At 37.4% G+C, this 72,089-nt stretch overlaps 2 protein-coding genes and 5 pseudogenes across 2 annotated transcripts; all 7 read left to right on the top strand.

Annotated features, from left to right (window-relative positions):
• Window positions 1-7,356: 7,356 nt before the first annotated feature.
• LOC113904665 lies at window positions 7,357-8,298 on the top strand (annotated as a pseudogene).
• Window positions 8,299-12,117: 3,819 nt separating this feature from the next.
• Window positions 12,118-13,022, top strand: LOC113904666 (annotated as a pseudogene).
• Window positions 13,023-26,010: 12,988 nt separating this feature from the next.
• On the top strand, window positions 26,011-26,951 carry LOC113904667 (annotated as a pseudogene).
• Window positions 26,952-34,960: 8,009 nt separating this feature from the next.
• LOC113904668 lies at window positions 34,961-35,901 on the top strand (annotated as a pseudogene).
• A 4,300-nt stretch (window positions 35,902-40,201) lies between these two features.
• LOC113906032 lies at window positions 40,202-41,164 on the top strand (annotated as a pseudogene).
• Window positions 41,165-57,462: 16,298 nt separating this feature from the next.
• LOC113904669 (olfactory receptor 8K3-like) lies at window positions 57,463-58,404 on the top strand. Its single transcript, XM_027561784.1, has one exon. It carries the CDS (start codon window positions 57,463-57,465, stop codon window positions 58,402-58,404), a length of 942 nt encoding a protein of 313 aa, XP_027417585.1.
• Window positions 58,405-65,591: 7,187 nt separating this feature from the next.
• Window positions 65,592-66,579, top strand: LOC113905122 (olfactory receptor 5AL1-like). The gene is given in 2 exon segments (XM_027562117.1): window positions 65,592-65,816; window positions 65,818-66,579. Coding segments are annotated over 2 exon segments (942 nt in total). The 5' UTR covers window positions 65,592-65,636.
• The last annotated feature ends 5,510 nt before the right edge of the window (window positions 66,580-72,089 follow it).

The raw sequence follows: 72,089 nt of genomic DNA on the forward strand, positions 1-72,089 counted from the left end.
GCTTAGAGAAAATACAGAAAATTTGCAGAATGAAAAGTGAGCTGTATAGTATGATTGATGTTGTTGAGCAATATTAAAATGAAAAAGAGGACATAGCCAGGATGGAGCCTAAATTTTGATTAAAGTTGTCAGGTGGCCTTGTGTAAGAATGATGCTTAAATAAACACTTGAGAAGTTGAGTGAATGGAACATGTGTATATTTAGGGGAAGTCTGCTCCCAGTCAAAAAATGAGCTGAAGATCTAAATAGACATTTCTTCAAAAAGACATACAAGTGGCCAATAAGCATATAAAAAGATGCACAACTTTGATAATTATTAGAGAAATGCAAATCAAAACTACAGTAAGATATCACTTCCCACTGTTCAGAATGACTATCATTTTAAAAGTCTACAAATAGTATATGCCAGAGAGGGTATGAAGAAGAGGAAATCCCCCTCTGTTGGTGGAAATATAATTTGCTGCTGCCACTATGGGGTCGGTCGCAAGAGTCGGGTACGACTTAGCGACTGAATTGCCATCACCGCTATGGAAAACAGTATGGAGGTTCCTGTACGAGCTAAAGTTTCCATATGATCCAGCAATCCCACTTCTGAGCACACATATGGAGAACAGCAATTCAAAAAAATACATGAACCTAAAGGTTCATAGAAGTGCTATTAACAACAGAAGCACTATTAACAATAGAAGCACTATTAACAGTAGCCAAGACATGGAAGACACCTGCCCGCTGAGGGATGGACAGATAAAGATGTGGTGTGTGTACATGATGAAATACTGTTGTCATAAAAATAGAGTGAAATAATGCCACTTATATCAATATTGATAAATTTAGAGTGTATCATACTAAGTGATGTCAGCAAGAGGAAGACAAATACTGCATGATATCACTTACATGTGGAATCTAAAACCAATGCTACAAACTAGCTTAGCAACAGAACAGAAATAAACTCCTAGACGCATGGAAAAAAAGCTTATGGTTACCAAAATGGAAAGTGGGGGGAGGGATCAATGTGGAACTTGGAAATAGATAAAGACTAGAAGGCAATGGCACCCCACTCCAGCACTCTTGCCTGGAGAATCCCATGGATGGAGGAGCCTGGTGGGCTGCAGTCCATGGGGTCGCTGGGAGTCAGACACGACTGAGCAACTTCACTTTCACAAATTGGAGAAGGAAATGGCAACCTACTCCAGTGTTCTTGCCTGGAGAATCCCAGGGACGGGGGAGCCTGGTGGGCTGCTGTCTATGGAGTTGCACAGAGTCAGACACAACGGAAGCGATTTAGCAGTATATATATATATATATATATATATATATATATATATCCATTATGGTTTATTACAGGATATTAAATATAGTTCCCTGTCCTATATATGTATCAGAGAAGGCAATACCACCCCACTCCAGTACTCTTTCCTGGAAGATCCCATGGACGGAGGAGCCTGGTAGGCTGCAGTCCATGGGGTCGCTAAGAGTCAGACACGACTGAGGACTTCAGTTTCACTTTTCACTTTCATGCGTTGGAGAAGGAAATGGCAACCCACTCCAGTGTTCTTGCCTGGAGAATCCGAGGGACGGGGGAGCCTGGTGAGCTGCCATCTATGGCGTCGCACAGAATTGGACACGACTGAAGTGACTTAGCAGCAGCAACAGCAGCATATACATACATACATACATATATATATATATATATATATATATATATATAAAATCTACCTGATGTATTGTTACTTTCAGTTTATTTAATTACTTACATAATGTCTAGAGAGACACTTTTTCCTTTAAAAGACTTCAGTATTTGCTTTTGAAGACCTTCAAATGATTAGATGAAGCCCACTTATATTTTGAGGAGCATTTGGCTGTACTGAAATCTATTCATTTAAAAGTTAATAAAAATTTAAAAAATAATAATTTTCACAGTGACACTGGACTGATATTTAACTAAACAAATGGGCACCACAGCTATCCAAATGGGTACAGAAATTAACCATGAAAGCAGGAAAAAAGGGAATATTAATAAAGAGTAAAAAATAGGAAACCAATGTATGTAACTTATTTACAGGTACATACAAACTGCTCTGGATTATTAATAAATACACTTCATTACTTGCATTCTGTGATATTTTAATGCTTCAGGGACAGTCAAGAAATTGCTTGGCAACTCCTCAGGGAGAGTCAGAGAGGGAGAGAAAAATGCATAAATTGTTCTCACTGTTTGTGTTGCAAAGCACATGAGAAAGTCAAACAGAGGTTTCATTACAGGTAAATAGCATATTTCATGTGGTGCCTTATTTTAACAGTAGATGGATAGCTTTGGTGGCATTTGCAAGATAGCAGTTTTACTCTATGACAAATCACAGCAAAACATGAGGATATTTGGCTCTTTTCCATGTACAACTTTCTACTGATAATGTATGAGCAGAATAGAACTGCAACCCTTTTCCTGCCTATAACTGTTCAAATATTTTCACAAATACTAAGAAGCATCTTTGAAATGTCAGTGTCATATTATTTAATATTTGGAGGCCTGGTGTGCTGCAGTCCATTGGATCACAGAGACTGACATGACTTAGGGACTGAACAATAGCAACAAATGTTTTCTATAAATTCATTGTATGAATAAGAAAGGACACAACTGTGTGACAAGAAAACCTGAAGATTCAGTAATTAAAAAAAAAAAAATTAGAATTACAAAGCTGCTGGTGGTCAATTTCTCGTTTGGTGTTCTTCCAAGTCCTTAGTCAGTTAGTGACTCTAGGGTATTATTGCCTTCTCAAAATATTGTGTTTTTAATGAATAATTAAATCAATATATTCATGGGAGTGTTTCTGATGTTTTAATGAGCAAAAGCAGGGTTTTCCATCTTGCATTGTGATGTGAAAAGAAATTTTTGGAGGCTAGGGATTTCGAGTACCCAGTTTTACGGTGAATCTACAATCCAGCAAGTTCAGTTCCAGTGGAATTGGACAAAAAACACATAATTTTTTAGAGTATAGTTCTAAAAATAATAATCAGGAGGTCAGCACAGGTAGTAAACTATTAAGTGACTTAGCAGCAGTAGCAGTAAACTACGGAAAAGTAGTTTCATACATTTCATACAATTCTAAAGCTGGTGAAACAAACAAAAAAATTATCTTCAATGCCCCCTCTCCCCCCGCCTTATCTTACAGGAAAATCAGCATTTACCAGTGTAGTTTTTTTTTTTTTTGGCTGTAGCCTTTCATAAGCAAATAAACAAAGATTTATGTCACTTCATGTTTTCCTATTTGTAGTGCCATATTTCTGATATAAGAAATCATGTATATGGGGATAGGTTAGGACATCAGAGGTTCAAAACCTTATAAGCAATGTATTTGATGAGATAAATGTGGATTTCCAATCAACACATACATAATCTAATTTTATGAATATTATATTTTTATTTACTTTTCTAGAGTTCACAGAGAATCCTGATACTTGTTTTTCTTGTAATAGATTCAATTCTATTTCTTATTCTTTTTTTTTTTTTTTTTTAGTAAAGCATTAGTACATTTTAAAAAATGACTTTTTTTTTCCTTGCTATTGCTTTTCTTTTTCCTTTTTTTTTTGGGGGGGGGGGGCTCCAAAATCACTGCAGATGGTGACTGCAGCCATGAAATTAAAAGACGCTTACTCCTTGGAAGGAAAGTTATGACCAACCTAGACAGCATATTCAAAAGCAAAGACATTACTTTGCCAACAAAGGTCCGTCTAGTCAAGGCTATGGTTTTTCCCGTGGTCATATATGGATGTGAGAGTTGGACTGTGAAGAAGCCTGAGCACTGAAGAATTGATGTTTTTGAACTGTGGTGTTTGAGAAGACTCTCGAGAGTCCCTTAGACTGCAAGGAGATCCAACCAGTCCATTCTGAAGGAGATCAGCCCTGGGATTTCTTTGGAAGGAATGATGCTAAAGCTGAAACTCCAGTACTTTGGCCACCTCATGCGAAGAGTTGACTCATTGGAAAAGACTCTGATGCTGGGAGGGATTGGGTGCAGGAGGAGAAGGGGACGACGGAGGATGAGATGGCTGGATGGCATCACTGACTCGATGGATGTGAATCTGAGTGAACTCCGGGAGTTGGTGATGGACAGGGAGGCCTGGCATGCTGTGATTCATGGGGTCACAAAGAGTCGGACACGACTGAGTGACTAAACTGAACTGATTGCTTTTCTTTTAGTTGTTGACACTCCATCGTGTCTGACTCATTGTAACCCCATGGACTGCAGCATGCCAGGTCTCCCTGTTCTTCACCATCTACTGGATCCTGCTCAAACTTAAGTCCATTGAGTTGATGATGCCATCCAACCATCTCATCCTCTGTCATCCTCTTCTCCTCCAGCCTTCAATCTTTCCGAGCATCAGGGTCTTTTCTAATGAGTCAGCTCTTCACATGCGATGGCCAAAGTATTGGACCTTCAGCTTCAGCATTAGTCCTTCCAATGAATATTCAGGATTTATTTCCTTTAAAACTGACTGGCTGGATCTTCTTGCAGTCCAAGGGACGCTCAAGAGTCTTCTCCAACACCACAGTTCAAAAGCGTCAATTCTTCAGTGCTCAGCCTTTTTTATGGTTCAACTCTCACATATATGCATCACTACTGGAAAACCATAGCTTTGATTATACAGTCCTTTGTTGGCAAAGGACACCTTGTTCCATGTCTGGTTCCATCTGTTGCTTCTTGCATATGGGTTTCTCAGGAGGCAGATTAGGTGGTCTAGTATTACCATCTCTTTAAGAATTTTCCCATTTGTTGTGATCCACAGTCAAAGGCTTTGGCACAGTCAATGAAGCAGAAGTAGATATTCTTCTGTAATTCTCTTGCTTTTTCTATTATCCAACAGATATTGGCAATTTGATCTCTGGTTCCTCTGCCTTTTCTAAATTTAGTTTGAACATCTGGAAGTTCTCGATTCATGTAATGTTGAATCCTAGCTTGGAGAATTTTGAGCATTTCTTTGCTTGCATGTGAGATGAGTGCAATTGTGTGGTAGTTTGAACATTCTTAGGCACTGCCTTTCTTTGGTATTAGAATCAAAACTGACCTTTTCCAGTCCTGCGGCCACTGCTGAGTTTTGCAAATTTGCTGCCATATTGAGTGATCACACCATTTTGGTTATCTGGGTCATTAAGTTGTTTTTTTTTTAATTTTTAATTTTTTTTGGTTCTTCTGTGAATTCTTGCTAGTTCTTCTTAATATTTTCTGCTTCTGTTTGGTCCAAACATTTCTGTCCTTTATTGTGCCCATATATGCATGAAATATTCCCTTGATATCTGTAATTTTCTTGAAGAGATCTCTAGTCTTTCCCATTCTATTGTTTTCCTCTATTTTTTTTTTTCCCTCTATTTCTTTGCATTGATCACTTAGGAAGGCTCTTATCTGTCCTTACTATTCTCTGGAACTCTGCATTCAGATGCTATATCTTTCCTTTTCTCCTCTGTCTTTAGCTTCTCGTCTTTTGTCAGCTATTTGTAAGGCCTCTTCAGACAACCATTTTGCCTTTTTGCATTTCTTTTTCTTGGGGATGGTTTTGATCACCACATACTGTGCAGTGTTGCAAACCTCGGTCAATTCTTTTCCATTAAAAATCTACATTCTAGTCTGGTATCATTCTGTTTTCTGAGTAATATTCATGATAAGAATGATGTCTTCTGAGGACTATTCATATGTATCTTTAATTCACTGTACTTATACCTCTGCATTTAATGTTGTATGGATGCTATTTGCAGCCTTAATGTGAAAGCAGACAAAAAACATTCTGGAAATATATGATACCTATAAATATAGATAGATAGATACAGATGTATGCTTGTATATCCTTTTTTAACTTTTTTCAGTATGCGACATGGACATGAGTCTGAGTGAACTCTGGGAGTTGGTGATGGACAGGGAGGCCTGGCATGCTGTGGTTCATGGGGTCGCAAAGAGTCGGATATGACTGAACAACTGAACTGACTGACTGACTGATTGTGTAATATATAACAATTTAAAAACTTTTCTTTTTCTATAGATAACCCTTTTATCCAAAGGAAGTATTTATGAAACTTCATTATCTAAAACCAATTTTAGTTACATCACAGTCTCTCGAGTTACTCAGTTTCCTCACTGTGACCTCGGTTTCTCCTTGGCTAAATATACTGTCCGTGTTACAAATAATTCAGTATATGTCAGTTTTAATGAAAATGCAGTTGGGGAGGAAGAAAAACGTTACATTTTAAGTAAATATATATTACATATTTTAAGTTATATAGAAGATTAAAATACCTAGAGCAAGAGCTCACTGATGGTCCCAGTTGCAGTCATGCGGAGGGGTCATAGGGGGAGTGGGGACACTGAGGGCTGTTTCCTGGGTAACACAGTCCCCAGTCTATTCACAGTCATACACCCAAGAAGGAAGTCACACAAAAATAATTTATATATGCATATGTAAGGAGAATCCAATTCAGGTAGTGTGCTTTCTCCACTAAGAAATTAAAAGCAAATGCACACAAAAATTCTATGTATTAGACATTGAAGGGTATTTTCAGATAACATAAATGGAATTAAATGTTTAAATCTCATATATCTTCCCAACAACCTGGCAGGAAAGAGATTGAAATAACCTACCATATTTGCCAGGGTACTCGTTTGCATATACAAAAAGTATAGCTGTAACAGAGATTATATCAACCCATGTATGTTATATGGAATGTTTCCCTGTTAAGTAAAAATAAAAATAAAAACACAGTGTGGTATGATGTTAGAACTCCCTTATTTTTAAACCTCTGTTCAAGTCTGTATAATTCCTTGTTGCTACATCAAACACTTTGTGATCCCACAGATTGTATCCACTGAATTTTCTTGACAAGGATACTGGAGTGGGTTGCCATTTCCTCCTCCAGGGTATCTTCCAACCCAGGTATTGAACGCATGTCTTCTGAGTCTCCTGCATTGCAAGCAGATTCTTTACTCACTAAGCCATTGGAGAAGCTCCTTTGTTGTTTTTGGGGCAGCCCTAATATACGAGGATAAATACCAGTCTCACTGGTTTCTAACTACCTCCAGTGCTGACAACCAAAATGCCGCAAAATACTGTTACATGTTCTTTGGGGGGTTAATCTTCATCAGTGAAAAACTATAGGTCTCTCTCTTTCTCCAGATGTATATTTACCTCTCTTTTTTATTTCTATTTATATTTGTATGTTTTATTTATAGGATGCAGAATTTTTTCTTTGTGTTTAAAATATAATTTAAATTTATTTTATTTATATGTATGTAAACTAAAAGAAATCACTAAAGTTCATTAATGACATCATTGACTATATGATGTCTCTATTAAAATAGGTTCTCTGGTTAAATGGAAACACACAATGGAACAGTGCTGAGCGAATTCATCCTCATGGGAATCACAGACCGCCCTGAGCTGCAGGCTCCATTGTTTGGGCTCTTCCTCATCATCTACATGATCTCAGCGGTGGGCAACTTGGGCATGGTCATCCTCACTAAGGTGGATGCCAGGCTACAGACACCCATGTACTTCTTCCTCAGGCACCTGGCTCTTACTGATCTGGGTTATTCAACATCTGTAGGACCCCAAATGTTGGTAAATTTTGTTGTGGATCAGAATAAAATTTCCTATCATTTGTGTGCCACACAGCTGGCTTTCTTCATCATGTTCATTATTAGTGAGATTTTTATTCTGGCCACAATGTCCTATGACCGCTACGTGGCCATCTGTCACCCCCTGCTTTACACAGTCATCATGTCCCAAAGGGTGTGTTGGGCACTGGTGGCAATCCCCTACCTCTATAGCACATTAGTTTCTCTTCTAGTCACTGTAAACATTTTTAATTCATCCTTCTGCGGCTATAACATCATCAGTCATTTCTACTGTGACAGTCTCCCCATATTATCACTGCTCTGTTCAAACACACATGAAATTGAATTCATTATCCTGGCCTTAACATGATTTAATTTGATTTTCTCTCTTCTAATAGTCCTTGTGTCTTACCCGCTCATCCTCACAGTTATTGTCAGGATGAACTCTACTGAAGGTAGGTGGAAGGCTTTTTCTACCTGTGGATCCCACCTGACAGTGGTCACTGTATTCTATGGGACTTTGATATTTATGTATGTGCAACCAGAGTCCAGTCATTCCTTTGACACTGATAAAATGGCATCTATATTTTACACCCTTGTTATTCCCATGTTGAACCCCTTGATCTATAGCTTAAGAAACAAAGATGTAAAATACGCACTACAAAGGACATGGAAAAAACTTTGCAATATCTTTCCTTAAAAGCCACTGTCAATGTCATTCCTACAAACTAGGTTGGCTACTTTCCACCTTGTGGTGGGTGCTTTCAGAGGGAAAAGCAAATACATATAAGATCATCATGAATTTGGAGTATTCTACTTGATAGTCACACTCCTAAGTGATATAAACACATTGGCAAAAAGAAAAAGGCAAAACCTTTGCCATCTCTGAGAAGTGATGAAATATAGGCATAACAATTAAGTATATTTTAGAGGACAGTAGAATAGACCATCAGAGCAATCAAGGACTGTGTGTATGCTATGTGAGGGTAAGGAAGAATAGTAGGTACAGAAGGGAAATTTAAATGACTTGATTGCCACAACTTGATCATAATATGTTTCTGTGTGAGTTATGGAAGTTTCCCCCCCACTTATATGTGTTAGTTTCTTGCATTTGTACTTTGTTATCTGTCTTTCTTCAAATGTGGGGAATTCTTGCCCATTATTTCCTTAAATAAACTATTTTAGTGGTGTTGTCTAAGTCCCTTAGTATCTCTTCACTTATTATTATTACTATTATTATTATTATTATTCACTCCTCATACTCAATACTTTAAAATGACTTGAGTTTAATTCCCCGATTATTAACCGGATTGTTCTAATCTGTTGGTGAAACCAAGTAGTAAAATTTTAATTCAATTGTTATGTTTTCGGCTTTTGAGTTTTTGATTTGGTTCTCTTTAAATTACTTTCTACCTCTGTTTGTGTCCTCAGTTTGTTTATATATGGGAGAGTTATGTTTATTTGAATTGATCTATTTTCCTTGTTTCCTTGTGATATTTCTGCGTGTTTCTTTTGTGATGCCCTGTGATATTTTGTTAAAAATTTGGCATTTGAAAAAAGCAAGCACTTCTCCCATGATCTGTGGTATGGACTCTCAAATCAGACTGGCATAAAAACTCAAAAGTCCTGTCTCTATCTCTGTCTACACAGGAACACTCACAGAGGCAGATATGTGATGTGTGTATCATGTAGAATTTGTTCACAACATATTAACATGTCAAACTTAAGGCTTTTTATTGGCCTATATGTTGTAGTAGTGTTCATGATAGCTGAGGATGAAAAAAACAACATATACATTTATAAAGAAAAGATCCACAACTTTCTTTATGTATTTTTTACTGTAATGAATAAAGAAGAAAAAAACCACATCATGGTATATGACAAATAATCAGCAAATTACATTAAACAATGCAATTTGCTGTTCAATAATAATAGGTAGACAGTAAAACATATGTGCACAAAATATGACAATACTGCAAAATATATTGATCATGCAAGGCTTACATGAAGCACAGTAGAATCTGTGAATTGAGACAGAAAAATGAGAATGGGTATTGCATGTGGTAGTGAAAATGTTGAATTCAACATTTCAGTACATTGAAATGTAATGAAAACAAAGCAAGTGAAAGAGAATTCTGTAATAAAATGATACTGATGCTGTATGGAATGAGAATGTAAAATAGAAGTAGCTAATTCCTCTCCTTAGAGTTTTAAAAAGAAAAAAATAAAAGGGAAACATGATCTTATCTAGACACATCATATTATTATATTTAATGCATTTAAACATTTTAAATAAGACAATGACTTAATACATCTCCATTATGCTATCCACTTAAGGAGATCACTGAGGAGCTACAGGAATGCTGAAGGGCTTGTACTATGGATAAAATATACCTTAATCCAAATCTTTATGAGGTTGTATTAGGGTGAACCATAGGAACAGAATTAATATGAACCAAAGTATGGGCTGCTGCCTATGCGGTCGCACAGAGCTGGACTTGACTGAAGCGACTTAGCAGCAGCAGCAGCAAGTATGAGGAAAAGGAAAATGAAATGCACAGAAATAATTCTGACTAGGCTATTGGGAAACACAAATTGCTCAAGACTACTAATAGCCACATCTCCTCCCTTGTTGCTGTTAAGATTTCAAATGCTTCAGGGATAATCAAGAAATTGCTTGGCATCTCCTTAGGGAGAGTCTCAAAGGGCAGAAACGAATCCATAAATTGTTCACAATATGTATTTTATGAAGCACATGAGAAAGCCATGACAGAGTTTTCATTACAGGTAAACAGATAGTATATTTTGTGTGGTGCCATATTTTACCAATATCTAGATTGTCTGATGATTTGCAATATAGCACTGATTCTACGCCCCTTGTAGGCATCAAGTTGGTCATGGTGGGGGCACTGAGGACTCTTACATGGAAACACAATATCTATTCATCATCATACCTCTGAAAAAAAGTTCAGTCACACAAACAGAATTTGTATGTACATGTATAAAAAAAAAAACCTGTTTTAGGTAACTTGCTGTCTCCATTAAGAAATGAAAAATAAATATCAGGAAAATCCTATTTAGCTGACATACGAAGATATTTCCAGGTTCCATGAATATACGGAAAGATTTCATTCTTAGTTATCTTCCCAACAACCTTGCAAGAAATAGTTGATTTTGCTGATGGATATAAAGATATTAGGGGCTTCCACTATGGCTCAGTGGAAAAAAATCCACCCGCACTGCAGGAGACAAGGGTTCAGTCCCCTGGAGGAAGGCATAGAAAGCCACTCCAGGATTCTTACTTGGATAACCCTGTGGATAGAGAAGGCAGGTGGGCTAAGGTGCATGGGGTTGGGAAGAGTCAGACACAACTCAAGTGACTGAGCAGGCATGCATGCATAAAGAGATTAAGATAGCTTGTATTTGCCAAAGTACTACTTTGTATGTACCAAAAATGTACATATAATGGATTATACCGTCTATGCACACTTCTCAAAATGTTTCCTGATACAAAAGCTGATTATGTTTAACATGATCTGATAGAATTTCTTTAACTTCAGATCTCTTTCCAATATTAGGCAAGTGTGTTCATCATTTCATCCTGTGCATTCAGTAGACATAAAGTCTTTCACATAAATATGTTTTAAAGTGAGGGCTTCTAAACATTCCCACCCATAAAGAAGCTAAAGTGTATATCACTTCTTTTCCTTTCTGTTTTTTATTTACCTTTGTATGGATCTATGTGTGTGTGTGCTAAATCACTTCAGTTGTGTCTGACTCTTGGCTACCCTATGGACTGTAGCTATATGCACACACATGATCAGGGTTCGCCAATCTTAGTTCTCTGACATTTTGGGCTGTATAATCCTTATTTGGAGAAGGCAATGGCACCCCACTCCAGTACTCTTGCCTGGAAAATCCCATGGATGGAAAAGCCTGGTAGGCTGCAGTCCATGGGGTCGCTAAGAGTTGGACACGACTGAGCGACTTCACTTTCACTTTTCTCTGTCATGCATCAGAGAAAAAAATGGCAACCCACTCCAGTGTTCTTGCCTGGAGAATCCCAGAGACAGCGGAGCCTGGTGGGCCCATCTATGGGGTTGCACAGAGTTGGACACGACTGAAGCAACTTAGCAGCAGCAGCAGCAATCCTTATTTATTGGGTCTACCCTAATCTAGTAGGATGTTCAGAAGCCTCACTAAATCTTAACTATTAGAAGCCAGTAGTATCTGTCCTGCAGTGATGAAAACCAAGATTGTTCAAAGCATTATCAAATATTCTTTGGAGGACAAATTTTCCCCTTTGGGAAGCTACACATCTCTCCCTATCTCCACATGTATTTCTATCTTCATTTCTGTTAATATTTCTATACATCTAGGCTTTATTTCCAGGCATAGAGCATAGAGTATTAATAAAGCTTAAAATGTAAATATAGATATATAAAATACCAAAAATTTACCTAAATGTACTACATGACTGTGCTATCTCTGTCAAGAATAGATTTTCCAATAGGCCCAGATGGGAAAACACAACAAAACACTGCTGAGTGAATTCATCCTCATGGGAATCACAGACCGCCCTGAGCTGCAGGCTCCACTGTTTGTGCTCTTCCTCATCATCTACGTGATCTCAGTGGTGGGCAACTTGGGCATGGTCATCCTCACCAAGAGGGACTCCAGGCTACAGACACCCATGTACTTCTTTCTCAGATACCCGGCTTTTACTGATCTTGGTTATTCAACAACCAAGGTACCCAAAATGTTAGCAAATTTTGTGGTGGATCAAAATAAAATCTTGTATTATTTTTGTACAATACAACTAGCTTTCTTTCTTCTGTTGATTATTCATGAACTTGTTATTCTGAAAGCAATGCCCTATGACTGTCACCCTCTGCTCCACCCAGTCACCATGTCACAAAGGTTGTGCTGGGTGTTGGTAGCAACTCCTTATTTCTATTGCACATTTGTGTCTCTTCTAGTCACTGTAAAGATTTTTAATTTATCCTCTGTAGCTACCACATCATCAAACATTTCTATTGTTACTGTCTCCCTTTGATATCTTTGCTCTGTTCAACTACACATGAAATTCAATATATTATTCTTAGCAAGTTTTAGTTTGATAGTCTTCCTTTTGATAGTTCTTGTGTCTTACCTTCTTATTCTTGAATCCATTCTCAGGATAAACTCTGCTGAAGGCAGGCACAAGGCTTTTGCTACCTGTGGGTCCCACCTGACAGCAGTCACCGTGTTTTATGGAACATTACTACTTATGTATGTGCAACCAGAGTCCAGACACTCCTTTGACATTGATAAAGTGGCATCTATATTTTACACCCTTGTTATCCCCAAGTTAAATCCCTGATCTACAGTTTGAGGAACAAAGATGTAAAATATGCCCTATAAAGGATTTGGATGAAATTATGAAATATTTTTTTTTCCTTAAAGATCACTATCAATGTGATTCCTGTAAATTAGTTTCAGGACTTTATACTTTTCTATCTGTGCTTTCAGAAGAAAAAGCAAATATAAATAAGTTCTTCACATATTTTAGAGAATGGCTTTTGCATGTCACTCACACTTCCAAGGGATATAAATCCATTCGTGTAAGAAAAACAGAAGAAAAAAACTTTGCCATTTCTGAGAAAAAGAAATGAAACATAAGCAAAGTAGTTAAATTAATTTTTAGAGTGTATTAGAATGAATTAGGAGCTGTAGACCAGGGAATAGTCAAGAAGATTGGGCATGCTATGGGGAAAAGAGAGAGAAAGAATGGTAGGTACAAAAGGGGAATTTAAATGATTCATTTTATTCTCAAATTTTTAGAATAAACACTGAAGTTTTCTTTGTGTGCTTGTGTACAGGTGTGGGTTTTTGTTTATTAACATTTATTTTGATTTATCATTCATACTCTTTCATGGTCTATGTTAAGAGCAAACTTATTTGTGATTTCAATCAAGCTCCTTGGAGTGGGATGACTTAAACTCAACAGTCATATGAGTTTGTTCAAACACCCTCCTTCCACATGGGGAACTTAGGGTCCTGTTTTTTCTCCTCAGTTTTATTATTATGACATATGAGTTCTACAGAACCTATTCACTCAACATTATGGCGTTTCAGCAACTCAGGTCAGCACAGCATCTGTTTTTGTTTTATTCAGTCTTTTTGTCTACACTTGTGAATATATCAACTACGACAAATTTCTTAGAGACAAAAATTATTTTAAATAATTCTTGTCTAAGTGTCATTTTGCAAGTTGACCATATAAGGGTCATATGCAAACTATATTTACATAAGACGTTCACTATATTATAAATTATATTTGTTACTTCTGTTTCATGTTGCTGTTTTCCCTCAAATTTGACTGATTGAGTGTGCATTATATGTTAATAAGGATACATTATCTCACTGCATTGATTTCATAGTTCCTCTTCTAAGAAATATAATGTGTCAGTTCCATGACTTGGTCTATGCTGTATTTTGAGTGAAAGTATAGTGTGACATGAAACAATTGATGTACATGTTATGATGTTCATACTACCTTACACCAAAGTGCCATTCAGGTTCAGTTCAGTTGTTCAGTCGTGTCCAACTCTTTGTGATCCCATGAACTGTACCATGCCAGGCTTCCCTGTCCATCACCAACTCTAGGAGTTTACTCAAACTCATGTCCATGGAGATAGTGATGCCATCCAACCATCTCATCCTCTGTCATCCCCTTCTCCTGCCTTCAATCTTTCGCAGCATCAGGGTCTTTTCAAATGAGTCGGCACTTCGCATCAGGTGGCCAAGGTATTGGAGTTTTAGCCTCAGCATCAGTCCTTCCATTGAATATTCAGGACTGATTTCCTTTAGGATGGACTGGTTGGATATCCTTGCAGTCCAGGAGATTCTGAAGAGTCTTCTCCAACAACACAGTTCAAAAGCATCAATTCTTTGGTGCTCAGCTTTCTTCACAGTCCAAATCTCACATCCATACATGACTACTGGGAAAAACATAGCTTTGACTACATGGACCTTTGTTGGAAAAGTAATGTGTCTGCTTTTTAATATGCTGTCTAGATAGGTCATAGCTTTTCCTCCAAGGAACAAGCATCTTTTAATTTCATGGCTGCAATCACCATCTGCCGTGATTTTGGTGCCCCCTCCAAAATACTGTTTCCCCCTCTATTTGCCATGAAGCGATGGGACCAGATACCATGATCTTAGTTTTCTGAATGTTGAGTTTTAAGCCAACTTTTTTACTGTTCTCTCTCTCTTTCATCAGTTCAGTTCAGTTCAGTCGATCAGTCGTGTCTAACTCTTTGCGACCCCATGAATTGTAGCACGCCAGGCCTCCCTGTCCATCACCAACTCCCGGAGTTCACTCAGACTCACGTCCATCGAGTGAGTGATGCCATCCAGCCATCTCATCCTCTGTCATCCCTTCTCCTCCTGCCCCCAATCCCTCCCAGCATCCGAGTCTTCTCCAAAAGCAAAAGAGTTCCATAAAAAACATCTATTTCTGCTTTATTGACTATGCCAAAGCCTTTGACTGTGTGAATCACAATAAATTGTGGAAAATTTTGAAAGAGATGCGAATACCAGACCACCTGACCTGCCTCTTGAGAAACCTATATGCAGGTCAGGAAGCAACAGTTAGAACTGGACATGGAACAACAGACTGGTTCCAAATAGGAAAAGGAGTACATCAAGGCTGTATATTGTATCCCTGCTTATTTAACTTATATGCAGAGTACATCATGAGAAATGCTGGGCCGGAAGAAGCACAATCTGGAATCAAGATTGCTGGGAGAAATATCAATAACCTCAGATATGCAGATGATACCAACCTTATGGCAGAAAGTGAAGAAGAACTAAAAAGCCTCTTGATGAAAGTGAAAGTGGAAAGTGAAAACGTTGGCTTAAAGCTCAACATTCAGAAAATGAAGATCATGGCATCTGGTCCCATCACTTCATGGAAAATAGATGGGGAAACAGTGAAAACAGTGTCAGACTTTATTTTTGGGGGCTCCAAAATCACTGCAGATGGTGACTGCAGCCATGAAATTAAAAGACGCTTACTCCTTGGAAGGAAAGTTATGACCAACCTAGATAGCATATTGAAAAACAGAGACATTACTTTGCCAACAAAGGTCCACTAGTCAAGGCTCTGGTTTTGCCAGTGGTCATGTATGGATGTGAGAGTTGGACTGTGAAGAAAGCTGAGCATGAAAGAATTGATACTTTTGAACTGTGGTGTTGGAGAAGACTCTTGAGTATCCCTTGGACTGCAAGGAAATCCAACCAGTCCATTCTGAAGGAGATCAGCCCTGGGATTTCTTTGGAAGGAATGATGCTAAAGCTGAAACTCCAGTTTTAGCCATCTCTCTTTCATCAAGAGACTCTTAAATCTCTCCACATTTCTGTTTACTTTTCATATTTTTTAACATTCATGGTTTTTATTTATTTCATAGAGGGCTGGATTCTTTCTTTCAGCCACTGTCAGGGACTAAAATTTTGCATGTGATCAGTATTTCTCTGATGGTCCAGTGCTTAAGAATTTGCCTGCCATTGCCAGGGATACAGGTTTCATCCCTGGTCATGGAAGATCCCTCATACTCTGGATAAGATAAACCCTTGGGCCACAGTCTTTGAAGCCAGAATACCTAGAGCCTGTGCTTCACAAAAACAGAAGCTCCCACCTGCTGCAACTACAGAAAGCCTGCATACAGCAATGAATACCAGGAACAGCTAAAAATAAATAAACATTTTTAATAAAAAATATTAAAAAATATTAACATTTTTCATGCAGTCAAATAAATTTGAATAAGCAAAATTCATTTGTAAAAATAAATATTACTAATAAGTTTTTTATAGTTGATTTTTAAATTATGAAAATTAATATAGCTAAGAAATATTTACTTATAAACGTAAACTATCTTCTTAGAACATTATATTGGACAGTGATACTGTGAAATGTTAGTTTTAGTTATTGATGGCTGCTGAGATTATCGGTATGCTTAATTTAATAAATTTGCTTATATGTTCTTCCCAAAACATCTTTAGTAAATAATTGCAACTTTTATGATAAAGAAAGTGTCTAATATTTGGAATTGAAAAAAATCTTGAGTAAGCATAATGCAATATACTTTTTCTAAAATCAGTCAGTGTACTTCATATGAAAGTCCCCTTAAAATGATGTACAAAAGCGGAAAAATTCAGATTCACATAAGTTTCCAATACATTTCATTCATTCTATGTTACTCTCTATTTCAATATTATCTGAATCCATACTTTATTTGGGCTTCCCAAATAGCGTTAGTGGTAAAGAACCCACCTGTTAAAGCAGGTAGACATAAGAAACACAGGTTCAATGCCTGAATCAGGAAGATCCCCTGGTGGAGGGCACAGCAACCCACTCTAGTATTCTTGCCTGGAAAACCCCATGGACAGAGGAGCCTGGCAGGCTGCAGTCCATAGGTCACACAGAGTCTGAAATGACTAAAGAAACTTAGCACACACACAAACTTTATTTAAGGAAGTTTTCCAATTTTTAATAGAATATGAATACTTGAAAAAATAGGAGTGGGTAAATGAATGATTTACCAGCATAAATGAGTAATTTGATAGAGTATTTTGAATATCGATTATATTTAATACATAATACAGAAACAATGTTAAAAGATCACTAGAATACTAGAAAAAGACAAATACAAAGAAACTTTAACAACCCTATTATTGTGTTTGAAACAGTAATCTGAGTTTTAAGTCAGAAACATGAGGTGTAATTTAAACATATATATAAGTGTGTGTCTGAATTCATGTATGTACACTAAGAAACACTTTACAACAAATTGTAGAATAAGGATTATCTCAATAGAAATGTATATTAAAAATAACTCCCTCAAATCAGGTTCTTGTGCACTGACTACTTGATATTGAGGAATAAGAAGTAACTGATTTTCTTCTTTTCTTTCAATTCAGTTCAGTTTGTGACCCCATGAACAGCAGCACCCCAGGCCTACCTGGCCATCACCAGCTCCCAGAGTCCACACAAACCCATGTCCATTGACTCGGTGATGCCATCCAGCCATCTCATCCTCTGTCATCCCCTTCTCCTCCTGCCCCCAATCCCTCCCAGCATCAGGGTCTTTTCCAATGAGTCAAGTCTTCCCATGAGGTGGCCAAAGTATTGGAATTTCAGCTTCAACATCAGTCCTTTCCATGAACACCCAGGACTGATCTCCTTTAGGATGGACTGGATGGATCTCCTTGCAGTCCAAGACACTCAAGAGTCTTCTCCAACACCACAGTTCAAAAGCATCAATTCTTTGGTGCTCAGATTTCTTCACAGTCCAACTCTCACATCCATACATGACTACTGGAAAAATCATAGCCTTAACTAGATGGACTTTTGTTGACAAAGTAATGTCTCTGCTTTTTAATATGCTGTCTAGGTTGATCATAACTTTCCTTTCAAGGAGTAAGCGTCCTTTAATTTCATGGCTGCAATCACCATTTGCAGAGATTTTGGAGCCAAACAACAAAAAAATCTATTGCATTTTCCAACTTTTAAATCAATGCTTTCCAGTAGTATAAAAAACAAGAAAAGATATTAAGAAAAAAATACAAGTCTTAATAGATATTCAAAAATTCTAAACAAAAATTGAACAGATTTAATCTAGCAATATGTATAAATAATAATGCATAATGATTAGCTAATTTGAAAGGTATCATAAGTTTAATATTAAAAAATAAATTTACATACGTACCATTTAATTCACCTCAAGTAAAATGAAATACTTAGGCGAAAACTAAGCAAACTTGGACATTATCAAGTGTAGTGAAACACTTTTGTGGAACAAAGAAAAAAATTAAGAAGATCTGTACACTGAAAAGTAAAAAATACTAATTAACAAAATCAAAGATGTTCGGAATGAGATGTTAAACATACTCAGTTTACAGTTGAAAGACTAAATGTGGTAAAATCCTAGTTCTCTCTAAAGTGATCTATAGATTTAATTCAAAGTCCATGAAGTTTCAGCAGATATTCTATAGACACAGATGAGTTTATACTACAATATGTATGACAGGCCAAGGACCTAGAATAACTAAATCTGAAGAGTGACCTTGTGACTTCATGGACTGTAGCCCACCAGGCTCCTCTGTCCATGGAATTTTCCAGGCAAGAATATGGGAGTGGGTTGTCATTCCCTTCTCCAGGGGATCTTCCTGACCTAGGGATTGAACCCTGGTGTCCTGCATTGCAGGCAGATTCTTTACCATCTGAGCTGCCAGGGAAGCCCACCCAACATATGTTAAAATGTAGAATAATGAAGAATGGTCACTCCTCATTGTGCTAAGATTTACTATCTTACTATGTAGCGACAGTAATAAAAACTGCTAGTCCTGGTGGAGAGATGGCCATATAAATCAACAGAACAGAATAAAAACTCACAAGTTGCCCTTGAAATCTGATTAATTCTTTATGAATGTGCAAAGGTAATTCAATAAAAGTCTATTTTAAAATGGGGCTAGATGAATTAGACATTCAAAAGGGAAACAACCTGATGTGAAGAGCTGACTCAGTTGAAAAGACCCTGATGCTGGGAAAGACTGAGGGCAGGAAGAGAAGGGGACAACAGAGGAGGAGATGGTTGGATGGCATCATCGACTCGATGGACATGGGTTTGGGTGGACTCCAGGAGTTTGTGATGGACAGGGAGGCCTGGCGTGCTGCAGTCCATGGGGTTGCAAAGAGTCAGACATGACTGAGCAACTGAACTGAACTGAAGGGAAACAAACTACAAATAATGTTTATCTAAACCATTTAAAAATCAAATTAAAAGTAGAAAAATGCAAAATGTAAGACAGAAAATCTTTAGAGAACAATATAGGGCAAAGTCTCTGTCTGGGACCCAGAATTGTTACCCAGCCTAAGCTTGTGCTGCAGAATAGGACAATACATCAAGAGAGGAGTTCCTGGTACAATGAATAGTGAGTTTATTAGGAAAGCCAGCAAGCAGAGAAGATGGTAGACTAATGTTCCAAAGAATCATCTTAACAGAGGTAGACTTCAGGCTTCTTTAATAATAAAAGGGAAAGGGTTGTGGCTGATTGTTGCAAACTTTTCAGTGCAGGAATGCTGTGTTCTTGCAGAAGTCCACACAGATCTGGTCATAATGTTCATGCCAACCTCCAGCAAGACCATTGTTACACTCTTTGTACCTTTAAACATCAGAGTTTTAAAAAGGAGCTATTAGGTATATTTCAGACTATATGCAAATTCATTTTCAAAAAGGGGCAGGTCCAACATGACTAAGCACAGGCAACGGAGCATATAATTCAGAGCTAAAGGAATATGTGATATGGAGGCAGGTTTGTTCTCTGTTATAGAACTAGAGAAGAGTTTATAGATCATGATATCAAAATTAGTAGCTATCATAGTAAACTTTATAAACTGAGCTGCATCAGAGTTCAAAGGGTATATTTAATACGAATCACTCTTGAGCACTCAGCTGAGGAAATGAAAACTTATTCTTTGGCAATCAACTTTATGAAAATTCAGATAGAGTCAGAAACAACTTAAGTGACCGAGCACAGCACAGCAATTAAAACAGTAATCCCCTATATTAAAAAAAAAATAAGAAGAAAGAAATATGAAAGAAAACAGTTTGTATATGCACAATGTACTATTATTTTTAGTTCATTTACATGTTTTATGTAACACAATAAGACTGATTCAACAGATCCCCTTTGCATCACCCACTTGAGGAGACCATTACAGAATGATAGGAATACTGACAGGCTTGTTGTATAGGTAAATTACATTATTCCAGATCCCTATCTGGTGGGATCAGAGTACACCAGAGCAACAGAATCAACAGGAAGCTAACTAAGAGGAAAAACACACAAATAAATCTTATTCACTTTGCTGCTGCTGCTGCTAAGTCACTTCAGTTGTGTCCGACTCTGTGTGACCCCATAGATGGCAGCCCACCAGGCTCTCCTGTCCTTGGGATTCTCCAGGCAAGAACACTGGAGTGGGTTGCCATTTCCTTCTCCAATGCATGAAAGTGAAAAGTGAAAGTAAAGTTGCTCAGTCGTGTCCGACTCTTCGCGACCCCATGGACTGCAGCCCACCAGGCTCCTCCATGGGAGTTTCCAGGCAAGACTACTGGAATGGGGTGCCATTGCCTTCTCCGTTACTCACTTTGGGGGAATACAAATCACTGGACTAGTAATAAACACATCTGCTCCCTAGGTTCCATTAAGGTTTCCAATGCCTCAGGGACAATCACAAAATTGCTTATCATGTCCTCAGGGAGAGACACAGAGACTGAAAAAGTTTCCATAAATTGCTCTCACTAAGCATATTCTGAAACACATGGACAGATCAAGACACACCTTTTGTGACAGGTAAGCAGGTAGTATATTTCATGTGGTATCATATTTTACCAATATACAAGTAGTTTGGTAATTTGCAATAGAGCACTTATTCTATAACCAAGCATATCAAAATATCAAGATTTCTGATTGACCTCTGTATGCGTCCTGTTATTGATAACAGGTTGTTATCTAATGCACAATCAGAATAGGACGGCTCCCCTTTTTCTTTAGATTAATATACAAATATTTTCACCACTGCTGATGACCACCTTTGAAACATCAGTGCCACAATGCTTATGTAATATTTATGTTCTATATCAAGACTTCAATATGTGAATTTGTTGTTCAGTTGCTAAGTTGTATCCAACTCTTTGCTATCCCATGGACTACAGCCTGCCAGACTTCCCTGTCCTTAACTCTCTCCTGGAGTTTGCTCAAATTCATGTTCATTGAGATAGTGAAGCTATTCAACTTTCTCATACTCTGCCACCCTCTTCTTTTTTTTGCCTTCAAGCTTTCCCAGCATTAACATCTTTTACAATGAGTCAGCTCTTTGCGTCATGTGTCCAAAGGGTTGAAGTTTCAGATTTAGCATTAGTCCTTCCATTGAATATTCAGAGTTGGTTTCCTTTAGGATTGATTAGTTTGATTTCCATGCAGTCCAAGGGACTCTTAAGAGTCTTTCCCGCATGACAATTCATATAAGAAAGGACAAAACTGAGAGATAAGACAGCCTAAAGAGTAAGATGCATCATCACTGCAGATGGTGATTACAGCCATGAAATTAAAAGATGCTTACTCCTTGGAAGGAAAGTTATGACCAACCTAGATAGCATATTCAAAAGCAGAGACATTACTTTGCCAACAAAGGTCCGTCTAGTCAAGGCTATGGTTTTTCCAGTGGTCATGTATGGAAGTGAGAGTTGGACTGTGAAGAAAGCTGAGCACCAAAGAATTGATGCTTTTGAACTGTGGCGTTGGAGAAGACTCTTGAGAGTCTCTTGTGCAAGGAGATCCAACCAGTCCATTCTAAAGGAGATCAGCCCTGGGTTGTTTTGTTTTTTGTTTTTTGTTTTTTTGGAAGGAATGATGCTAAAGCTGAAACTCCAGTACTTTGGCCACCTCATGCAAAGAGTTGACTTACTGGAAAAGACTCTGATGCTGGGAGGGATTGGGGACAGGAGGAGAAGGGGATGACAGAGGATGAGATGGCTGGATGCCATCACTGACTCAATGGACATGGGTTTGAGTGAACTCCGGGAGTGTTGGTGATGGACAGGGAGGCCTGGTGTGCTGCGGTTCATGGGGTTGCAAAGAGTCGGACATGACTGAGTGACTGAACTGAAAGAGTAAGAAATTATATATATAACTTATGGAAAAATTATGAAGTGGCAAGTAGTCAACTTCCAGGTTATTGTCTTTCCAAATCTTTAGTTATTGATTCTGAGCTTTTCTTAGTCTCCTCTCAAAAATTGTATATTTAATGAACATTTAAATTAATGCATAATTTTTTTCCTGATCTTTTGATGAGAAAAATGGGGATTTCCCCTTTGCATTGAGATGTGAAAAGTAATTTTTGGAGCCTAGGGGACTTTGCTGAGTGTTATGGTGATGATATAATGTACAGCATGTTTCCAATGGAATCAGACAGAAAACACATGTAATTTTCTCAAAGACTATGATTTTAAAACGAAATATCAGATAATCAACACAGATAGCAAATAGGAAAAAGTAATTTGATGCTTTCCATACAATTCTGATGTTGTTAGAAATAATCTTTTCAGTCCTTAATTATCTTACAGGAAAATCAGCTTTTGCCAGTGTAATTATTTATTCTTAGCCTTTCAAAAATTGCACCTAAACAAGACTTATATGCCTCCTTTCATTAATTTAAGAAAATTAATTGTAGCTCAGTATTTCTGACATAAGAAATTAATGTATGTGAGGACATGATATCAGAAGCTCACAGCCTTGTACACAAGATTTATTTGAGGTGTGTTTATTTCCTACAAACATATTTATAATTAACATTTAAAATATTTTTATTTTTTAATAAAATATTTTTTGAATTATTAAACTTAAGAAGCTCCTGACACTATTATTTTGTTTGTAATTAGGAAATTACATGACAAAGGAACCTGGTGGGCTACAGTTCATGGGGCAGCAAAGAGTATATATGTGTATATATATATATATATATATATATATAAGGGTAGACCCTGGTTGTTTAGATGGTAAAGAATCTACCAACAATGTGGGAGGCCTGGGTTTGATCCCTGGGTCTGGAAGATCCTCTGCAGAAGGGCATGGTAAACCAATCCAGTCTTCTTGCCTTGAGAATCCCATGGACAGAAGAGCCTGGTGGGCTACAGTCCATGGGGTCACAGAGTCAGACATGGCTGAGCAACTAACACATACATATATTTTATTTTGCCAGTATCCTATTGTGTAATATAGTGATTTAAAACTTATTTTTTATATAAGGTGGACAATGTCTTTATCCAAAAGTAATGTTTATAAAATTTCATTATATAAAACAAATTCCAGTGACTTCACTTTCTCTCGATTTGCTCAGTTTCCTTACAATATCTTTGGTTCCTCCTTGACAAAATATACATTACACATTACCAACAACTCGGAATATGTCAGTTATACTGAAAATAATCTTGGGGAAAGAAATGTGCAAAATTTTAGGTTAATATACATTACATATATGAGGTAAGATAGTCCATAAATTATTCAAAAGAAGTGACAGTCCCCTTGTAGTCACGAAATTGGGATCTGTTACCTGAACACAGGTATCAACCTATTAATCATCATGATAATCCTGACAAAAAATTAAGTCACAAAAAATGAATTTATATGTACCTGTGTAAGCATAATCTATTTTAGGTAACCTGCTGTCTCTACTAAGAAGTGGAAAACAAACAACAAAAAATTCCTATGTAATTGATTTTGAGGGTGTTTCAGGTACCATGAATAATTTGAAATATTTTATTTTTGATTATTTTCACAGCAACCCTGCAATAAACAGTTGATTTTGCCGATGTATGTAAAGATATTCACAAAATTTACACTTGCCAAATTATTCCTTTGTATATGCCAAAATATAGGAATAACAGATTATATCAACCTATGTATATTTCTTAAAATTTCCTTGTATGAAGACAAATGTCTAATATGTTCTGATAGAATTTCCTTACTTTTACACCTCTGTCCAGTATCAGTCAAGAGTATTAATTAGTTCATCTTTTACTATCAGTAGACAGAAGGTCTTTCACATAAATATATTTGAATACAGGGACTACTAAATGTGTCTACACACAACTGCAAATAGGATTTAAAAAATTTATGCAATTAGAACATGACTATGTTATACTATATAATTGTAATTATGTAAGTATAATTATAAATTATAATTACAGTAAGTCCTCTACATAATAACGGGTTTCCTTCCGAGAGCATGTTTGCAAGTTTGATTTGTCTGTAGGATTCCTTGAGTCTCAGATGGTAAAGAACCTGCCAGTAATTCAGGAGATGGCAGTTCGATCCCTGGGTCTGGAAGATCCCCTGGAGAAGGGAATGGCAATTCATTTCAGTATTATTGCCTGGAGAATCCCATGAACAGAGGAGACTGTGGGCCACAGTCCATGGGGTCACAGAGAGACAAGACTGAGGAGCTAACACTTTCTTTTTTCATCAGCAAAGTTACCCTAGGTCCCCAACTAATGCAATTGACTATATAGTATTGAACTTTAATAGGTTTATAGCACCCATCACCATTGTTTGTACACTTGCTTCCAGATATCCTGGGCTAGAAATAAAGAAGGTATATTACAGTACAAACTACTGTACAGTAAGTACAAAAAATCACAGCTACATGGATACAGGTGCATTATAATGTATGGCAGACACCTGAACTAACTTACATAATTGTACACATGAAAACACACTTGCATGTTAGACAGCTTACAAATTAAAGATTTGTAGTTACAGAATTGATAGCATATAATATATAACTAAAAAGTTGTCAAGTAATAAAGGTTATGTCAACACTTTCCCTGTTTCCTTTATCTATTTTTATGTCAATCTATATATCTACACATGTGTCAGTGTTTGCCAAAAATAGCCATTTGGCATTTGAGTAAAGGGAAAGTTGCTAAGTTGTGTCCAACTCTTTGCAACCCCATGGAGTTGCAGGTTCCTTGCCAGGTTCCTCTGTTCATGGAATTCTCTAGGCCAAAATACTGGAATGGGTGGCTGTTCCCTTCTCCAAGGAATCTTCCCAACCCAGGGATCAAACCCAGGTCTCCTGAATTGCAAGCAGATTCTTTACCATTTGAGGCACCAGGGAAGCCCAAGAAAAGTGGAGTGGTTCACCTACACCTTCTCCAGGGATCTTTCCCATCCAGGAATTGAACAAGCGTCTCCTGCATTGCAGGCAGATTGTTTATCATCTGAGCTACCAGGAAAGCCTGTAAAAGTGGACTCTAACCACCAGGCACCTCCATTTATGGAATTCTCCAGGCAAGAGTATTGGAGTGGGTAGCCATTCCCTTCTCCAGGATATCTTCCTGACCTAGGGATCTAACCCAGGTCTGCTGCATTGCTGGCAGATTCTTTACCATCTGAGCCACAACGGAAGCATAATAATTCTTTCTGGTTGGGGGGATACCATAATACAGTATCATATTTAGAAGTGTCACTGAGCTATAACCATTTGGAGCCAGCAGCACACTTCCTCCACTGGTGACAATCAAACAGCCTCAAGATATTATTGAATGCTCTTTGGGGAACTAATTTTTCTCGCTGGAAAATGACAAACCTAGCCCTCTCTCCAACTGTATTGCTATCTCTGTAACCGTTTCTATGTCTTTAAATGTATGCTTTACTTCCAGGAGGCAGTCATTTTAATAGAATCTAAACTTTAAAATTAAATTTATTATATTTACATTAACTTTGAATGCTAAAAAATCACCAGGATTTAAATCATAACACTATTTACTACTCTGAGGTCTCTATCCAGCCTATGTTTTCTGATAAAATGGAAGAACACAACAGAACAGCGCTGAGTCAATTCATCCTCATGGGAATCACGGACCGCCCTGAACTGCAGGCTCCACTGTTTGTGCTCTTCTCATCATCTACGTGATCTCAGTGGTGGGCAACTTGGGCATGGTCATCCTCACTAAGGTGGACTCCAGGCTACAGACACCCATGTACTTCTTTCTCAGGCACCTGGCTCTTACTGATCTGGGTTATTCAACAGCTGTGGGCCCCAAAATGTTGGTAAATTTTGTTGTGGATCAGAATAAAATCTCTTATTATTTGTGTGCTACACAGATGGGTTTTTTCATCATGTTCATTATTAATGAACTTTTTATTCTGGCGACAATGTCTTATGATCGTTATGTGGCCATTTGTAACCCTCTACTCTACACAGTCATCATGTCACAAAGGGTGTGTAAAGTGCTGGTGGCAATCCCCTATGTCTATAGCACATTCGTGTCTCTGTTGATCACCATAAAGCTTTTTAATTCATTTTTCTGTGGCTATAATGTTATCAGTCATTTCTACTGTGACAATTTCCCTTTGTTATCTTTGCTTTGCTCAAACACACATGAAATTGAACTTATGATAATGATTTTCTCAGCTTTTAATTTGACTTTCACCCTTGCGATAGTTCTTGTGTCTTACCTGCTCATCCTTGCAGCTATTCTCAGGATGAAATCTGCTGAAGGTAGGCAGAAGGCTTTTTCTACCTGTGGATCCCACCTGACAGTGGTCACAGTGTTCTACGGCACTTTGACATTTATGTATGTGAAACCCAAGTCCAGTCATTCCTTTGACACTGATAAAGTGGCATCTATATTTTACACTCTTGTTATTCCCATGTTGAATCCTTTGATTTATAGCTTAAGAAACAAAGATGTAAAATATGCACTACAGAAGATGTGGAGAAAACTATGTAGTATCTTTTCCTAATGATCAGTGTCAATGTGATTTCTACAAATTAGGTTAAGGACTTCATATCTCACTTTTTGTGTTTTCAGAGGGGAAAATGGACACAACAGTTTAGATATTTAGAGAATAACTTCTACATCCCATTCACACTTCTATGTGATATAAATTTATTAGTGTAAGAAAAAACAGGAAAATATTTGCCATCTTTGACAAGAGTCAAAATATAAGCAAAATATGAAATCAATTTTGGAGTACAGTGGGATGAATTAGGACACAATAGACCATAAGAGCAGTCAAGGAGAGTAAGCTATGTAGGAATGATGAAAAACAGTAAGTACAGAAGGAGAATGAAATGACTTTTAGGACAGTCAGTCTTTGGAATAAACTTTAAAGTATCTATTTGTGTTTGTGTACATGTGTGTGTTTTGTGTTAGCACATTCACTCCATTTTAGTCTTCATGTTCTTCCATAAGGTGTGTTAAAAGCAAACTCAATTTCTCTTTTAAGAAGTAAAAAGGAGGCAGTCTCATGATTTTGTCTATGCTGTATTTATAGCGAATGTGTAATGTGAAATGTAACAATTGATATATATCATATGATATCTGGACCAACTTCCTCCAAACCCTCACTAAAGTCCCCCATTTTTTTGCTTACTTTTAGTATTTTTAACATTCAAGACATTTTCTTTACATCATTGAAGGACTAGACTCACTTCTTTGTCTGCCAACAAAGAAGTAGAATTTTCTATGTAGTCAATTAAATTTCAATGAATAACATTCATTGAAATAAAATAATTATGTGTATGTTGTTTTTGCTGTTCAGTTGCTAAGTCATGTCCAACTCTTTGCAACCCCATGCACTGCAGCATACCAGGCTCCTATGTCCTCTGCTATCTCCCAGATTTTGCTTGAATTCATGTCCATTGAGTCAGAGATGCTACCTAATCCTCTCATCTACTACTTTTTCATCCTCTTTTCCTTTTTCCTTCAATCGTACCCAGCATCAAGGAAATATGTATCAGTTCAGTTCAGTCACCCAGTCGTACCCGACTCTTTGCGACCCCATGAATTGCAGCACACCAGGCCTCCCTGTCCATCACCAACTCCTGGAGTTCACCCAGACTCATGTCCATCGAGTCAGTGATGCCATCCAGCCATCTCATCCTCTGTCGTCCCCTTCTCCTCCTGCCCCCAATCCCTCCTAGCATCAGAGTCTTCCAAGGAGTCAACTCTTCACATGAGGTGGCCAAAGTACTGGAGTTTCAGCTTTAGCATCATTCCTTCCAAGGAAATCCCAGGGCTGATCTCCTTCAGAATGGACTGGTTGGATCTCCTTGCAGTCCAAGGGACTCTCAAGAGTCTTCTCCAACACCACAGCTCAAAGGCATCAATTTTTTGGCACTCAGACTTCTTCACAGTCCAAATCTCACATCCATACATGACCACAGGAAAAACCATAGCCTTGGCTAGACGGACCTTTGTTGGAAAAGTAATGTCTCTGCTTTGGAATATGCTATCTAGGTTGATCATAACTTTCCTTCCAAGGAGTAAGCGTCTTTTAATTTCATGGCTGCAGTCACCATCTGCAGTGATTTTGGAGCCTCCCCCAAAAAAGTCTGACACTGTTTCCACTGTTTCCCATCTATTTGCCATGAAGTGATGGGACCAGATACCAGATATGTATAATGTCATATAAAAATATGGAGAAGGAAGTGGCAACCTGCTCCAGTACTCTCGCCTGGAAAATTTTACAGATGGAGGAGCCTGGTAGGCTACAGTTCATGGAGTCACAAAGAGTCAGACATGACTGAGTGACTTCACTTTCTTTCTTTCTATAGTTCCTTTTGGAGAAGGAAATGGCAACCCACTTCAGTGTTCTTGCCTGGAGAATCCCATGGATGGAGGGGTCTGGTGGCCTATAGTCTATGAGGTTGCAAAGAGTCGGACATGACTAAGCAACTAACACACACACACATATAAAATAAATATTACTAAAAGTTTTTACAGTTGATTTTTAATTAGGAAAAAAGTATGAACAATACACATATAAGTAAAATAAAAACATTTGTTTCTAGGAAATTATGTTGACAGAAATACAGTAAAATAACATTAGATAGTAGTGGCTATTGAGATTATTAAAATGCTTAATTTTATATTTTTCTTTATATATTCTTCCCCAAACATCTTAAATGAATGGTTATAACTCTCATGATCTGTCCCCTAGCTCAGATGGTAAAGAATCTGCCTGCAGTACAGGAGACCTGGGTTAAATCCCTGGGTCAGGAATATCCTCTGGAGAAGGGAATGGCAATCCACTCCAGTATTCTTGCCTGGAGAATCCCATGGATAGAGGAGCCTGATGGGTTTGGTTCATGGGGTCATAAAGAATCAGACAGAACTGAGCAACTAACACTATAACTTTCATAATGAGGAAAGATATAGTCTCTAATATCTGAATTTTAAAAATTAACTGTGACTAAGTATATATAATATTCCATATATCTGTTATTTAAGGAAGTTGGCTAATTTTTCATAGAATGCAAACATTGAAAAATACCAGTTTATACACAAATGAATAATTTGAATGGACATTTTTGATGTAAATATAATTTAATGCATAATATAATAATATTTTTTAAATAAATAAAATTAGATGGAAAGGAAAATTTACCAACCCCAATATTTCTTTGAAATAGCAATTTATGCTTAAGGCCAGAACCATATGAAAGGATATAATTTAAATATATATATATTGATGTGTTTGGACACTAAGACACACTATTAAAAAATTAAGAATTAAGATAATCTCAAGCATAAATTTGTGTTAAAATAACTCCACTCAAAATTCTGATTCAGGTGCTTTGATTGCAAAACTCTACATAATGTTTAGGGCTAAAGAGGTAAACAAATAACTTCTAATTCCTTCAGAAAACTAAAGAGAAGGTACATTTCCTAACACTACTTGGAAAACTTTCCTGTTATAAAAGTGCAAGAGAAGTTATTTTAAGGAAAAAATAACAGTATCAGTCTTAATATATATATTCAAAAATTCTAAACAAAATTGTATCAAATTGAATTAGCAAAATATGGAAACAATAATGCATAATGAGAAAATAATATATTTCACATTAAAAGTAATTTACACACATACCATTTAAATCTCGCCAATATTAATATAATAAAATAATTGAGTAGAAACTAAGAAGGCATGTAAATTACCAGAGCAAAATGAAATGTTTTGGTGAAACAAACAAATAAATAAATACATAAACAAGATCAGTATACTGAAAAGTACAAAGTGCTGAGTAACAAAACCAAAGACAAATTGAATGAGTTGGTAAACTTACTTCACATAGTTTAATACTGAAAACAATCCACACGTCTTTCAATGAGTGAATAAGGTGTATCACCATGTAATAATATTCAGCCCTGGTAAAGAACAGGCATTGATATACAAAAAGTCTAAATGCACTTCAAGAAAATTATGCTGAATGAACACAACCTATTGGGAAAGATTACACGTGGTATTTTCTTTATAAAATATTCAATTGTTAAAATTATAGTGATGAAAGCTGCTTAGTATTTTAAGGTAAAATTTTTATTTTAGTATTTTAAGGTAAGTATTTTATTTTATCTTTAGGTTAAAGATAAGAATTAGAGGAGAGAATGGGCGTGACGATGAAGGAACGACATGAGCGATATCCATGGTGATGAAGTAAGTCTGTGTGCTGACAATAGTGTGGTTATACAACTGTGCACATATGATAACATTGAGGAGGGTATGTGATTATATAAATGAAGATACACAAATCAGTGCGTGCAAGTCTGGTGAAGTCTGAACAAATTTAGTCAATTTTACCAAAGATAATTTCATGGTTATGATATTGTAGTGTTTTATGCAAGTTGTTACCGCTAAGAGAACGAAAATGGACAGAAGTCTCCATGTTTTCTTTTTGAAACCTTCTTGTGATCCTATAATTACTTCAACATAATTTTTTTTTTTTTAAATCAAGTTTAAGGCTGCTTGGAACAATATGGGATAAGAAAGAGTAGTCTATATTTCCATAACTCTGGGAGATGGTTTATATCAAAGAGTGCTCTGCCTATATTTTCTTCTAAAGGTTTTATAGTATCTGGTCTTACATTTTGACCTTTAATCTACTATGTATAGTGATAGAGAATGTTTTAATTTCATTCTTTTACACATAGTTGTCCATTTTCCCCACCACCATTTGTTGAAGAAACCATCTTTTCTTCATTGCAGTGTTATTTTCTACTTGGTCGTAGATTAATTGGCCATAAAAAAGAATCAATAAAGAAAAAAATCCATGAATTTTTAGTTTAATGAATAGTGAAAAGCTACAGCATAGATAAACCACAAATAGCTACTGAATTATATTCAACAATGCACATTTACAGCTCAACAACAAGTTATATTGTTGTAGAATATGTGGATTACATGAGACACATGAAAACATATGTCAAGGTAGACAAGCAGAACTGGAGAGGATTTTGGACATGATGGAAAAGCAAGAAATATTGAAATGTGTTAAAGGTAAATCCACTCCAGTATCCTTGCCTGGAGAATCCCATGGACAGAGGAGAGCTAGCTAAGGTCCATAGGGTCACAAAGAGTCAGACATGACTGCTCCATAGAGTTAAAAAAAGCAAAGAATATATATACAAAATTCTGCATATATATATATATATACACACAAAATTTATTATTTGTATTTCATTTAAACATTTTAAATAATGCCATAGAACAGTAATTTAGCACAGCATTTTGAAATCCACTAGAGAGACTTTTGGAGAGCTGAAGGAATACTGACAGGCTTGTCTTACAGATGAGATATATTAATCCAGATTCCTATATGGTCGTATTAGGGTATTGCAGGGAATATAATATAGATATATGATAGACAGATAGATAAATAGATTTATTTAAGAAAGTGTACAATGTTATAATGGGGGATGGTAAGGCAGAAATCTGTGGGCCAGGGTGGCAGACAGCACTAAATGATGCTGAGCACAAATGCAAGAAACCAAGGCAGACTTTTTTTGTGGCAATCTGGAAAAATGATTCCTTTTTCTTTGGGGTTTCTCACTCTTAATTGAAAGAGTCTCACCATATTCTGGAGGGAAATATGCCGTACTCAAAATCTACTGCTTTGAAAGTTTATCACATCTAAAAAAGTATCTCTGCAGAGACACCTTGACTGTTTTTTTATTAAACATCTGGGTAGCATAGTCTAGTCACACAAACACAGAGAATAAACTTTAGGGTCATGTGAAGAAGAAAATTATTCAAGAGTAAAAGGTGAAATGGCACACAAAAATACCTGTAAATATTCTAACTCATTGGTGTGTATAAACAATCCTGGACCACTAACAAAAATACCCCCTCCCTTGTTTCTGTTAAGCTTTCAAATGCTTCAGGGTCAAGCAAGAAATTGCTTGTCATCTCCTCAGGGAGAGTCCCAGAGGATGGAAAAGAATCCATAAGTTGTTCTTACTATGCATGTCATGAAGCACACGAGGAAGCCAAGACAGAGGTTTCATGACAGGTAAGCAGTATAGCTCATGTAGTGTCATATTTTATCAGTATCCAGATAGTTCTGAAGATACTAACAAGGTAATATTTTTATTCTATGATAAACCACAGCAAAATAAGGGGATTTCTGTTTTAATTCTGTGTACACTTTGCTATTGTTAATATATAAGCAGAATAGGACGTCAGTACTTTTTCTTCAGACTAATTATACAAGTATTTTCACAAACACTAATGAGCATCTTTGAAACATCAGTGCCATGTTATGTAATATTTATATTTTTATAAATGCCTAATTATACAAATAAGAAAGGAAAAGTATAACACAAGAAGCCTAACTAAAGGGTTAAGAATAAAAATGAAAATCATGGCAGAATCATGAAGCTGCAAGTGGTTAGTTTCTAGCTAGATTTTATTCAGTCATTGTCTCTGTGCTCTTCTTATTTTCTTCTCAGAAATATTAATAGTGAAAGTCGCTCAGTCATGTCTGACTCTTTGGGACGTCATGGACTATACAGTCCATGAAATTTCCCAGACCAGAGTACTGGAGTGGGTAGCCTTTCCCTTCTCCAGGGGATTTTCCCAACCCAGGGATTGAACCCAAGTCTCCTGCATTGCAGGTGGATTCTTTACCAGCTGAGCCACAAAGGAAGCCCAAGAATACAGAAGTGAGTAGCCTACTCCTTCTCCAGCAGATCTTCCTGACCCAGGATTCAAACCAGGGATGCCTACATTGCAGGCAGATTATTTACCAGCTGAGCTACCAGGGAATTAATACAAATTTTTAAAAATCTGTAAATTTTATTTTTTTCTGGTATTTTAATAAGCAAAGATGGGCATTTCTACTTTACATTGACATGAAAAAACATTTTTGGTAGTTAGGAATCTCTTAAGTAATCAGGTTTATGGTGGTATTATGATATATAACATGTTAAGTTTCCAGGAGAATATGAAACAAATACATATATTTTTCTCAAAATGGATAGTTTTAAAAATAATAATCAGATAATCAACCCTCAAACACACTAAGAACACATTAAATACATGATATTTGAGGCATATTTCCAAATACTACTGACACACTGAAACATTTAATTCTCATCTGTCTTCCCAGAAACTGCAAAAAAGGAAGAGTTGATTTTTCCAATATGGAAAAATAGAGTAAGATTAGTTATATCATTTTTTTCAAAGTATTCCTTTACATATACCACAGTTGTATGTATAGCTGACTCTATCTACCCATGTCTATTTCCTGGAGTATTTCCCAGGATATATACAAGTAGTTTCTACTACAATCTGTTAGAGTTTCCTTTTGAAAGCTTATGTCCTGTATCAACAGTGTTAATTGCTTCATCCTGCACCATCTGCATTCACAAAGGGTCTCACATGACTTTTACTATAAACTGATTTAATGTTTCCATTGAGTATTAAAATTTGGGTTCAGTTTTTATTATGTAACTAACATATATTAGTTAGTGTTAGTCGTTCAGTTGTGTCTGACTCTGTGGCCACATAGACTGTAGGGTCTGTCCATGGAATTCTCCAGGCAAGAACACTAGAGTGAGTAACCATTCCCTTCTCCATGGAATCTTCCTGACCCAGGGATTGAACCCAGGTCTTCCACATTGCAGGCAGATTCTTTACCATCTGCACCATCAGGGACTGTTATGTGATAATGTAATTATGTTATTATTGATTTTTAGTCACTGTCATGTCTGAATCTTTTGTAATCCCATGGACTGTAGCCCAACAAGGCTCCTCTGTCCTCAGAATTTACCAGGCAAAAATACTAGAGGGGGTTGCCATTTTCTTCTCCAGGGGTTCTTCTAAACCCAAAGATCGAAATATGTCTCTTGCATTAGCAGAAAGATTCTTTACAACTGAGCCACCTGGAATGCCCCAATTATGTTATCATTATATAAATGACATACTAAAAATTTAATAATCATCTGTAAAATTAATATATAAAGTATCAACTATTTTTTTTTTCATTTTTACCTCCTATATCTTTGTATCTATTTATATCTGTCTTTAAAAGTCTTTGTGAATCTTGGCCTTATTGATATTTTGGGTTTGGTAAATTTTTGTTTTTTATGCTGATTGGGGGGTGGTTCATTCCAGCAGCATCACTAGACTCTAACCATTACATGCCAGCGGTAGCCTCCCTCCAATATCTGCAATTCCTGCATCCAAATCTCTCAAAAGATTATCAAGGTTATTTGGAGGACAGCTTTTTACCAGTTGAAAAACCACTGATTGCCATCCCTATCTCTATCATCACTGATTATCTATAATCTATCAATCATTGTTATGTGTATTTAGTGTGACAGTTAGGATTATTTTAAAATACCATGAATTAGAAATTCAAATTTGTCATATTTGTACTAGCTTTGGGTACTAAACCCTACCAGATGATACTATATGATAACCACTGACTATGCTGATATCTTTATAGGGAATAGGTTTTCTGATAAACCTTGATGGAAAAGCTCAATAGAACAGTACTGAGTGAATTCATCCTCATGGGAATCACAGACCACCCTGAGCTGCAGGCTCCACTTTTTGGGCTCTTCTTCATCATCTATGTGACCTCAGTGGTGGGCAACTTGGGCATGGTCATCCTCACTAAGGTGGACTCCAGGCTACAGACATCTATGTACCTCTTTCTCAGGCACCTGGCTCTTATGATCTCGGTTATTCAATAACTGTGGGACTCAAAATGTTGGTAAATTTTCTTGTGGATCAAAATAAAATCTTCTACAATTTTTGTGCCATTCAGGGAGCTTTCTACATTATATTCATTATTAGTGAGCTTTTTATTCTGGCAGCAATGTCCTATGAGCACTATGTGGCCATCTGTAACCCTCTTCTCTACACAGTCATCATGTCAAAAAGGCATACTCGATGTTGGTGGCAATCTCCTATGTCTATAGCACATTTGTGTCTCTTCTAATCACTATAAAAAATGTTTAATTTATTCTTCTGTGGCTACAACGTCATCAGACATTTCTACTGTGACTTTCTCCCTTTGATAACTTTGGTTTGTTCAAATACACATGAAATTGAACTGATTATTCTGATCTTTGCAGGTTTTAATTTAATTTCATCTCTGCTACTAGTTCTTGTGTCTTACCTGCTTATTCTTACAGCTATTCTCAGGATGAACTCTGATGAAGGAAGGCACAGGGCTTTCTCTACATGTGGATCCCACTTGACCATGGTTACAGTGTTCTATGGGACTTTGATATTTATGTATGTTCAACCAGAGTCCAGCCATTGCTTTGATGCTAATAAAGTGACATCTATATTTTATACACTAATTACCCCCATGTTAAATCCCTTGATCTACAGCTTGAGGAAAATAGATGTAAAATATGCTGGTAATAGACTATGGAAAAAACTATATAATATCTTCCCTTAAGTTCATTTTGCTATGTGGTTCCTTGAATGAGGCTATGAACACTGAAATTTGTTATGAGTTTTCTCAGAGGGAAATGCAAGGATAAATGATTTCAACATATATTTAGAGATTGACTTCTGTGCACCAGTTAAACTGAGTGCTCTGAACACATTAATAAATGAACATATTCTAGTTGTTTTTTTCTATTTACATATGAACTCTCAGTTCAGTTCAGTTCAGTTGCTCAGTCATGTCTGACTCTTTGCGATCCCATGAATCGCAGCAGGCCAGGCCTCCCTGTCCATCACCAACTCCCAGAGTTCATTCAGACTCACATCCAATGAGTAGTGATGCCATCCAGCCATGTCATCCTCTGTCATCCCCTTCTCCTCCTGTCCCAAATCCCTGCCAGCATCAGAGTCTTTTCCAATGAGTCAACTCTTCGCATGAGGGGGCCAAAGTACTGGAGTTTCAGCTTTAGCATCATTCCTTCCAAAGAAATCCCAGGGCTGATCTTCTTCAGAATGGACTGGTTGGATCTCCTTGCAGTCCAAGGGACACAGAAGAGTCTTCTCCAACACCACAAGTCAAAAGCATCAATTCTTCGGCACTCAGCCTTCTTCAGTATTCTTGCCTTGAGAACCCCATGAACAGTATGAAAAGGCAAAATGATAGGATACTGAAAGAGGAACTCCCCAGATCAGTAGGTGCCCAATATGCTACTGGAGATCAGTGGAGAAATAACTCCAGAAAGAATGAAGGGATGGAGCCAAAGCAAAAAGAATACCCAGCTGTGGATGTGACTGGAGATAGAAGCAAGGTTTGATGCTGTAAACAGCAATATTGAATAGGAACCTGGAATGTCAGGTCCATGAATCAAGGCAAATTAGAAGTGGTCAAACAAAAGATGCAAAGAGTGAATGTCAACATTCTAGGAATCAGTGAACTGAAATGGACTGGAATAGGTGAATTTAACTCAGATGACCATTATATCTACTACTGCGGGCAGGAATCCCTCAGGAGAAATGGAGTAGCCATCATGGTCAACAAAAGAGTCCAAAATACAGTAATTGGACGCAATCTCAAAAATGACAGATTGATCTCTGTTTGTTTCCAACGCAAACTATTCAATATCAGAGTAATCCAAGTCTATGCCCCAACCAGTAATGCTGAAGAAGCTGAAGTTAAACAGTTCTATGAAGATGTACAAGACCTTTTAGAACTAACACCCAAAAAAGATGTCCTTTTCATTATAGGGGACTGGAATGCAAAAGTAGGAAGTCAAGAAACACCTGGACTAACAGGCAAATTTGGCCTTGGAATACGGAATGAAGCAGGGCAAAGACTAATAGAGTTTTGCCAAGAAAATGCACTGGTCATAACAAACACCCTCTTCCAACAACACAAGAGAAGACTCTATACATGGACATCACTAGATGGTCAACACCGAAATCAGATTGATTATATTCTTTGTAGCCAAAGATGGAGAAGCTCTATACAGTCAGCAAAAACAAGACCGGGAGCTGACTGTGGCTCAGACCATGAACTCCTTATTGCCAAATTCAGATTTAAATTGAAGACAGTAGGGAAAACCACTAGACCATTCAGGTATGACCTAAATCAAATCCATTATGATTATACAGTGGAAGTGAGAAATAGATTTAAGGGCTTAGATCTGATAGATAGAATGCCTGATGAACTATGGAATAAGATTCGTGACATTATACAGGAGACAGGGATCAAGACCATCCCCACGGAAAATAAATGCAAAAAAGCAAAATGGCTGTCTGAGGAGACCTTACAAATAGCTGTGAAAAGAAGAGAAGCAAAAAGCAAACAAGAAAAAGAAAGATATAAACATCTGAATGCAGAGTTCCAAAGAATAGCAAGAAGAGATAAGAAAGTCTTCTTCAGCGATCAATGCAAAGAAATAGAGGAAAACAACAGAATGGGAAAGACTAGAGATCTCTTCAAGAAAATCAGAGATACCAAAGGAACATTTCATGCAAAGATGAGCTCGATAAAGGACAGAAATAATATGAACCTAACAGAAGCAGAAGATACTAAGAAGAGATGGCAAGAATACACAGAAAAACTGTACAAAAAAGATTTTCATGACCCAGATAATCACGATGGTGTGATCACTGACCTAGAGCCAGACATCCTGGAATGTGAAGTCAAGTGGGCCTTAGAAAGCATCACTATGAACAAAGCTAGTGGAGGTGATGGAATTCCAGTTGAGCGCTTTCAAATCCTGAAAGATGATGCTGTGAAAGTGCTGCAGTCAATATGCCAGCAAATTTGGAAAACTCAGCAGTGGCCACAGGACTGGAAAATATCCGTTTTCATTCCAATCCCAAAGAAAGGCAATGCCAAAGAATGCTCAAACTACCGCACAATTGCACTCATCTCACACGCTAGTAAAGTAATGCTCAAAATTCTCCGAGCCAGGCTTCAGCAATATGTGAACCATGAACTTCCTGATGTTCAAGCTGGTTTTAGAAAAGGCAGAGGAAGCAGAGATCAAATTGCCAACATCCGTTGGATGGTCAAAAAATTAAGAGTTCCAGAAAAACATCTATTTCTGCTTTATTGACGATGCCAAAGCCTTTGAGTGTGTGCATCACAATAAACTGTGGAAAATTCTGAAAGAGATTGCAATACCAGACCACCTGATCTGCCTCTTGAGAAATTTGTATGCAGGTCAGGATGCAACAGTTAGAACTGGACATGGAACAACAGACTGGTTCCAAATAGGAAAAGGAGTAGGTCAAGGCTGTATATTGTCACCCTGTTTATTTAACTTATATGCAGAGTACATCATGAGAAACACTGGACTGGAAGAAACACAAGCTGGAATCAAGATTGCCGGGAGAAATATCAATAACCTCAGATATGCAGATGACACCACCCTTATGGCAGAAAGTGAAGAGGAACTCAAATGCCTCTTGATGAAAGTGAAAGCGGAGAGTGAAAAAGTTGGCTTAAAGCTCAACATTCAGAAAACGAAGATCATGGCATCTGGTTCCATCACTTCATGGGAAATAGAGGCGGAAACAGTGGAAACAGTGTCAGACTTTATTTTTCTGGGCTCCAAAAATCACTGCAGATGGTGACTGCAGCCATGAAATTAAAAGACGCTTACTCCTTGGAACAAAAGTTATGATCAACCTAGATAGCATATTGAAAAGCAGAGACATTATTTTGCCAACAAAGGTCCGTCTAGTCAAGGGTATGGTTTATCCTGTGGTCATGTATGGATGTGAGAGTTGGACTGTGAAAAAGGCTGTGCGCCAAAGAATTGATGCTTTTGAACTGTGGTGTTGGAGAAGACTCTTGAGAGTCCCTTGGACTGCAAGGAAATCCAACCAGTCCATTCTGAAGGAGCCCTGGGATTTCTTTGAAAGTAATGATGCTAAAGCTGAAACTCCAGTACTTTGGCCACCTCATGCAAAGAGTTGACTCATTGGAAAATACTCTGATGCTGGGAGGGATTAGAGGCAAGAGTAGAAGGGGACGACTAAGGATCACATGGCTGGATGGCATTACTGACTCGATGGACGTGAGTCTGAGTGAACTCCGGGAGTTGGTGTTTGACAGGGAGACCTGGTGTGCTGCGTTTCATGGGATCGCAAAGAGTCGGACACAACTGAGCGACTGATCTGATCTGATCATCCTTTTTCACAGTCCAACTCTTATACCCATATGTTACCACAGGGAAAACCATAGCCTTGACTAGACGAAACTTTGTTGGCAAATTAATGTCTCTGCTTTTGAATATGCTACCTAGGTTGGTCATAACACTCCTTCCAAGGAGTAAGCATCTTTTAATTTCATGGCTGCAGTCACCATCTGCAATGACTTTGGAGCCCAGAAAAATAAAGTCTGCCACGTTTCCACTGTTTCCGCCTCTATTTCCCATGAAGTGGTGGGACCAGATGCCATGATCTTCGTTTTCTGAATGTTGAGGTTTAAGCCAACTTTTTCACTCTCCACTTTCCCTGTCATCAAGAGGCTTTTGAGTTCCTCTTCACTTTCTGCCATAAGGGTGGTGTCATCTGCATATCTGAGGTTATTGATATTTCTCCCAGCAATCTTGATTCCAGCTTGTGTTTCTTCCAGTCCAGCGTTTCTCATGATGTACTCTGCATATAAGTTAAATAATCAGGGTGACCATATACAGCCTTGACGTACTTCTTTTGCAATTTGGAACCAGTCTGTTGTTCCATGTCCAATTCTAACTGTTGCTTCCTGACCTGCATATAGATTTCTCAAAAGGCAGGTCAAGTGGCCTGGTATCCCCAGCTTGATGGAAACCTTGATGGAAAAGCTCAGTTGAACATTGCTGAGTGAATTCATCCTCATGGGAATCACAGGCTGCCCTGAGCTGCAGGCTCCATTGTTTGGACTCTTCCTCATCATCTACGTGACCTAAGTAGTGGACAACTTGGGCATGGTCATCCTTACTAAGGTGGACTCCAAGCTACAGACATCTATGTACTTCTTTCTCAGGCACCTGGCTTTTACTGATCTTGGTTATTCAACAACTGTGGGACCAAAAATGTTGGTAAATTTTCTTGTGAATCAAAATAAAATCTTCTACAATTTTTATGCCATTCAGGGAGCTTTCTACATTATGTTCATTATTAGTGAGCTTTTTATTCTGGCAGCAATGTCCTATGACTGCTGTGTGGCCATCTGTAACCATCTTTTCTACACAGTCATCACGTCAAAAAGGGCGTGCTGGATGCTGGTGGCAATCTCCTATGTCTATAGCACATTTGTGTCTCTTCTAATCACTATAAAAATGTTTAATTTATCCTTCTGTGGCTACAATGTCATCAGACATTTCTACTGTGACTGTCTCCCTTTGATATCTTTGGTTTGTTCAAATACACATGAAATTGAACTGATTATTCTGATCTTTACAGTTTTTAATTTAATTTCATCTCTGCTAATAGTTCTTGTGTCTTACCTGCTTATTCTTACAGCTATTCTCAGGATGAACTCTGATGAAGGAAAGCACAGGGCTTTCTCTACATGTGGATCCCACTTGACCATGGCTACAGTGTTCTATGGGACTATGATATTTATGTATGTTCAACCAGAGTCCAGCCATTCCTTTGATGCTGATAAAGTGGCATCTATATTTTACATGCTAATTACCCCCATGTTAAATCCCTTGATCTACAGCTTGAGGAAAAAAGATGTAAAATATGCTGCTCATAGACTATGGAAAAAACTATATAATATCTTAAGTTCATTTTGCTATGTGGTTCCTTGAATGAGGCTATGAACATTGAAATTTGTTATGAGTTTTCTCAGAGGGAAATGCAAGGATAAATGATTTCATCATATATTTAGAGATTGACTTCTGGGCACCAGTTAAACTGAGTGCTCTGAACACATTAATAAATAAACATATTCTAGTTGTTTTTGTCTCCTTACATATGAAGTCTACTCTATGACAAATAAGGGTCTTGCCTCTCTTTCATTTGGCTCACTTTCCACAAATTGGTTAAAATGTGTATCATGTTTTGATTAAGAGACATTGTATGACTATATGCATTTGATGATCTTACTTTGAAAAAGCAGCATGAGATGATTCTATGATTTGAATGGTGAAAGTGTAGTGCAATATTCTGTAATCTATAAGTCTGTCATGTCCTTTGAATATAGTTCTTACATAACTCTCTTTAACTTTCCTAATTTCTTTTTTGCTTGCTTCAGTTACTTTTTAACATTCAATAGATTTATTTGCATCATAGAGATACTGGATTGTCTTCTATGTACATCATCAGGAAATAAAATAATCAATGAACAAATCTAATTTGCATAAAAATAATTTATAAGAATAGTCAAGTGAGGATAATTATTACTTATACTTCATATGTCATTTTAAATTATTAATAAATGTGTATTTATATGTCTCATCTACTCATATATAAACACAAAAATGTGTGCATCTGAGATTATGTATAATGAGCAGAAATACACAGGAATGCTAACAGCACATGGATTTGAGAAGGTAAACTGAATAAACATAACCTAATATCCCACTCCTAGAATACATGTTAGAATACATTTGATTATCCCTCATATTATAAAACAAAACAAAACAAAAATACTGAGTTACAGATTTGGATATTTTACATTCATTTAAAACTTAATCACATTATTAAGTTGATACATAATGTATCAGAAAATATTCTATTTTCCATAGAACATAAAAATGTAAAAATCCGGAAATGCTACATACCATAAAAAGTAGCTCAGTGTCATTACATATTGAATACTTTCAATTTAGATTTTAAGTAGATAACACTATATATCAGCTAGAATATCTAGTAGTTTGTGAGTATTTGGAGGAACCTAAACTTATATATTGTTAGTAGAAAATAAAATGGTATAAATATTTTAAATACATTTAAGATTCATTTTTTTTTCTGCAGCAGCATATAATAGCTCTATTTTCAGTTTTTTGAGGAACCACCATACTGTTATTTGTATTGACCATACCAATTTCATTTCTATCAACAATGTGGAAGGGTTCTCTTTTCTCCACACCCTCTTCAGCATTTATTGTTTGTAGGTATTTTAATGATGACTGTGTGTGAGATGGTATCTCATTCTAGTTTTGATTTGCTTTTTTCTAATAATTAGCAAAGTTGAGCATGATTTTATGTGCCCACTGGCCATGTGTATATCTTTTTTGAGAAATGTCTATTTAGATCTTCTTCCCATTTATATTGGTATATATATACAGAGAGAGTCCATGGAATTCTCTAGGGCAGAATACTGGACTTCCCAACACAGGGATCAAGCATAGGTCTCTTGAAATGCAGGCAGATTCTTTATCAGGTGAGCCACAGGGAAGCCCAAGCTGGTTTCCTTGGGAAGCCCTAGAAAATCAGTCCTGAATATTCATTGGAAGGACTGATGCTGAAACTGAAGCTCCAATACTTTGGCCATCTGATGCAAAGAATTGACTCTTTGGAAAAGACCCTGATGCTGGGAAAGATTGAACGTGGGAGGAGAAGGGGATGACAGAGGATGAGATGGTTGGATGGCATCACCTACTCAATGAACATGAGTTTGAGCAAGCTCTGGGAGTTGGTGATGGACAGGGAAGCCTGGCATGCTGTAGTCCATGGGTCACAAACAGTCGGACATGACTGAGTGAATGAACTACTCCAGGATTCTTACCTGGAGATCTTATGGACAGAGGAACCTGGTGGACTATAGTCCATAGAGTTGCAGAGAGTTGGACCCAGCTAAAGCAACTTCACACACACACACACACACACAACTTATAAGCTGTTTGTGTGGTTTGGAGATTAATCCTTTGTTGGTTGTGTTGTTTGCAAATATTTTCTCCACATTCTGTATGTTGTCTTTCTGTTTGGCTTTCGTTTCATTTTTTGGGCAAAAGTTTTTGAAAGTTTTAGGTCCCATTTGTTAATGTTCATTTTATTTTCATTATTTTTATTTCTGTTATCTAGATGAATCCAAAAAGATATCGCTGTACTTATTTGCCAATGAGTGTTCTGCCTATGTTTTCCATTAATGGTTGTATAGTATCCAGCCTTACATTTAGGTGTTTAAGACTATTTGAGTTTATTTTGTGTATTGTGTTAAAGAATGCTCTAATTTTATTTTAATTTTTTTACATGCACCTGTCGAATTTTCACAGCAGCATTTAATGAAGAAACTGTTTTCTCCCTATTCTATGTAGGTTTACTTCTGTATTTTCTATCCTTTTCCTTTGATCTATATTTCTGCTTTTGTGTCTGTACCATACTGTTTTATTACTGTAGTTTTTGTAGTATGTTCTGAAGACTGATACTATGATTCCTTCAGTTTCCTTTTTTCTTTCTCAGGTTTACTACGTTTATCCAGAGTCTTTTTTCCCCCCTTACTTTCTTTTCTTAAATTAATTAATTTATTTATTTGACTTTACAATATTGTATTGGCTTTGCCATACATTGACTTGAATCTGCCATGAGTGTACATGTGCTCCCCATCCTGAACACCCCTCCCACCTCCATCCCCATCCCATCCCTCTGGGTCATCCCAGTGCACCAGCCCCGAGCACCCTGTATCATGCAATAAACCAGGACTGGTGATTCGTTTCACACATGATATTTTACATGTTTCAATGCCATTCCCCCAAATCATCCCACCTTCGCCCTCTCCCGCAGAGTCCAAAAGACTGTTCAATACATTTGTGTCTCTTTTGCTGTCTCACATACAGGGTTATCATTACCTTCTTTCTAAATTCCATATATATGCATTAGTATACTGCATTGGTGTTTTTCTTTCTGGCCCTGTATAATAGGCTCCAGTTTCATCCACCTCATTAGAACTGATTCAAATGTATTCTTTTTAATGGCTAAGTAATATTCCATTGTGTATATGTACCACAAGTTTCTTATCCATTCCTGTGCTGATGGACATCTAGGTTGCTTCCATGTCCTGGCTATTATAAACAGTGCTGAGATGAACATTGGGGTACACATGTCTCTTTCGATTCTGGTTTCCTCAGTGTGTATGCCCAGCAATGGGATTTCTGGGTCATATGGCAGTTCTATTTCCAATTGTTAAAGGAATCTCCACACTATTCTCCATAGTGGCTGTACTAGTTTGCATTCCCACAAACAGTGTAAAAGGGTTCCCTTTTCTGCACACCCTCTCCAGCAATTGTTGCTTGTAGACTTTTGGATAGCAGCCATTCTGACTGGTGTGAAATGGTACCTGATTGTGGTTTTGATTTGCATTTCTCTGATAATGAGTGATGTTGAGCATCTTTTCATGTGTTTGTTATCCATCTGTATGTCTTCTTTGGAGAAATGTCTCTTTAGTTCTTTGGCCCACTTTTTAAAAAAATTTTTTTTAATTTAATTTTATTTTTAAACTTTGTAATATTGTATTAGTTTTGCCAAATATCGAAATGAATCCGCCACATGTATACCTCTGTTCCCCATCCTGAACCCTCCTCCCTCCTCCCTCCCCATACCCTCCCTCTGGGTCATCCCAGTGCACCAGCCCCAGCATCCAGTATCGTGCATTGAACCTGGACTGGCGACTCGTTTCATACATGATATTATACATGTCTCACTGCTATTCTCCCAAATCTCCCCACCCTCTCCCTCTCCCACAGAGTCCATAAGACTGATCTATACATCAGTGTCTCTTTTGCTGTCTTGTATACAGGGTTATTGTTACCATCTTTCTAAATGCCATATATATGTGTTAGTATACCGTATTGGTGTTTTTCTTTCTGGCTTACTTCACTCTGTATAATAGGTTCCAGTTTCATCCATCTTATTAGAACTGATTCAAATGCATTCTTTTTCATGGCTGAGTAATACTCCATTGTGTATATATACCACGGCTTTCTTATCCATTCATCTGCTGATGGGCATCTAGGTTGCTTCCATGTCCTGGCGATTATAAACAGTGCTGAGATGAACACTGGGGTACACGTGTCTCTTTCCTTTCCGGTTTCCTCAGTGTGTATGCCCAGCAGTGGGATTGCTGGAGCATAAGGCACTTTTTGATTGGTCTTTTATTTTTCTGAAATTGAGCTGCAGGAGTTTCTTGTATATTTTTGAGATGAATTCTTTATCCATTGCTTTGTTTGCTATTATTTTCTCCCATTCTGAAGGCTGTCTTTTCACCTTGCTTATAGTTTCCTTTATTGTGCAGAAGCTTTTAATTTTAATTAGGTCCCATTCGTTTACTTTTGCTTTTATTTCCAATATTCTGGGAGGTGGGTCATAGAGGATCCTGCTGTGGTTTATGTCAGAGAGTGTTTGCCTGTGTTTTCCTCTAGGAGTTTAATAGTTTCTGGTCTTACGTTGAGATCTTTAACCCATTTTGAGTTTATTTTTGTGTATGATGTTAGAAACTGTTCTAGTTTCATTCTTTTACAAGTGGTTGACCAGTTTTCCCAGCACCACTTGTTAAAAAGATTATCTTTTCTCCATTGTATATTCTTGCCTCCTTTGTCAAAGATAAGGTGTCCATAGGTGCATGGGTTTATTTCTGGGCTTTCTATTTTGTTCTATTGATCTATATTTCTGTCTTTGTGCCAGTGCCATACTGTCTTGATGACTGTGGCTTTGTAGTAGAGCCTGATGTCAGGCAGGCTGATTCTTCCAGTTCCATTCTTCTTTCGCAAGATTACTGTGGCTATTCGAGGGTTTTTGTACTTTCATAAAAATTGTGAAATTATTTGTTCTAGTTCTGTGAAAAATACCGTTGGTAGTTTGATAGGGATTGCATTGAATCTATAGTTTGCTTTTGGTAGTATACTCATTTTCACTATATTGATTCTTCCCATCCATGAACACGGTATATTTCTCCATCTATTTGTGTCCTGTTTGATTTCTTTCACCAGTGTTTTATAGTTTTCTATATATAGGTCTTTAGTTTCTTTAGGTAGATATATTCCTAAGTATTTTATTCTTTTTGTTGCAATGGTGAATGAAATTGTTTCCTTAATTTCTCTTTCTGTTTTCTCATTGTTAGTGTATGGGAATGCAAGGGATTTCTGTGTGTAGATTTTATATCCTGCAACTTTACTATATTCATTGATTAGCTCTAGTAATTTTCTGGTGGAGTCTTTAGGGTTTTCTATGTAGAGGATCATGTCTTCTGCAAATAGTGAGAGTTTTACTTCTTCTTTTCCAATCTGGATTCCTTTTATTTCTTTTTCTGCTCTGATTGCTTTGGCCAAAACTTCCAAAACTATGTTGAATAGTAGTGGTGAAAATGGACACCCTTGTCTTGTTCCTGACTTTAGAGGAAATGTTTTCAATTTTTCACCATTGAGGATAATGTTTGTTGTGGGTTTGTCTTATATAGCTTCTATTATGTTGAGGTATGTTCCTTGTATTCCTGCTTTCTGAAGAGTTTTCATCATAAATGGATGTTGAATTTTGTCAAAGGCTTTCTCTGCATCTATTGAGATAATCATATGGCATTTATGTTTAAATTTGTTAGTGTGATGTATTACAATGATTGATTTGCGGATATTGAAAAATCCTTGCATCCCTGGGATAAAGCCCACTCGGTCATGGTTTATGATCTTTTTAATGCATTGTTGGATTCTGGTTGCTAGAATTTTGTTAAGAATTTTTGCATCTATGTTCATCAGTGATATTGGCTTGTAGTTTTATTTTTTTGTGACATCTTTGTTAGGTTTTGGTATTAGGGTGATGGTGGCCTCATAGAATGAGTTTGGAAGTTTACCTTCCTCTGCAATTTTCTGGAAGAGTTTGAGTAGGATAGGTGTTAGCTCTTCTCTAAAGTTTTGGTAGAATTCAGTTGTGAAGCCGTCTGGACCTGGGCTTTTGTTTGCTGGAAGATTTCTGATTACAGTTTCAATTTCCATGCTTGTGATGTGTCTGTTAAGATTTTCTATTTCTTCCTGGTTCAATTTTGGAAAGTTGTACTTTTCTAAGAATTTGTCCATTTCTTCCAAGTTGTCCATTTCATTGGCATATAATTGTCTCTTATGATCCTTTGTATTTCTGTGTTGACTGTTGTGATCTCTCCATTTTAATTTCTAATTTTGTTGATTTGTTTTTTCTCCCTTTGTTTCTTGATGAGTCTGGCTAATGGTTTATCAATTTTATTTATCTTCTCACAGAACCAACTTTTGGCTTTGTTGATTTTTGCTATGGTCTCTTTTGTTTCTTTTGCATTTATTTCTGCTCTAATTTTTAAGATTTCTTTCCTTCTACTAACCCTGGGGTTCTTCATGTCTTCCTTTTCAAGTTGCTTTAGGTGTAGAGTTCAGCTATTTATTTGACATTTTTCTTGTTTCTTGAGGTAAACCTGTATTGCTACGAACCTTCCCCTTGGTACTGCTTTTACAGTGTCCCATAGGTTTTGGGTTGTTGTGTTTTCATTTTCATTCATTTCTATGCATATTTTAATTTCTTTTTTGATTTCTTCTGTGATTTGTTGGTTATTCAGCAGCATGTTGTTCAGCCTCCATATGTTGGGATTTTTAATAGTTTTTCTCCTGTAATTGAGATCTAATCTTACTGCATTGTGGTCAGAAAAGATGCTTGGAATGATTTCAAAAAAAAATTTTTTTTTTTAATTTACCAAGGCTAGATTTATGGCCCAGGAGGTGGTCTATCCTGGAGAAGGTTCCATGTGTGCTTGAGAAAAAGGTGAAATTCATTGTTTTGGGGTGAAATGTCCTATAGATATCAATTAGGTCTAACTGGTCTATTGTATCATTTAAAGTTTGTGTTTCCTTGTTAATTTTCTGTTTAGTTGATCTATCCATAGATGTGAGTGGGATATTAAAGTCTCCCACTGTTATTGTGTTATTGTTAATTTCCCCTTTCATACTCCCTAGCATTTGTCTTAGGTGTTAGCTTCCTGCAGTGCTTCCCTGGTTGCTCAGAGGTTAAAGAGTCTGCCTGTAATGTGGGAGACCTGGCTTTGATCCCTGAGTCGGGAAGATCCCCTGGAGAAGGAAATGGCAACCCACTCCAGTATTCTTTTCTGGGGAATCCCATGGGCGGAGGAGCCTGGTGGGCTACAGTTCATGGGGTCACAAATGTCGGACACGACTGAGCGACTTCACCCACTCACTATGTTCGGTGCATAAATATTTATAATTGTTGTATCTTCTTCTTGGATTGATCCTTTGATCATTATATAGTGTCCATCTTTGTCTCTTTTCACAGCCTTTGTTTTAAAGTCTATTTTTTCTGATATAAGTATTGCTACTCCTGCTTTCTTTTGGTCTCTGTTTGCATGGAATATCTTTTTCCAGTCCTTCACTTTCAGTCTGTATGTGTCCCTTGTTTCAAGATGGGTCTCTTGTAGACAACATATATAGGGGTTTTGTTTTTGTATCCATTCAGCCAGTCTTTGTCTTTTGGTTGGGGCATTCAAGCCTCTGTCTACAATGCAGGAGACCCGGGTTCAGTCCCTGAGTTGGGAAGATCCCCTGGAGAAGGAAATGGCAATCCACTCCAGTACTATTGCCTGGAAAATCCCACGGAAGGCTACAGTCCATGGGGTAGCAAAGAGTTGGACACGACTGAGCGACTTCACTTTCACTCTGGGGCATTCAACCCATTTACGTTTATGGTAATTATTGATAAGTATGATCTCGTTGCCATTTACTTTATTGTTTTGGGTTTGATTTTATATATTCTTTCTGAGTTTCCTGTCTAGAGACAATCCTTTAGCATTTGTTGGAGAGCTGGTTTGGTGGTGCTGAATTTTCTGATCTTTTTCTTATCTGTAAAGCTTTTGATTTCTCCTTCATATTTGAATGAGATCCTTGCTGGGTACAGTAATCTGGGCTGTAGGTTATTTCTTTCATCACTTTAAGTATGTTCTGCCATCCCCTTCTGGCCTGAAGAGTTTCTTTTGAAAGACCAGCTGTTAAACTTTTGGAATCCCCTTGTATGCTATTTGTTGTTTATCCCTTGCTGCTTTTAATATTTGTTCTTTGTGTTTGATCTTTGTTTATTTGATTAATACATGTCTTGGGGTGTTTTGTCTTGGGTTTATCCTGTTTGGGACTCTTTGGATTTCTTAGACTTGGGTGGTTATTTCCTTCCCCATTTTATGGAAGTTTTCAACTATTATCTCCTCAAGTATTTTCTCATGGTCTTTCTTTTTGTCTTCTTCTTTTGGGACTCCTATGATTCAAATGTTGGGGCATTTAACATTGTCCCAGAGGTCTCTGGGTTGTCCTTGTTTCTTCTAATTCTTTTTTCTTTTTTCCTCTCTGATTCATTTATTTCTACCATTCTATCTTCTACCTCACTTATCCTATCTTCTGCCTCTGTTATTCTACTGTTGGTTCCCTCCAGAGTGTTTTTGATCTAATTTGTTGCATTATTCATTATATATTGACTCTTTTTTGTTTCTTCTAGGTCCTTGTTAAACCTTTATTGCATCTTCTCGATCCTTTTCTCCAGGCTATTTATCTGTGATTCCATTTTGTTTTCAAGATTTTGGATCATTTTCACTATCATTATTTGGAATTCTTTATCAGGTAGATTTCCTATCTCTACCTCTTTTGTTTGGTTTGGTGGGCATTTATCCTGTTCCCTTACCTGCTGGGTATTTCTCTGCCTTTTCATCTTGTTTATATTGCTGTGTTTGGGGTGGCCTTTCTGTATTCTGGCAGCTAGTGGTTCCCTTTATTATGGAGGTTCCTGGCTGTGGGTGGGGTTGGATGGGTGGCGTGTCAAGGTTTTCTGGTTAGGGAAGCTTGTGTCGGTGTTCTGGTGGGTGATGCTGGATTTCTTCTTTCTGAAGAGCAAGGAAGTGTTCAGTAATAAGTTTTGAGATGTCAGTGGGTTTGGTGTGACTTTGGGCAACCTGTATATTGAGGCTCAGGGTTATGTTCCTAGGTTTCTGGAGAATTTGCGTGGTATGTCTTGCTCTGGAGCTTTTTGGCCCTTGGGTAGTACTTGGTTTCAGTGTAGGTATGGAGGCATTTTATGAGCTCCTATTGATTAACGTTCCCTAGATTCAGGAGTTCTCTGATATTCTCAGGATTTGGACTTAAGTCTCCTGCCTCTGGTTACAGTCTTATTCTTACAGTATCCTCAAGACTTCTCCATCTATACAGCACCGATGATCAAACACCTAGGTTAATGATGAAAAGTTTCTCCACAGTGAGGGACACCCGGAGAGGTACACAGAGTTACACGGAGAAGAGAAGAGGGTGGATGAAAATAGAGGTGACCAGGAGGAGAAGAGGGGGAATCAAAAGGGGAGAGAGCAAGCTAGCCAGTAATCACTTCCTTATGTGCTCTCACAGTCTGGATCCCTCAGAGTTGTCCACGGAGTTACACAGAGAAGAAAAGAGGGAGGAAGGAGACAGAGGTGGCCAGGAGGATAAAGGGGGGAATCAAAAGGAGAGAGACAGATCCAGCCAGTCATCAGTTCCCTAAGTGTTCTCCACAGCCCAGAACACACAAAGAGATTCACAGAGTTGGGTAGAGGAGAAAAGGGGGAGGGGGGAGATAGAGGCTACCTGGTGGAGAAAAAGGAGAGTCAAAAGGGGGAGAGAGCAATCAGGCCAGTGATCTCGCTCCCAAGTAAAAATCAGTACTGAAGATTTGTACCCTTAAAGGTACAAAGTTGATAACAAATACCAAAAAGCAAAGATTAAAAATCTTGAGTAGAGGTTGGATTCTCAAAAATACAATATTAAAAACAGAAACAAAAACAAAACAAACCCCAAAAAACAAACAAAAAACCCCCAAAAGTGACAGAAATTATAAATATATATATGTATATATATGGAGTTTGTTTTAAAAATAGGGTCTTTCTTTTCTTTTTTTATTTTTGCAAGGTAATCGAAGGTTATAAAAATGAAAATTAAAGGAGTAATGGGGACTTAAAAATAATAAATAAAATAAAATAAATTTTAATTAAGAAAATGATAATAGTAAAAATATATCTAAGACTTTCTCTGGAGCTGTTGCGGACAGTGTGGGGTCAGTTCATTTTCAGATAGTTCCTTGGTCTGGCTTGTACTTCTCATGGTCTTTGGCCCCTTCCTATGTAGTTGGTGCTAACTACAGGGTTTTAATCTATTTCACCTGTCACTTCCAAAGCGGTTCCCTCTATTTATGTTAGTTTCTTCAGTTTGCTGGTCTCTTCAATGCCTAATTTCTGCCCTGACACAAGGGGCACGGTGGTGGTCACTCTTTTTTAGGCTCGCTTGTTCAGTCATGCTTTGTGGAGGGAGGAACACTGCAACTAAATATCACTGGTGTGTGTTCACAGTGATTCAGCCACACTGGGTTTGCCCCTGCTCATGGTGTATGTGCTTTCCCAGTCTACACTGCTGAGACTCTAGGTTGCTCTGCCGGGAACTGTCTGATGCAGGCCCTGGTTTGCATGCACTTCCCAGGTGTAAGCTACTCAGGTTCAGGTTCTCGGTTACTCCACAAAGGTGCAGACTTGGCTGGGCCTGCGTTTTGTGCCCATCCCAGGTCCTAGCAGCTCAGGTGACCAGGTCCTTGGCACACATAGTCTCCCCCAGTTGAAGGTTGTGACTTATCCCCTCCCTGGTTCCAGCTGCTCGGTTTTCTGGGTGTACAGTGGGCACACCTTCTCTCTTCTGGGAAGTTGATCTCTGGCTACAACCCTCCTGTCAGATGTTGACCATCCAACATCCCAAGAAGCCTTGGTTAGCAACAAGGTCTTCTTGCAGTTTGGTATAGGATGACTTTCTGGAGCCACAATTGTCCCCTTCTGGCTCTGGCTGCCCTTGCCTGCCTGTCTCCAGTGGGGGATGGGCCAGTCTGCAGCTGGCTAGCTCTGCTCAGTCCTTTGTTCTGTGAGCCTGACTGGTGGTGGTTAGGGCTTTTTGCTGGAGCACGGGATAGTTATCCCACAGTCTGGTTTGCTATCTCAAACTGGTTCCCTCAGATTGTCCTCAGGACATTCAGGCTTGGTCCTTATCCTAAGCACTGCCCCTGGCTCCTCCCTATCCCTCCCCCGCTTGCTAGTGGGGGATGCAAGCATCAGGGATGTTGCACCGCTGGGAATTGCTGTTGGGCACATAATCTGTGGGTTTTAATTATTTATTTATTTTTCCTCCCAGTTATTTTGCCCTCTGAGATCCTAATGCTCACCACAGACCCGGTGGAGAGAGTGTTTCCTGGTGTTTGGAAACTTCTCTCTCTCTCTCTTTTTTTAAATATACATTTATTCATTTTAATTGGAGGCTAATTATTTTACAATATTGTATTGCTTTTGCCATACATCAACATGAATCCGCCATGGGTGTACACGTGTTCCCCCTCCTGAACCCCCCTTCCACCTCCCTCTCCATACCATTGAAACATGTATAATATCATATGTGAAAAGAATCACCAGTTTAGGTTCGATGCATGATACAGGATGCTCGGGGCTGGTGCACTGGGATGACTTCTCTCTTTTTTAAGACTCCTTTCCTGGGATGGATCTCCATCCCTACCTCTTTTGTCTCTCTTTTTATCTTTTATATTTTGTCCTACCTCCTTTTGAAGACAATGGGTTGCTTTTCTGGGTGCCTGATGTCCTCTGCCAGCATTCAGAAGTTGTTTTGTGGAATTTGCCAGCGCTCAAATGTTCTTTTGATGAATTTGTGGGGGAGAAAATAGTCTCCCCGTCCTATTCCTCCACCATCTTAAGACCGCCTCAGAGTCTTTTTTATTATACAAAGTTAAAATTTTCTTGTTCTAGTTCTGTGAAAATTTTCACATGATCCTGTTATCCCATTCCTGGTCATATAACCACAGAAAACAATAATTAAAAAAGATACACCCCAGTGTTCATTGCAGCTCTATCTACAATAGTGAAAACATGAAGGCAACCTATTTGTCCTCTAACAGATAAAAAATGTGGTATATTTATAGAATGTAATAATGCTCAGCCATAAAAATGAGTAACAGTGGATGAAATAATGGCATTTGCAGCAACATAGATGGATCTAGAGACAATCATATTCAGTGAAATAAGCCAGGCTGAGAAAGACAAATGTTGTTTGATATCACTTATATGTGGAACATGAAAGAAAGTGTTGCAATTGAAACTCTATATATAATGCAGATAGACCCTCAGACATAGAAGTGAAACTAATGGCTACCTGAGTGGGGGAAAAGGGAGCAGTTTAGGAGTCTGGGATTGACATAAACACATACTATATATAAAATAGATAGCCATAAGTACCTATTTTATAGTACAGAAAACTATATTCAATGTTTTGTAATAGCCTTTAAGGGAAAAAAAGATGAAAAAAAAATGTTTACATATGATTGAATCACTTTGCTATACACCCAAAACTAACATAGCATTGTAAGTAAATTATGCTTCAATAAAAATACAAAAAAAAAATTGTCTTAAAATTTTAAACACATCTAAACTCTAACATAATATTTATCCATTTCACTGCCTCGTACTTACCCAAGAGAAAGAGCAGCAGATTTTTTTCTATGCAAATGTTAATAGAAGCTTTATTTATATTAGTCCGACCTTGGAAACAATCTAAATGTTCCTCCACTGAGGATGAATAAGTAAATCGTGACAAGTGAATTCCATGCTGCTGTAAAGAGTAATAAATTGTTGGTACCCACAAAAATATGACAACTCTCTAAGTTATTAGGCAGAGTAAAGGACGCCAGACTTAAAAGATAAGATAATCTAAAATTTAGTTGCAAAAACATTCTAAAATGAAGATTCATTTATGGTTGCACAAAGCAGATCAAACAAGAAATGTCAGAAATTAATAAAAAATGTCATACAAGGCATACAATGTGGAAAAAGAAAGAAATTAGATTCTCTCATAACTGCAAAGGACCTGTTTTCTAACAGAAAACCTCAAGGAACTCTGTCATAAATGTGAGTTCAGGAATCCCCTCACAATTGTGAATTCAGCAAGATAAAAGGATACAAACTCAACAAGCAAATATCTTGTCAATGCATATATATATATATATATATGAATATATTAATATAATACATAACATGCAGGAACCAAAATATGCATATTTTTGACTTTCCAGGTGGCACAGTGGTAAAGAATCTGCCTGCAATACAGGAGACACAGGAAACATGGTTTGATCACTGGGTTGGGAAGATCCTCTGGAGGAGGAAATGGCAACCCACTCCAGTATTCTCACCAGGAAAACCCCATGGACAGAGGTGGGCTACAATCCATACGGTCAAAAATTGTCAGATACAACTGATTATGTAAACACACATGTATATATGTATATATATATATATACACATACATGTGCCATTTACAATACAAAGGGTAATGAAATAATAAACTCAGAAGATGTGCAGGATATATATGTTGAAAAGTATGCTGGTTAAAGAAATCAAAGATCTGAACACATTATAAGACATACTGAGCTCATAGTATAAAATATTCATAGATGGGAAAGAAAATTGGAGTAGGAATTTGAGTTGGACAGAATGAAATAAATGAAGATGGCAACTAACTATGAAATGAGAAAAATGAGCAACTAATGTCTGCCTCAGAAGTGAAGAAAAACAGCAAAACCAACTAATCAAGGAAATAACATGTCACATTTACCTAATGTGTAATTTTAAATCCTTTTAATTAAAAAAATGATATATTAAAAATGAATTTTGACATTTCTCCACCCTTGAATTTGACAATTAACCCCTTTGAGCAGACCATTGTAGAAATGGGCCTTTCCTAAATGTATTAATACATCATTTGAATCAAAAGCCCCATGTGCTAAAAGTGGGAAGTTAACTAAGAGTGAAAAATAAGAGTTAAAAAAGTATTAAATTTACTCACTGGTGAATACAAATTGTCCTTGACAATTATTGAAAGACCTCCAGACATTTTGTTGCATTCTCCTAGGCATTAGGGCTAATCAACAAAGTGCTTGTCATCTCCTCAGGGAGAGTCTCAAAGCTAAGGGAATCCATATATTGTTCTCAAAGCCATGTAAGAAATACAAGAAGTCAACACAGAAACTTCATTACAGGTAAAAATAATATTGCATGTTGTACAATATGCTACCAATATCCACAATATTTCAGTGACATTTGCCAAGTTCCACTTTAATTCTATAACATAGATTCTACATTTAGTTATAGGATAGGGGGTGGGGTGGGGACTGAAATAAATTTTATGTATTACATCCTACTTGACCAATTCCTCACTTACCCATCACTATAGCCGTGACAGAGACATAAAACAACAGTCCAGAGAATATGTTTATATGGTGAAGAAAATCTCTTTCAGGTAAGTTGCTATCACTATTAGAAACAAATAAACATTAAAAAAAAAAAAAAAAAAGCTATGTATTTGACATTTGAGAACTATTTCCAGGTAAGATAGACTCACTGAATTATTGACTCTTCATGTATCTTTCCTCAAAACTGTGCACACTGTTTCCCATTATATATGGTAACAAAGAGTTTTAGATAATTTACACTATTGACCCAGATTAACCCTTTGTTGTTGTTCAGTCACTAAATCCTGTCTGACTCTTTGTGACCCCATGGACTGAAGCATGCTATGCTTCCCTTTCCTTCACTATCTCTTGGAGTTTGCTCAAATTCATGTTCACTGAGTTGGTGATGCTATCTAGCCACACCATCCTCTGCTTCCCTCTTCTCACCATAAATGAAGGCACTGCAGAAACTGTATTTATAGACATATATGTTCCATACATGGACATACATGTCCTATACATAGTCAGGCATGTTCTGGTATGACTCACCATGTGAACAAATTTAATTCCCACTGTGGTCCATTATGCATTTCTTATTCATACACTTATTCATACCTGTCAGGTGTGCTAAATTTGAGTCAGTACCACCTGAAGGAAAAATATCATTCACAGACTATGTTTGAGTAGTGGGTTATATGAATTTTGGGAACTTTTGGTTTGGGAATTTATTGTATAATTAGCATATGCATTATATCCTAGACAGCATATTAAAAAGACGAGACATTACTTTGCCAACAAAGGTCCATCTAGTCAAGGCTATGGTTTTTCTAGTAGTCATGTATGGATATGAGAGTTGGACCATAAAGAAAGCTGAGTGCCAAAGAACTGGTGCTTTTGAGCTGTGGTGTTGGGGAAGACCCTTGAGGGTCCCTTGCACTGCAAGGAGATCCAACCAGTCCATCCTAAAGGAAATCACTCCCAAATATTCATTGAAAGGATTGATCTTGAAGTTGAAACTCCAATACCTTGGCCAGCCGATGCAAAGAACTGCCTCATTTGAAAAGACCTTGATGCTGGGAAAGACTGAAGGTGGAAGGAGAAGGGGACAACAGAGGATGAGATGGCTGGATGGCATCACCAACTCAATGGGCATGAATTTGAGTAAACTCCAGGAGTTGGTGATGGACAGGAAAGCCTGGTATGCTGCAGTCCATGAGGTCTCAAAGAGTCGGACACAACTGAGCAACTGAACTGAACTGAACTATATCCTAGGATAGATGCATTTTTAAAATGTCATTCTGTGATTATATCTTATAAAGAATAAAGATAGAACTTTAAGGAATAGTATGATAATTATCTATAGTACATAAAGTTTTATGATTGTTTAGCTTCTCGGTTTTGCTTTGTTATATATATTTATGTATCTCTAATTGTCTCTGTTTCTATACCTATACTATAGTGCTTGTCAACTCGGATATTATTGTGACTACTGGCTCAATATTATTACAGGTTGCGTATATGGTATGTTAAGATATTGAACGCTTTAATTGGCCTATAAATATTACAAGCCAATAGCATTTCAACTGTCAGTTATGACAGCCAAAATGTCTCCAGACAGTGGAAAAATATTCTTTGGGGGAGTAAAATCACTCTAATTGAGAATAGCTGATCTACCTTCATATCTCCTTCTGTCTCTATTTATGTATACTTTAATGTGTGACAGATGGACTTACATTTAAATATGCTAAACTGGACATTTAAATTTATATTACTTACCAGTTCTGCATACTAACACATCTAAGAAGACATTTTACACAAAATCTATTGACTCTGCTGCTGTGTCTACCCAGAATAGGTTTCCTCATAAACCTGGATGGAACCACACAATGGAACAGTGCTGAGTGAATTCATCCTTATGGGAATCACAGACTGCCCTGAGCTGCAGGCTCCACTGTTTGTGCTCTTCCTCATCATCTATGTGATCTCTGTGGTGGGCAACTTTGGCATGGTCATCCTCACTAAGGTGGACTCCAGGCTGCAGACACCCATGTACTTCTTTCTCAGGCACCTGGCTTTCACTGATCTTGGTTATTCAACAACCGTGGGCCCCAAAATGTTAGTAAATTTTGTGGCGGATAAAAATAAAATCTCCTATTACTTTTGTGCCACACAGCTCACTTTCTTTCTCGTGTTCATTATTAGTGAGCTTTTTATTCTGGCAGCAATGTCCTATGACCGCTATGTGGCCATCTGTAACCCTCTGCTCTACCCAGTGGTCATGTCACAAAGGGTATGTCAAGTGCTGGTGGCAATGCCCTATTTGTATAGCATATTTGAGTCTCTTCTTATTGCTGTAAAAATATTTGACTCATCATTCTGTGGCTATAATGTCATCAGACATTTCTACTGTGACAGTCTTCCCTTGTTATCTTTGCTCTGCTCAAATGCAAGTGAAATTGGACTGATTATTCTTATCTCAGCAGGTTTTAATTTGATTTTCTCTCTTCTGATAGTTCTCGTGTCTTACCTTCTTATTCTTGCATCCGTTCTCAGGATGAGCTCTGCTGAAGGCAGGCAAAAGGCTTTTTCTACCTGTGGGTCTCACCTGACAGTGGTCACAGTGTTCTATGGGGCTTTAATATTCATGTATGTGCAACCAGAGTCCCACCATTCATTTGACACAGATAAAATGGCATCTATATTTTACACTCTCATTATCCCTATGCTAAATCCCTTGATCTACAGTTTGAGGAACAAAGATGTAAAACATGCCCTACAAAGTACATGGAAAAGAATATGCAATTCTTTCTCTTAAGTCTTGTGTACAATATGAATCATATAATTTAGGTGATGGGCTTCAAACTGTTCTCTGTGTGTCTCTAAAAAGAATAAAAAGTATGGAAATGTTTAGCACATATTTAGAAATTGCCTTCTAAGGGCTGGTCATACTTCTATGTGCTATATATACTTTAGCACCCAAAGGGGGAAAATATCTGCCTTTCTTGAGGGGAAGAGATGAATTACAAATATAATTAAGTAAATAGCACCATACCTTAGAATGAGTTAGGACACCCTAAGGACAAGTAAAGAGAGTCAAGTGAGAAAGAATAGCATATATAAAATGATTCAAATGATTATCATTATTCCCAACTATTAGAATAAATTTCCTAGTGTCTACATGTGTTTGTGCATATACATGTGGTTTTATGTAAGCATGTACTTATGCTTTTATTCACTATACTTCTCTAAGGCATGTATTAAAATTAAACTTATGGTGGTTTCCAGGAGGCTCAGTGTAATAAAATGATTTGAATTCATCATTCATCTGAATTAATTCAGAGGCTCCCTTATCACGTGTGGAAGAGTTTAGGATCCTGCTCTGTTCTCATCAGTTAAGTTGCTTTTTTTTTATTTATTTATTTTAAATTTTATTTTATTTTTAAACTTTACAAATTGTATTAGTTTTGCCAAATATCAAAATGAATCCGCCACAGGTATACATGTGTTCCCCATCCTGAACCCTCCTCCCTCCTCCCTCCCCATACCATCCCTCTGGGTCGTCCCAGTGCACTAGCCCCAAGCATCCAGTATCGTGCATCGAACCTGGACTGGCAAGTTGCTTTTATATATGAGCCCTAGAAGTCTTTAGACTCAGCACACTTAGCAATTCAGTAACTCACAGCATCTTATTTATCTAAATCAGACTATTTGTCTTTAAATTCAAGTTCAGTCGCTCAGTCATGTCCAACTCTTTGCTACCCCATAGGCTGCAGCACACCAGGCTTCCCTGTCCCTCATCAACTCCAGGAGATTGCTCAAACTCATGTCCATCACATCAGTGATACCATACACCAACCTCATGCTCTGACATTTCCTTCTCCTCCTGCGTTCAATCTTTCTAAGCAGGAGGGTCTTTTCCAATGAGTCAGTTCTTCACATCAGGGGGCCAAAGTATTCTCTGAACCAGATACGTTTTCTTAATAGTCTTTAATAATATTCTGTACTTGAAAGTTGCTAAGAGAATGGGCCTTAAATATTCTCACCTCAGAAAAAGGAATGATAATTATGTAACATGAAAATGTTCAGTTCAGTTCAGTCGCTCAGTCATGTCCGACTCTTTGCAACCCCATGAATTGTAGCACACCAGGCCTCCCTGTTAGCTAGTGCTAAATTGTAGCCATATTGAGCTATATAAATGCATCAAATCAACATGTTGTCGACTTTAAATTTACACCATATTAACTGTAAATTATGTCACAATAAAGCCAGAGGGAAAAAATTTAAATTTCTTGAGATTCTCCCATGGAAGCTTTGAGTTATATTTTTATATTTTATTGGGATCTTGATTCCTAACTTCTTTTTGATCAAACAAAATAGTTACATTTGCTTATCTGTCTGAAAAACAAAAATATTTCTTATTTAAAATTTGTGTTTTAATTATTTTTGTACTTTTGCATAAGAGGTCTAGTCTATGCTGAACTAGCTTTGTGCCTTTGTTATGGGATAACCTTCTTCAGTATTGGTTCATAAGAGTGTGTAAAAAATCTTTTACTACGTATGCATGAATATATGTGTACCATATTGCATATTTTATTGTAAAATATTTTATTATATTCTATAATTTTTATTCTATTTTTTGATTGCTATGGTTTGATCATTTCTTTGTAGCAAACAAAAGACAAAATTCCATGATTTGGTCAATATTTCTAGGAAAAATGTAATAAGATATGTAACAGTTTGTTTATATATGATATGCATACAAATATCTTCCCTGGTGACTCAGACAGTAAAGCGTCTGCCTGCAACACGGGAGACCCGGGTTCAATCCCTGGGTCGGGAAGATCTCCTGGAGAAGGAAATAGCAACCCACTCCAGTACCCTTGCCTGGAAAATTCCATGGACTGAAGAGTCTGGTGGGTTACAGTCCATGGGGTCGCAAAGAGTTGGACACAACTGAGCGACTTCACTTTCACTTTCATCCTCTTCAAAATTATCACTTTTTTGTTTAATTTTGTATTTTTAACATTTATGAAATTTTATTTACATCATAGAGAGACTGCACTGTTCTTTGTTCACCATCCTTAAAAACTCAAAAACATTTTCACTAATTCAATAAAAAGGCAAGTAGGACTCTTCCTTCCCATGATATTGACATTTTAATGGAGGTGGCATTCAATATGGCAAAGAAAAAAACCAAACAGTCCAGATTGGAAAGAAGGAATTTAAATTGTATTTATTAGTATATGATGAGATTGTTCAGGTAGAAATATAAGCTATATAAAAAAAGCATTGCATTAAAAGGTGAATTTAGGATGGTCAAGGAGAGATCAGTACAGACAATAATTTTTATTTCTATATACTACAAATGATATATTAGAAATGAAATTGTTAAATGTTGTAGTTATTGTTCAGTTGACAAATCACGTCTGACTCTTTGTTACTCTATGGACTGCAGGACGCCAGGCCGTTCTATCCCTCATCAACTCCTAGAGTTTGCCAAGTTCATGTCCATTGTATTGATGATTCCATCCAATCATCTTATTCTCTGTCATCCTATTCTGCTTTCAATTTTTCCCAGCATCAGGGTCTTTTCCAATGAATCGACTCTTCACATCAGCTGGCCAGAGTTTTGGAGCTTCATATTCAGCATCAGTCCTCTCAATGAATATTCAGGGTTGATTTTCTTTAGGATTGCTTGATTTGATCTTCTTGCAGTCCAAGGGATTCCCTAACACCACAATGCAAAAGCATTGATTCTTAGGCTTTCTGCCTTCTTTATGGTCCAACTCTCACATCCATACATGACTAGTGAAAAGATCATAGCCTTGTTAAATTGTTAAACACCTGTTATAAATTCATCATAACTATGAAATCCTTAAAGATATATACAAAATATGAAAGCCTGTATGGTAAAAATTAGAAAATATTCCTGAAAGATATTAATGGCAGCATAAAAAAAATGAGATCTTACCATATTTATTGATTGATTTATTCAATATTAGGTCAGTCAGTTCAGTTCAGTCTCTCAGTCGTGTCCGACTCTTTGCAACCCCATGAATTGCAGCACGCCAGGCCTCCCTGTCCATCACCAACGCCCGGAGTTCACTCAGACTCATGTCCATAGAGTCAGTGATGCCATCCAGCCATCTCATCCTCTGTCGTCCCCTTCTCCTCCTGCCCCAATCCCTCCCAGCATCAGAGTCTTTTCTAATGAGACAACTCTTCACATGAGGTGCCAAAGTACTGGAGTTTCAGTTTCAGCATCATTCCTTCCAAAGAAATCCCAGGGCTGATCTCCTTCAGAATGGACTGGTTGGATCTCCTTGCAGTCCAAAGGACTCTCAAGAGTCTTCTCCAACACCACAGTTCAAAAGCATCAATTCTTTGGCTCTCAGCCTTCTTCACATTCCAACTCTCACATCCATACATGACCACTGGAAAACCATAGCCTTGACTAGACGGACCTTTGTTTGGCAAAGTAACGTTTCTGATTTTGAATATGCTATCTAGGTTGGTCATAACTTTTCATCCAAAGAGTAAACATCTTTTAATTTCACGGCTGCAGTCATGATCTGCAATAATTTTGGAGCCACCCCCCAAAAGTCTGACACTGTTTCCACTGTTTCCCCATCTATTTCCCATGAAGTGATGGGACCAGATGCCGTGATCTTCCTTTGCTGAATGTTGAGCTTTGAGCCAACTTTTTCACTCTCCACTTTCACTTTCATCCAGGGGCTTTTTAGTTCCTCTTCACTTTCTGCCGTAAGAGTGCTGTCATCTGCATATCTGAGGTTATTGATATTTCTCTTGTCAATCTTGATTCCAGCTTGTGCTTCTTCCAGCCCAGCGTTTCTCATGATGTGTTCTGCATAGAAGTTAAATAAGCAGGGTGACAATATGCAGCCTTGACGGACTCCTTTTCCTATTTGGAACCAGTCTGTTGTTCCATGTCCAGTTCTAACTGTGGCTTCCTAACGTGCATACAGATTTCTCAAGAGGCAGGTCAGGTGGTCTGGTATTGCAATCTCTTTCAGAATTTTCCACAGTTTATTGTGATCCACACAGTCAAAGGCTTTGGCATCGTCAATAAAGCAGAAATAGATATTTTTCTGGAACTCTCTTAATTTTTTGATGATCCAACGGATGTTGGCAATTTGATCTCTGGTTGCTCTGTCTTTTCTAAAACCAGCTTGAACATCAGGAAGTTCACGGTTCACATATTGCTGAAGCCTGGCTTGGAGAATTTTGAGCATTACTTTACTAGCGTGTGAGATGAGTGCAATTGTGCGGTAGTTTGAGCATTCTTTGGCATTGCCTGTCTTTGGGATTGGAATGAAAACTGACCTTTTCCAGTCCTGTGGCCACTGCTGAGTTTTCCAAATTTGCTGGCATATTGAGTGCAGCACTTTCACAGCATCATCTTTCAGGATTTGAAAGAGCTCAACTGGAATTCCATCACCTCCACTAGCTTTGTTCATAGTGATGGTTTCTAAGGTCCACTTGACTTCACATTCCAGGATATCTGGCTCTAGGTCAGTGATCAAACCATCGTGATTATCTGGGTCATGAAGATCTTTTTTGTACAGTTCTTCTGTGTATTCTTGCCATCTCTTCTTAATATCTTCTGCTTCTGTTAGGTCCATACCATTTCTGTCCTTTATCGAGCCCATTTGTGAATCAAATGTTCCCTTGGTATTTCTAATTTTCTTGAAGAGATCTCTAGTCTTCCCCATTCTGCTGTTTTACTCTATTTCTTTGCATTGATTGCTGAGGAAGGCTTTCTTATCTCTTCTTGCTATTCTTTGGAACTCTGCATTCAGATGTTTATATCTTTCCTTTTCTCATTTACTTTTTGCTTCTTTTCTTTTCACAGCTATTTGTAAGGCCTCCCCAGACAGCCATTTTGCTTCTTTGCATTTTTTTTCCCATGTCTCCTCTACAATGTCATGAACCTCATTCCATAGTTCATCAGGCACTCTATCTATCAGATCTATGCCCTTAAATCTATTTCTCACTTCCACTGTATAATCATAAGGGATTTGATTTAGGTCATACCTGAATGATATAGTGGTTTTCCCTACTTTCTTCAATTTCAGTCTGAATTTGGCTATAAGGAGTTCATGGTCTGAGCCACAGTCAGCTCCTGGTCTTGTTTTTGCTGACTGTATAGAGCTTCTTGATCTTTGGCTGCAAAGAATATAATCAATCTGATTTCAGTGTTGACCATCTGATGATGTCCATGTATAGAGTCTTCTCTTGTGTTGTTGGAAGAGGGTGTTTGTTATGACCAGTGCATTTTCTTGGCAAAGTTCTATTAGTCTTTGCCCTGCTTCATTCCGTATTCCAAGGCCAAATTTGCCTGTTACTCCAGGTGTTTCTTGACTTCCTACTTTTGCATTCCAGTTCTCTATAATGAAGAGGACATCTTTTTTGGGTGTTAGTTCTCAAAGGTCTTGTACACCTTCATAGAACCTTTCAAGTTCAGCTTCTTCAGCATTACTGGTTGGGGCATAGACTTGGATTACTGTGATATTGAATGGTTTGCCTTGGAAACGAACAGAGATCATTCTGTCATTTTTGAGATTGCATCCAAGTACTGCATTTCGGACTCTTTGGTTGACCATGATGGGCACTCCATTTCTTCTGAAGGATTCCTGCCTGCAGTAGTAGATATAATGGTCATCTGAGTTAAATTCACCCATTCCAGTCCATTTCAGTTCGCTAATTCCTAGAATGTCGACATTCACTCTTGCCATCTCTTGTTTGACCACTTCCAATTTGCCTTGATTCATGGACCTCACATTCCAGGTTCCTATGCAATATTGCTCTTTACAGCATCGGACCTTGCTTCTATCACCAGTCACATCCACAGCTGCATATTATTTTTGCTTTGGTTCCATCCCTTCATTCTTTCTGGAGTTATTTCTCCACAGATCTCCAGTAGCATATTGGGCACCTACTGACCTGGGGAGTTTCTCTTTCAGTATCCTGTAATTTTGCCTTTTCATACTGTTCATGGGGTTCTCAAGGTAAGAATACTGAAGTGGTTTGCCATTCCCTTCTCCAGTGGACCACATTCTGTCAAATCTCTCCACCATGACCCGCCGTCTTGGGTTGCCCCATGGGCATGGCTTAGTGTGTTGCAAGAGGGCATTAAAGGGCAAACACACTGAAACCATATTTTGCTTCACCCCACACTAATAATTAAACAGCAAGAGGGTTTAAGCTCTCACTCTCATTGATGGAAAGATGATCTGAGATGAAGTAGTAGAAAAATTTAAAAAATCAAACATATCTGCTCAAATGAATATCATTAAAAGCTGTTTCTTTTAATAAACCAGAAATCAGTTTTTAGTTCTACAAAATTATCTTGATTTTTTCTTCTCCTATTTTGCATTTAAATGTTAGGAGCCACTTGATAAATAGGTTTTCTGAATTATTTTAATGTATTTTTATTCATCCCATGCATATTTCAGAAAAAGCAAACTATCTATGTTTCTAAGGGCTTTTCTCCCTTTAATTCCCAAAAACTACATAGTAATTGAAAGAAAACTAGAAATCATAGTAAGAGAACAAAATAAAATAAAAATAATCATACACAGTAAAATTGCCTTTCATACTACCCCTTCTGAAATTATTTTTTTAATTTACTGTTTTCTGTTAATTAACAATTTCCAAAGAATTAGTATGTTTGTTTCAAGTATTTAAAAAATTAAAAAAATTATTTGTGCTCAAATAACTCTGTCTTTATTTTCTTTTATTAAAAATAGAGTATTCAATTATGTTAGATTTTAAATAAAATGCCATGTTTCTATCTTTCCAAACCCCACAGAATTTCATACTTTGGAAATTCTGCAGAAAACAAATCACTTCATTCTGAAACCAGAATTTGCATGGAGAGTCTCCTTTGAATGAGTCCAACATAAGATCAGGGTGGATCAGAATCAGTTCCCAACATCTGCTTGATTATCTCTAAGGGAGACAAGAATACTCAGACTGTGTGCTCTAGGGGGTTTTATTGTTAAAAGCAAAAGTTAAATCTCTACCATGGCAAAAGGCAATTATTCTGCAGTGTCTGAGTTTATCCTCTTGGGACTCACAGATAATCCGGAACTTCAAGCCACTCCCTTTGGTGTGTTCCTAGTAATCTATTTTGCTAGTGTCCTGGGTAATCTTGGTTTGATTGTGCTAATACAAATCAGCCCGCAGCTTCACACATCCATGTATTTTTTTTCTCAGCCACCTGGCTTTCATTGATTTTTCTTTTACTTCGTCTGTCACCCCAAACACCTTGGTGAATTTCCTGTGTGAAGTTAAAAGTATAACATTTTATGCATGTGTCATCCAGGTGTGCTGCTTCATCACATTTGTAGTTTGTGAACAGTATTTGCTCTCAGTCATGGCCTATGACAGGTATGTTGCCATTTGCAACCCTTTACTCTATGCCATCCTCATGCCTAAAAAACTCTGTAATCGGATCATTGCTAGCACATATATTTATGGATTCGTTGTGGGTCTTGTGCAGACAGTCACAACATTCCTCTTGTCTTTCTGTGGTTCCAATAGGGTCAACCACTTCTACTGTGAGGACGTTCCCTTGGTCGCTCTGGCTTGCTCTGACACTCATGTCAAAGAGCTGATGCTGCTAATCATTGCTGGGTTTAACACCCTTTGCTCTCTACTGATCGTGATGATTTCTTATATCTTCATCCTCTTTGCCATTCTGAGGATCCGTTCTGCTGAAGGAAGGCAAAAAGCCTTTTCTACCTGTGTTTCCCATCTCACCTCCATCACCATATTTTATGCAACAATCATTTTTATGTACCTCCTGCCCAATTCAAGCCATTCTCTGAACACAGATTAATTTGCTTTGGCATTCTATATGGTAGTGATTCCCATGTTAAACCCATTGATCTACAGCTTGAGGAATCAGGAACTGAAGAATGCACTGAAGAGAATTATAGAAAAGTTGCATTTGGCTATCAAATAACTGAAGAAATCAAGGACAGGGAGGAATCAGAGGACTCTGAGTTGTGGTTTCAGTTCAGTTCAGCTCAGTTCAGTTGCTCAGTCGTGTCTGACTCTTTGCGACCCCAAGAATCGCAGCACGCCAGGCCTCCCTGTCCATCACCAACTCCCAGAGTTTACTCAAACTCATGCCCATCGAGTCGGTGATGCCATCCAGCCATCTCATCCTCTGTCGTCCCCTTCTCCTCCTGCACCCAACCCCTCCCAGCATCAGGTCTTTTCCAATGAGTCAACTCTTCGCATGAGGTGGCCAAAGTACTGGAGTTTCAGCTTCAGCATCATTCCTTCCAAAGAAATCCCAGGGCTGATCTCCTTGTGGCTTAAGTAGAATCAAAATGCTGATAAATGATAGGGTCAAATTCCTCACTTCCAGTGTTCACATTTACTCAATATGTCTTACCCACTCTGTCATTCTTGGTGATTTACACGTGAAAGGCATTTTGTAAATTTTGAGGTGTTAAATTTAAAAGGAGAAAGAGACAGACAAACAAGGAAAGACAGAGAGTGAAACAGAGATAGAGATATCTCAACCTGTTTGAAAAGACATCTTCATAATTAAAGAAATGGAACATCGGGCAAAGTGCCTTTATCTGAATTCTATGTCATATGGGTCATACTAAGATAGACCAACATTTGATAACTTATATTTCAAGTTTGCTGCATAGATAATCTGGAAAATAAGGCAAAGATTAATAGCAAGATTTTTTTTTCCAACATGCTGAATAACCTTCCTAACACTTCTCTTGCATTCAGCTCAAAGAGTAGCACCAACAGAGCCACCTTGACATTGAGCCCTTGGTGACCCCGATCCTGACACTGTGTCAGTTTAGTTCACTAGAGCTCTTTCCTGCCATATACCTCCTTGCTTGTTCTGTATCAATTGTGATTAGGAACATGGACTCTTCCTTCACACAGTTTGGCCAACAATTTTAGTTTTCCAAGTAATAGCTGTTATCTTGGGTAAATTATTATATTTCACATCTCTTTTTCTTGGTTTCTTCATCTACAATAGTAATAGTTCCTTTGTCCTGGACTGATTGTGAAGATTAAATAAGATTATGACTATAAAAGGCTTACATAGTTCATAGTACATGCCAAGCACTTCATAAGCATAAACTATTACATCTAATTAGTAACATTATTTTCAGCAGTGTTATTGAATATATAGCCTTTTTAAAAAGAGTTGACAAAGTGATATGCTTCATTTTAAAATCAACAAAATGAAAATATAAAACCTAACAAGTTATTGTATTGTCATTATTAAAACAATTTCATTCCTTTTCATTTTTGTTTCAAATTGATATAAATGACTTTTTAAAGTGTACATATTTAAAGTGTTCAATTTGATAATTTTTGAAACATCATCACAGTGAAAATGCTGAACACGTTTGTCCCATACCCCAAGGTGCCTCCTCCACTGACCCTGGGCAACCACCAACTGGTTCCTGTCACTATGATTGCTTTGCTATTCTCACATGCATGCTGCATGCTAATTTTCTTCAGTCATGTCTGACTGCTTATTTCCTACAGTTTTATATAAATGGAATCAGCAATATGAACTCTTTAAGACAGAGAAATTTTATATTTCAGAAGTGCAAAGAGTTTCATGTTGAACATTTGGCATAATTATTCTCTGAAAGTGCACTGCCCACACCACTGAGATGCCGTGCAGCGCCCACACCACTGAGCTATTCTAAGGCCGTTCTACCTCCCACGCATGTGTGCATGCTGTCCCTTCAGTCATGTCCTTGTGACCCCATGGACTGTAGCCCACCAGATTCCTCTGCCCATGGGATTCTCCAGGCAAGAACACTGGAGTGGGGTGCCATGCTGTCCTCCAGGGGATCTTCCCAATCCAGGGATGGAAGAGGGGCCCTGGCTTCTCCTGCCTTGGCAAGCAGGTTGTTTACCACCAGCACAAACTGGGAAGCCCATCCTACCTCCCACTGCCCCTAAATTTCATCACAATTGCTTTTATTAATTTTGTTGGGGTATAGTTGCTTTACAATACTGCATTAGTTTCCTGCCATACAGCAAAGTGAATTAGTTACAAATATACATGTATCCACTCTTTTTTAGATTCACTTCCCATTTAGGTCACCACAGAGCACTGAGTAGAGATCCCTGTGCTATACAGGGGGTTCTCTTCAGTTGTCTATTTCATACAGAACAGTGTGTATATGTCAATCCCAATCTCCCAATTCACTCATCTGTCTTTCCTACCTTGGTAATCATAAGTTTCTTTTCTATATCTGTAATTCTATTTCTGTTTTGCAAAGAAGTTCATCTGTACCATTTTTGTAGATTCCACATATAAAGGGATATTATATATTTGTCTTTCTCTTTCTGACTTACTTCACTCACTTTGGAGTGAATGAAGGGATGGTCTCTAGGTCCATCCCTGTTCCTGTTAATAGTATAGTTTCATTCTTTTTATGACTCATTGGAAAAGACTGATGCTGGGAGGGATTTGGGGCAGGAGGAAAAGGGGATGACAGAGGATGAGATGGCTGGATGGCATCATCGACTAGATCGACGTGAGTTTGAGTGAACTCCGGGAGATGGTGATGGACAGGGAGGCCTGGCATGCTGTGATTCATGGGGTCACAAAGAGTTGGACATGACTGAGAGACTGAACTGAACTGAACTGAACTGAGGATTCCATTCATCTGGTCCCATCACTTCATGGGAAATAGATGGGGAAACAGTGGAAACAGAGTCAGACTTTATTTTTGGTGGCTCCAAAATCACTGCAGATGGTGATTGAAGCTATGAAATTAGAAAACGCTTACTCCTTGGAAGGAAAGTTATGACCAACCTAGATAACATATTAAAAAGCAGAGATATTGCTTTGCCAACAAAGGTCCATCTAGTCAAGACTATGGTTTTTCCAGTGGTCATATATGGATGTGAGAGTTGAACTGTGAAGAAAGCTGAACACTGAAGAATTGATGCTTTTGAACTGTGGTGTTGGAGAGGACTCTTGAGAGTCCCTTGGATTGCAAAGAGATCCAACCAGTCTATCCTAAAGGAGATCAGTCCTGGGTATTCATTGGAAGGACTGATGCTGAAGCTGAAACTCCAACACTTTGGCCACCTTATGCAAAGAGCTGACTCATTGGAAAACACCCTGATGCTGGGAGGGATTATGGAGTTTTTTTTGGTTCTTCCATTCCTGCTATTAAAATAAGCATATATTTTCTTGAAGCAAAATTTGAGCTATTTTTTGCATTTAGTAAGGATTGTATTTAATTTATTTAGTTCCACTTTTCAAAGTAAAAACAGAGATAAACTCAGTTAAATCTTCTGTGTGTCTGGTGCTGGATGAAACTCTTTAAATGGATAGTATCAGCTAATTTTTATAACACTTTACTGAGACAGGTATTTAAAAAATAGAAAAAAGTCCAAAACAGTTTATGTAGTTCTTTAATAAGCATGTAGCTAACAACTAGAAAAAAATGAGTTTAAGTTTGGTAAAACAGATTTTTAGTGACCATTTTAAACATTTTTAACTATGGCGTCAGAGAAGACTCTCAAGAGTCCCTCGGACTACATGGAGTTTTTCATGTAAGTTGAGATATTCAGGAGAAATGAACTCTAATGGTCCTCAGCCTGGATTATTACTTATATAATAAAATATCAACATCCTATGCTTAAAGACTCTGATGCTGGGAGGGATTGGGGGCAGGAGGAGAAGGGGACGACAGAGGATGAGATAACTGAATGGCATCACTGACTCGATGGACGTGAGTCTGAGTGAACTCTGGGAGTTGGTGATTGACAGGGAGGCCTGGTGTGCTGCGATTCATGGGGTTGCAAAGAGTTGGACATGACTGGGTGACTGAACTAAATTGAACTGAACTGATGCTTAATTTATCTAAAAACCAAATTAAGTGACAAGAAGAAAGTCTGAGGGAAAAATATCAGTCTATAAATATATAATTACTAATAGTTTTTCTTCATAGATAACACTGTAATGTTAGTATGAAGCAGTCAAATTATATTAAAGCATGGGCTTCTCTGAACTAGTATGTAAATAAAAAATATAATTGAGGGAATATGAAGTACTTATACATAAGCAACAAAAATTAAACTCATCAGAATATTTACATTCTAAACATATTCTTGATAATCTAGTACTTCTACAACAATTTTTTGTTAAATTAATAAATCATACTTCAAGAAAATTTAACTTCATATATTTTCTATTTATCATTTTCAAAAATGTAAAATGGGTTAAAGCTCACTTTCTTTATTTTGTAAATCCTGATTTTCACATTAAACTTAAATGCCTATGACTTATTTCTTAGCATTGGTAAGAGGATTAAATGAGCTGATAAAATTCAAAATTAGGCTAAACAATAGCAAGCACTCAATAAATGTCAGATATTTTTCTTCTTTTTCTTTGTTGCTAGTAAATAGATTGTATAAGTGAGTGATGGTCTTTGTTTAAATATATCACGTAAAAATAAGTTGTAAATAAAGTGTGCTGTCCTTCTTATTTTTAATATAAATTTATTTATTTTAATTGGAGGTTAATTACTTTACAACATTGTATTGGTTTTGCCATACATCAACATGAATCTGCCACAGGTATACATGTGTTCCCCATCCTGAACCCCCCTCCCACCTCCCTCCCCATACCATCCTGTGTGCTGTCCTTTTTAAAATAATTCAATTGTCACTCAAGAAACTGAAAAGTTGATGTATGGTAAAACCAATACAATGTTGTAAAGTAATTAACCTCCAATTAAAATAAATTTTTTATTAAAATAAAAAAAATTAAAAGAAACTGAAAAGAATTGAGAGGAGCTGGCTTTCTGCACCAAAGGGTCTGTTTTCTTCCTCATGTTAGAGTAATTTTCTGCCTTTTAAAAAATTTATATACTAATGTATTATTTTTGAAATTATTTCCATTATAGGTTACTACAAGATATTGAGTATAGTTCCCTGCTACATAGTAAACCTTTATTACATGTTTATTTTTTAATTAGAAATTTAAGATTCTATTCAGAGTAAATCAAATAAGTAGAATCAAATGTCATAAATTTTTAGTTAGGCAAAAATTCATAATTTTTCTAAAATACATATATTATTTATATAAGTATATACAAAAGATTTTCTATTCGTTTTGATAAAGGTTTAAGAAAGAACATCCTCCCCCCCAAAAAAAGAAGAGATGAAGAAATTGGAAAACATAAACTAAATGAAATGGGAGCACTGGTTACGAAATAGAAAAAGTGAAACGAAAGAAGTAAAAGTAAGAGATCATCATATAGTCCAGTTGTTTTTAAACATGATTGCTCATTAGAAATATATCTGGAGCTGTGGAAAACAAATACCTTTATACCATTATTTCTTCAAATACATTTCCTGCCCCTATCTCTCTATCTTCTCTCTCAGGGATCCCTTTAATGTGAATATTATTATACTTGATATAGACACAGAGGTCCCTTAAACTCTCTTCATTTT

The sequence above is a fragment of the Bos indicus x Bos taurus genome, chromosome 15, assembly GCF_003369695.1.
Source record: "Bos indicus x Bos taurus breed Angus x Brahman F1 hybrid chromosome 15, Bos_hybrid_MaternalHap_v2.0, whole genome shotgun sequence".
NCBI lineage: Eukaryota > Metazoa > Chordata > Mammalia > Artiodactyla > Bovidae > Bos > Bos indicus x Bos taurus.

Coding starts and splice junctions, on each gene's coding strand:
- LOC113904669 (XM_027561784.1), top strand. CDS start 57,463: ATGGAACCACACAATGGAACAGTGCTGAGTGAATTCATCCTTATGGGA.